This window comes from Rhodamnia argentea, chromosome 1 (assembly GCF_020921035.1).
Source record: "Rhodamnia argentea isolate NSW1041297 chromosome 1, ASM2092103v1, whole genome shotgun sequence".
Lineage (NCBI taxonomy): Eukaryota > Viridiplantae > Streptophyta > Magnoliopsida > Myrtales > Myrtaceae > Rhodamnia > Rhodamnia argentea.
Window position 1 is genome coordinate 23,239,040 of NC_063150.1, and position 60,948 is coordinate 23,299,987.

Genomic DNA, 60,948 nt, shown 5'->3' on the forward strand with positions numbered 1-60,948 from the left:
ACGAGAGGAAGATCAAGTAATATATAAAGTGTAAGCTAATCGCACGCATCGAAAATTTTACAATTCAAATTGGTATCCTAAACATGATTTTTTTTTCTCAATTCTTTCAGCAATAAAATTAAAGAGGTGCTTGAAAGTAAATATCTGTCAATTTTCTGAAGCAAGTGTAAGTGAAAATCAGATCATCATCGTGATGCTATTATGAGATTGGGCCATGAAATTCAGCAAAGGATAGAACACATTTTGGATAAAACACGAGCGATTCTCACTTGCAAAACTGGTATTTTGGTATTCCAATACGATTACCGCCTATACATCGACATTATTTGGCATACAATATGATCCCTTTTCTTAAGTGGTAACCTCGATTGCTACAACTATTTAACGACTAGCATATACATTGTTGGAGTGACACCCACGAGTAGGCATGTCGAAATGAGTCATAAATCCATTTCTCAACTAATATATGATGGGTTGTTTTGTTATATGGGTTGCTTATATTTAAAAGTGTCAAACAAGAGAGTCGGCTTGAATATGGCCCGATCCATGTTGATCAATTTAATACGTTTTGACCCATTTCATGTAGTACAAATCTAACGATTCATATCCGACCTAACCCGAACCATATTACTAAAACACTTTTATATTCAATCCAATTTAGCAAAATTTATAAATTATTAAAAATACTAAAACAATGTCAACAATTTTTATAAATTTTTTATATTTTCCTTTTCCTTTTTATTTTATTTTTTTAATTTCCTTTTTTGTTTCAAAGTCCCGTGAGGGCCGCCCGACCGTCACCGACCCAAGCGAGGGCCAATGGCTTTCGCCCGGATTTGGTGAAGGTTTTGCAGCCCTCGCCCATCTCTCGTGAGGGTACCAACAAGGGCCACAACCCTCGCCGACCACAAGCAAGGGCTCGACCCTCACTTAGATCTGACGAGGGCGGTCGCAGCCCTCGCCCCTTCACCTAGTGTTGGCAAGGGTCGCCTGGGACCATCGGGAAAAAAAAAAGAAAGACAAAAAACAAAAATAAAAAATTAGAAAACGTTGTTATGACTTACTTAAAACAGTTAGCTAACCTATTTATGATCTATTTAAAATCCATTTAAGATCTATTAAGCTATTCAATGACCCATTTATAACACATTTAAGTTTGTTAAGCAACCTATTTGTGATCCATAGTCTTAAAAATGGATTCTTGACCCATTTTGCCACCTCTACTTATATTCAATAAATATGTCATAAATGAATTTAAATATACTATGAGCGTTAAATGGGTTATAAATACGTTTACAACTTATTTAGATTCAATTCAATTATACGACTCTCTCTTTATTCTCTTTCATCCTCACTCGATCGCGTCTTGGCTCGCTCCGCATTGTTGGGAATGAGTTGTACTAGATTGAATTACATGTAAAAGCTTTTTATGAATATGGGTTGGATAGGGGGAGTGTACGTGTAATTGAAATTGCATTGCAATAAATAAGTCATAAACGGGTTAAATGAGCTTATTGATCCGACCCGACACATGCACGACCTAACCTAACCATTTGACAGGTCCATCCACTTGATCATCGATGAGAAATCAATCTCGCCGATGCGTGCTTAACCATTGAGGAGAAACCGGAACCCGATCCGACTAGGAGCCGCCGGCGTTCGAACCGATCCGCCATAACACGCGAACATCGCCGGAACGCGATCGAACCGAGGGCCATTTTTTCCATCCAGGTGAAACTAAATAGATCGATCCGAGTTAAGTAAATTCCGGACTCGTCCGTGCCTGCTGCATAGCCCTCGCTTGTTCGATCGGGAACAAGTTGCGCTTTTGTAGGCTTTGCTTTCTGCGATCCCTGCCTCGCAGGTTCCGGGAAAATTCCACCGGGCTCCTAACACCATCTCGGTTCCTGCCATCTTTTGGATCCCTTCCCCTCGTCTTTTTTCCTAGCAGAGGAAATGAGTAATCTTCCCCCTTTCAACCTTGTTACTATTCCTCATTTGACCCAACCAAAAAACCCTTTTGCTTTCTCTGTCTTCATTAATGCTCCCCCACGACAAGTCTGTCGACATTAAATGCCCCCAAACCCTTCCACCCCAAATATAAGATAAATGGACAAATAAGTAAGTCCAAAGATGCATTACTCCTTTTTCCGTGTATACTATTCCCTTCACTAATGAAATAAGCAAAGATAATTGAAAAAGTTATCAAGAACGTTTCGAATATGTTACGTTTCTACTAATTCAGTTCTAAATATTTTAATTATATTAATTAAATTTTAAATATTTTTATATTTTTCTAACCGAGTGCATACGGAAAATTTGGATCGAAAATTGCTCATGTAGATGTCGGCCTTCCTATGTGGCATGACCGACGCTAATATAGATATTTTTTTTTACTAATGTTTAAATTTTTTTATTTTTCTTACCTTTTATTTGCTTTTTATTGATTTTTGAAGTAGGAGCCAACAACTCTCACCGGCTATGGATAAGGGCATCGCGGCCCTTGCTTGGCCACTGTCGCGACCTAAAAAATAAACGGGTTGATTTTCGGGCTAATGGATTATCGGGTTAATTAATTAACTAACCTAACTCGGACCCTCCCAAGTCCATACCAAATCGCAACTTAAGGTTCAAATAATTAACATGCAACGTGTTTTGAATTTGGAGTCGCCACTAATCATTTTCGGTAGGTTGATTAGAAACCTAAATAAAATAGCGGGAGAAAACTATCTTATTTCCGCGAACCGGAGATTTTGAATTCGGGGATTTGGTTACGTCGGATTTCTCTAACGCCCTTTCGGTACCATTTTCATGAAAAATATTTGATTTGGCAATTTTAATGGATTTTACTTGAAATTCAAAGATGCAATTTTTTTGATTTTTTCTTCTTTTTTATGGGGATGTAAAACATTGAACTTTGTACGATATACACCATGGGTGATTTAGAAAGAAAGAAAACGCAGCCAATCACGAGTATTTACAGAAATAAATTAACATGTAATAATGCTAAAATTTGGAACACGTGGCATGTCTAAAATAAACAAACGAATGTTCACACCAAACGATTACATTTTTGTAGATCGAGATGGAAAGGATTACCTTCTATTACACAAAACCTTACTCACATACACGTTATAGTTCCCTTCAAGATCTCGGAGTTGGAAGAACGCGGCTGTCGTCGAAAATGGCAAGCAATGGCGTTGTTGGGTTGCGAGGGGCGAAATATGTGTCGGGACTCGTCGAAGATGATGCTCGACTAAAACACTTTTCTTTACTCTCGAATTTTCTCTTCTGATTTTTCTCAAGAACTCTCTTTTTCCTCTCTAAAAATTCCTCTCAAAAACTCTCTCAAAACTCTCTCAATTCTCTTCCACTCTTCCTAAAAAACTCTCTCAATTCTCCTCTACTCTCTCTCTCAATTCTCTTCCACTTCCCCCTTCTAAAACTCTTCTCAAGAGCTCTCTCTTTTATAGGCAAAGTTCTTCATCCTTCATTCTTCACCTTCATTTCTTCACCTTCCATCTTCATCTTCTCTTCTTCATCTTCATTTCTTCACCTTCCATTTTCATCTTCCCTTCTTCATCTTCATTTCTTCACCTTCCATTTTCATCTTCCCTTCATTATCTTCCCTTCATCATCTTCCCTTCTTCATCTTCTTTTCATTATCTTCCCTTCATCATCTTCCCTTCTTCATCTTCTTTTGGTATTTGCACATACGGTCCCGAAGTTCCAAGTATTTGCACATACGGTCCCGAAATTTTAAGTATTTGCAATACAGTCCTTGAAGTTTCAAATCTTCTCGGTGTATTTTTCCATCCCGTGCCTAGTCTAGACGCATGCTAAATTAAGTGTTCTCGCTTGCCCGATTATATGCCAATGCAATGTACGCTAAAAATAAATATGTGAGATGATTTTTTATAATTTTTATGCAAAAAATAGATTAATCAAAATTTAGGCGTCAACAGCTGCCCCTCTTTGAGTGGAGGCTCGTAGAGGTTCCGCTCAAAGACAAAATTGAATCCTAAATTTTGACAGTGCAAATTATGGATGAACTTTTTGGCGGGAGTTTTAATCCCATTTTTTATGTAATGAAATGATGCATGATATGCAAGACCTGTAAATAACACGTGTCATAATTTCCCTTTTTCATGTTAGAGAAACCTGCACATGGATCGCATACAAGAATACCTGTTTTACCAAATTTCTCGTAAGCTAATGGTTCTCTTAATTTCCAAGCTTCTTTTTGCGGATGCAAGGATTTTAAGGTATTTGGTCTATCCGTTATCAGAGACTTCTCCCTAATGCAAGACAGCGCAAGATATGTGTGTCGTTTGAGATCACAAGAGCTACGTCGTTGTGAGTCGAAAGAAGTGGGATCAAGTTCACAAGAGCTACGTCGTTGTGAGTTGATTAAATGTCGAAATCGCCAGTGCATATGTCTTCACGATTCGATAAAGGGGAACCAAAATCATAAGAGCTACGTCGTTATGATTTGGTTTGGATCAAAAATATGGGTGCTTATGTCTTCATGATTTGATAAAGGAGCCGAAAATCATAAGAGCTATGTCATTATGAGCCGACTAAAGGTCAAGATCACCGGTGCATACGTCTTCGTGATTCGATATCGAAATCATAAGAGCTACGTCGTTATGATTTGAAGAGATGTCAAGATCGCCAGTGCATATGTCTTCACGTCCCGAGATTGAAACCATAAGAGCTACGTCGTTATGATTTGATAAGATGTCAAGATCGCCGGTGCATATGTCTTCACGTCCCGAGATTGAAACCATAAGAGCTACGTCGTTATGATTTGATAAGATGTCAAGATCGCCAGTGCATATGTCTACACGACTTGACGGAAGAGGCATATTGCCCGAATTGAACAATATTTGATAGGAGCACCATCGAATGGAATCGATAAGTACAAAAGGGGCATATTGCTCGAATTGAATCATAACAACTATCATGAGAAGAGTTGTTAATTTGAAAAGGGGTTCAGAAAACTTACCCGGGTTCTCCAAACGATTAATCAAGGAACGAAGCAGATTGCTGTATCGTACACGGTAGGCATTTGCCAGCAAAACTTGCTCATTCAATAATCCTTGGATGAATTTCGAGACCTTGGGAGGGAACTCGAACATCGGGAATGTATTACCTATCATAGAATGTCAGAGGTAACACACACAAACATATTCAACAATGAGTATAATGCAATCACTCATACTATGGTTCATGCATAACCATTCTGTCAAGTTTGCATTACCAATTTTGTCTAGGGAGGTTCTCACATTACGAATACCTCGAATGTGAGCTGAATGGGGGGACTTCAGTCCGAAAGGGCTTTCTCTCACTCTCGAGAAAAGCTATTTATCCTGTCTGCAGGATTCAAGAGAAATCACTCAATCTTTCCATCATCGCATTCGATAAGGATCGAAGTAATCTCGCAATTGATACGACCAAGTCGATCCGGAGGTCTTGATTAGGACCGTAATGAGAGCTAGGTCAAAGGTTTACAAAGGGGACTCCGGTTGAGTCAAGGTTTGCTTGAAATGAATTTCTTCATCATTTGCTCCAGATTTACAAGTCAAGAATCCCGCAAAAATGAGAGAGAAATAATCTTGCTCGAACTTCTTCGAGTGATGCTTAAAATCATTTAACTCTACGTTAACTCAAGTGCCCTAATCAGAAGAGACTTTGGAGGGTTATAACGTAGGCTAGGATTGGGGACCGAGGAACGAAAAGGCTCGTTTTGGCTCGAAATTAAATGAGAAGGGGCTTGACGTTGGTGATCATCGTTGACTAGTCACCGATCTTGGTCTTCCGGAAATGTCTTGGAAAGAATACCATCATTGAATGAGGGATGGTAGATTTCTACCGAAAATTGCACTTTGCAAACCGATTTCTTGGGGAGTCTTCTTCATAACAAGTGTCTCGTCAAGGATTTGCAAGAGACACAATGCAAACATGTACATGGAATTTACAACTTAAAGTGCAAACACGTACATTCAAAATTCGGAAGTACTTTACAAATGAATGTGCATTGGCCTTACTTTTGGTAGGCACTTTGCTTTTCCTATGCTTGAAATTTTCGTATGAGATCAGCCTTTGCTTTTCTTACTCCCGACTCTCATTTTTCTTTTTTTTCTTCTTTTTTTCGAAAAGAGATTTTTTTTTTTCTTTTTCTTTGAGAGCTCTTCGACATCTCTCTATTTTTTTTTTTTTTTTTTCGAGAGCGGGCCCTTCTCCTTTAAGCTGAGTTTGCCTCTCCTTTTTTTTTTTTTTACAATCCCATGATTTTGAACCGGGAATTACAGCAAGCATAAACATTTACAAAGAAAAATTATGTAAACATAAAAAAATGTAGCATACAAGAAATGAGTCCATTCGGGAATTCTCTGTTGACCCGACTATCTCCAATTCTAATCCTTGGGAATATGCTATCTTTATCTTTGGAATGAGCAAATGATCACCAACAAGGGTTTAAGAAATGAATTTGCAGGCTCAAGTGGGCTATGCAAAGAATGAAGTGTATAGGATAGAGAAATGAATGCTCTTCATCATCCTAAGGCACTTGAATTAAAATTCGAGTATAAATGCAAAGAAACACCCGAAGATTAATGTTAGTCCGAGAAAGAAAATTTCTAACCATTTACCTCGTGTTCTTCTTTGGAATTAACTCGTGCGGACCCCGATGTGGGGTGATTCTTGACAGGGTAAAGAAATGAAACCACCGCTCAAAAGGGGTAATCAATGGATCACCTGTAGTGTTTGGGATAGAGAACTGAATGCCTCTGTCATTTCGGCTATCGTACCTTTTGCGAGAAAACCTTTTACCTTGTGAAATGCGGAACTTAGCCATCGTTCAACTCTCCTGAAAAAATGGGACGTGTTTGGGAAAGGATTGCCTTTCATCATCCCGCCTCGCCCCATTCCGTACATTCGATGTATCTTATGTAGTTCATGTTCCTTATTCAGAGTTGGTAAATTAAACATGAGGAACAATCATGCGCAAACTATGCAATGTATGAGTGTTTTTGAGCATATAAAATGCAGCAACTTTTTATCTTGGTGGCCAGAATTCGCAAGCACATAAGAAACTTCTTAGGGGCATGGATTGGGAGTTGCCCTCGCTCATGCAAATGAGTTGCAAAACTTCATTATCCGGTTCGAGACATGAGATTGTCAAAGGCTCCGGGAATTTCTTATTTCATTAATTTTTCAGGGAGAATGGATACTTCCCTATCTGGAAAGGCAGTGACCCCTGTAAAAATCAAAAGGGAAAGCGTCAATGTACGTTCTCATGTTCTAAACGAGTTGAAACGATACCGCTTTACCCTTGTACGAATTTCTTGTGAACTTTGAATTGAAAAGATCAACTCATCCGGATCGGATTGCATGTCCGGGATGTTATCCCTCCGGGTTTGTAACCATCTCGGGCTGAGCTTCAATCGGCATTGAATCGCGAAGCAAAAAGGTTTTTATTAGTCTTTGTACATTGATGCCAAATCCCGGGATCGAACCCGGGACGCCTCGGACCACTGTCATTCCCCCAACCACTAGGCCGTGGTGATGTCGGCGTCCACGGTTGGTTCGCTTTTTGCTATATTGTTCTCAAAACAGGTTGGCAATCCCCGTCGAGAATAAAAAAAAAGCATAATTTAGAGTTTGAAATGACCGAGAGCCAATTGGGACGATACGGAGTTACCCATCTTTGAGCCCGCTTGGCCTTTTACTCGTATTCTCCCAAGTAAGGCTATTCGGAATCTCTCTTTACGGGCGTTCAGGGGCGTCGTCCACAAATTGATTTGCTACAGGCCTAGCTTAACAAGGAACTCACGCATTTGATAAGGGATGAGAAAATTCGCCCTTTAACTCTAGGCAAATTCTAGACTGACTAGAAAGTAAAAAAATATCCCACGCAGGGGAACTATACATGGAATCAAAGAAGTATTCATGCGAGATTGGTTCCACCTCTCTTCTTGGCCATTCCAATGATCGACTGATTTTGTCTTGGATTATACACCAACGATCGTTGTTCAAGGATCCATAATCACTTGCTTCGGATCACAACTCGGGAGGTCCTTCACTCCGAACCGGGTCGATCAATGTGGTGAGGTCATCATCAAAGTAATCTTCGATTGATACTCGAATTGGGTAGTGTTACTTGCTAACACTAGCGACGGATTTCCCACTTTGTTTTCACCGTGAGCGATCCGACCCCTTGAGCTTGAACTTCCGCCGTTGCTCGGAAACTTGTAGGGATGATCAACCGGTCTATTGCTAGAACCACCAGCGGAAGGTTGGTATGACATGTATTCTTGATTGGGAAGTGGCCGAGTACCTTTTGCTCGGTAGATTTTCCCGGTATTGATCTTCCAATCAACTTTGGTCCTGTCGTGTTGGTCCCAACTCGCATCGTGCTTCCTCGCCTTATCTCTAACCCTTTGAAGGTGATTCGTGACACTTTGCATGGTGAGTCCGTCTATATTCATTATTTCGTGTACAGCCATTGGTCGTGCTTGAATTGATTCCTAGCCGTCGAACCGCCTCAATGAATATAGAATGAAGCTTGGCGGACCAAAGGGGCCTTTTCTTTTGGACAAAATCGTCGTCATCGCCTTGGTCGTAGTTTTTTTGTTCGAGTAATTGCTTCCTTACAGCATGCTGCCAAATGTTTTGGAGCATTTGAACGCAGATCCAGCTTCGTAGGACGTCTCGAGCACCATGCAATGTGGCCCTCGTTATGAATCACGATCATTACTTGCCGATACTACGATGACCCGTATGTCTAACTCGGAATCAATGATCTTTAAGAGATCGAAACCGTCCATATTGATCCCTACCACGGCTGTGACGACGATGTCAAACTCTTCTTTGTACTGCCTCAGCACTTCTAAGGCATCCGTTGCCTTCGCATAAGCAAAAACCCCGTACATGCAACTTCTCAAGATAGCAACGAGGATTGAGAGGGAAACGGGGTTGCCATCAATGGCCATGACTCGCAGATCCTCGGGATAGGAAGGTTCCCATACTTCCGCTTGGAATGAACGTGTTTTTCTTTTAAAACCTTCCATATGTAGACCGAAAATGGCTGTTTCGACTAGAGAATGAGCTTTAGATGTTCTTGGACTTGCAAAAACAAATTGCCCGAAAATCATAAAAGCGATGATGGCCTTTCGTGACGGATTCTGAAGGTCGCTAGGTGTATGGAGACTTCAAGTTCTTTATAAACTTCCTCTCTCTTTTTTTTATTAGTCTTGCAGACAGGTTTTCGCTTTCTCTACGAAAGAGGACAGCTTTTTCTCTCCTTTTCGGTCTTAGTGCCTTGGATCCGTTTCGTAATAACTCTCATCTCTCACTCCATCTATCATCTTCTTCCTTTTCTGATATGGAGGAGCCCTCAAATCTTTTCACTTTCTCTACAAACGAGGCGATTTACTTCCCTCCTCAAATCTTTTCGCTCCCTCCTACGAGCGAGGCGCTTATTTCCCTCTTCAAATCTTTCCGCTTTCTCCTACGAACGAGGCGCTTATTTCCCTCCTCAAATCTTTTTGCATCTACCTATGTGAAGGCTTTTAATGCTTTTTCTTTCGGCGTTCAGTCAAATCCGACAAAGAATTCACGCATTTAAGCATGACGATATTTGCGGATAGTATTGTTCTTTGCCCCTTGATTATCTCTAGGCGTAAAAGGAAGAATGTCTCACATGGGGACTTTGTAACAAACAAGTACATTCATTCACGCATGTCTCTACTTCTCTTGAGAATTCATAAGGGCTAGCTAGTAATGCTCAAAAGAGTGATATTTTGAAAGCCCATAATAAAAACTCAAGCTTCATGTAGGCTACGGATTCGGAGTTTCATCGGTGTTGAATTGGCCGATCGTAACATCGTGGAAACTCCAATTGTAGTGATGCATGTCACTTCCCTCGAAGGGCATCGGTTACGCCTCCGCAAGGCCGACTTTCCGGGATGTATCCCCAACGAAATCCGATTGTGCGAGAACTTGCTCGGGAGGATGAATCGATAAATGAGCATTTTCAATGCTCGGATGTGGCTCATCAAGGAACATGCCACCAAAGGTGATGGGGTTGCTTTGCAGACATGGCAAATAGCGATGTTAAGAGTATCCCTATACCTCTTGATCTCTCGCTCGAAGCTCTTCATTTTCTTCCTTTAGAGACGCAAGTTCATGACTTTCACTTCGAACCTTCACTCGGGCCCGCTTGTTTTGAAACCAAAACCCGACCTTCAAGGGCTCCATTCCTAGCTTCCGGCTCAACTCATTTTTTCGTTTCCCGTTCACGTAAGGGCACTCCTTGAAGGCAGCTTCGAGCTCTTTGATTTGATGTTTTCTTTTCCGGGGTTGACTACGTTTGCTGCTGCTGCTATTGTTGTTCTTTGTTATCGAGATCTTGAACTTCACCGCCAAGGGAGTTGGGTTTTACGGCTTCTCATTGGATCCGGCCTCGAAATTCAGCAGTTCATTCTCGGGGATGTCTAGGTTGGTTGCCTCCAAGTAAGTCTTTGGTAGCCTCCAAACATGTTGGATTGAAATACTTCTTACTTCCTTTTGTTCACTCTACTCTCCGCCTGTATGCTTACTCTCTCCAAATTCTTCCGAGTAAACATGCATGTTCCGTAGTCTCCCTTTTAACGTGGATGAAAACCACCAAGCCAGGTGCTTCTCCCAAGATTTCATGTTTCCCGCTCTGTCTTCTTCATTTCCTTCGACATCTTTGGGACCCTCAAATCTTTTCTGCAAGTATGCTTGTCCCTCTTTTAATATGGCGAGACCTTTAAGTCATTTCGCAACTTTTTCGAATTGGTGAGCCTCGAGATGGTAGATCCGTGATTCACGGACGAAACGTCCGTAGTTTTGCCCGGATAATTAACTCGGCCCCCACAATAATTATTGCTATAACTTTTTCTGCCCTTTAAATTAGGATTTAACGCCGAGACGATTATCGCTTTCATATCTTCATCTCCAACCTTCTAAGCACTCTTTCGCATCCACTCTTTTTTAGCGGCTTCAAGAACAATGGCCTCCCTCCCCGCACGCGTCTTCTCGGCTGAAGTTTTGGCCAAATGGGAGAAACTTTATAATCTCTTAGGCCAGGGCTACTCTTATATAGCCAACCATCCGGAGGTCGAAACCGAAATCCGTCTCATGTTTACGGATATGGACACCGTTTCTATTCAAGGTACCGAGTTAGAAAAGGAATATAGGATCTTCCCTACCCTCTTCACTAACTTCCCGGAGGCTTACCATCTTGCTCATCAAGATGTTACTTTGGCTCATCTTGTGAGAGCTCGCTATCGGGATCGGTCGGACAGCTTGGTGTTGGCCGGTCTTGTAGCCGACAATCATAAGAAGGCCCTTGACTATGGTAATGAACAAGTCTCGCCGCCGATTCGTGAGAGGGGGAACTTGGTGGAACGTTTGGCCATGTCCCGGACCATCTTCGAGCGCGATCCGCTCGATATCGTTTTGAAATTCCAATGCACATGGCTGGAAGAAAGGCTGGACGATCCGACCCTCGGATATAGCCCGCGGGAGAATGCCGATCCATGACTTGGAATCTCGCTGCCGAGTATCACGAGGACAGGGTGGCCAAGCTTAAAGAGAAATGTGAGCTCCTCCTCTTTAAGTCGGCGGATCTCGATTCTCGAAGCGATCGGTGTAGGCGGAGCATCAACCGTATGGAGAGTCGAGTTAAACTCCTTTGTGATGCTCATTAGGGCTCGGTTTGGCTTTACGTTCCCACCCCGATGATCTGTTTGTAAGGTTTCCCGATGGATGGAATAAATGCAAGTTTTTTATGATTTGCATTTCGCTTTCAGCATTATTCCTTCTTCCATATCGTCGTGATTTTATCTTGGTCGTCATATTTTTTTGCAAGATAACCCATTTACTTTGTGGATATGTAAATCTCACGCTCCCGATGATCAATTCAATTGGGCGGGAGAAACCCCCATTTGAAATAATCTCTCAACAAACGAATGCCCGAATGTGAACAACTCGAATCTGTCTTAATATTATAACTCGATTATGAAAACATGAGAGTAAATCAAGTATAATATTTTTTACAAAGATCGAATTGACTGGATTGGTAAAGACACGACCATCCATCTCGGCTAGAATTAAAGCACCACCAGGGAGTACCTTCTTTACTATATATGGACCACCATAGTTTGGAGCGAACTTCCCTTCCGGGAGTGGGACCATTGGCAACAATTTTCGCAAGACCAGGTTATTGATCCGAAAATATCGAGGCCGAACTTTTTGTTGAATGAATTAGCAACCCTCTGCTGATAACACTCGGCCATGACATATAACCTTAAGTCTCTTTTCATCGATCGATTCAATTGGCTCGCCCTCTGCTTGGATCCATTCGGCTTCCGTCAAGATAGCTTGAGACAAGTATACGTAAGGAAGGAATTTCCACTTCAACCGGTAGAAACAGCCTCCATTCCATATACAAGAGAATACATGGTTGCCCCGGTAGATGTCCGGATCGAGGTCCGATACGCCATAAGTGCAAATGGCAACCTCTCATGCCAATCGCGATAATTTTCAGCCGTCTTTGCTAAGATTTTCTTGATGTTCTTATTGGCGGCTTCTATCGCTCCATTCATCTCGAGGACGATATAGGGAAGAGTTCGGATGCTTGATCTTGAACAATTCGTCCATTAGCTTGTTGTTTAAGTTCGAGCCATTGTCGGTGATTATAGCTTCAGGTGAACCGTATCGAGCAATGATATCCCGGCGGATAAAATTCACGATATTTCGTGCCGTGACCGCTAAATAGGATGCGGCTTCGATCCATTTGGAGAAATAGTCAATCGCCACCAAGATGAATCGATGGCCATTGGATGCTTTAGGGTTGATAGGGCCGATAACATCAATGCCCCACATAGAAAACGGCCATGGTTCGGATAACCGATGCAACTCGTTTGGAGGGACATTAATCTTGTTACCATGAATCGACATTTGTGACAGCCTTCGGACATGCTGAACCGGGTTGGAAGTCCCATCATACTTCTCGAAGTCGGGCATCTTGAACTTCTCCGACACTGTGATCTTTGAAAAGACAGACAGGTCAATCTGGGATATGTTGTGAGTCCCCTCGACTTCTCGGATCCTCTGTTCCATTTGGGCCAACAGCTTAGCCGTATCACCATTCAATCCGAGGGCCGTAGGGCTGGCTTGAGGGATCGGGACTACGGGCGGCGTGCTCGAATTCACGCCGGTGATGATCACATCTTCTAGCAGCATTGTCGGATAGGGAGTAGCTTCTAGGGCTTTACCGACGTTGTCCGTAGGAGGAATTAGAGCGAGGAATGGTTAGCGGCGAGGCTGGAGGTGGATGATTGAAGTTTGGCGGCAAAGGCGGCCATCAATTCCTCCATCTTTCGGGACATCATCCCTTCAAAGCGCTCGGTCAAGGAGCCAAGTTTCTCATCCAGGGCAGCAAGACGACGGTAGTATTGATGTTGGCCATCCTCTTCGCGATCGATCGAGTAATATGTGGAGGATCCCCGATAAATTACCTGTACACAAACCCAAAATTAGTACAGGGAGCAAGAATAGCGAGCCGGCTCATGGCATCCCTCTAGACTCGAACAAAGTGATTATGACCAAAGGATTGAAACATGTAATTTTCAGTTTGTCCGCTTTTACGAAAAAATTCGTATTAATTCGTACGTTGATCAAAACATGTCTAAATTTTACGAGCTTGTAGTTGAGAAGATGATGAACAACTTTTATGTTGGCCAATCAGACTAAAAATGCGCGGATCAAATCAGTTTAATGTGTCTTTCCAAAACAATCATGTTCAGAAAACTGTTATAACCGCATGTTGTTGAAAAAACGAAGGGCCATCTTAAATTATGAATTTAATTCTGAAATTTTGCAAGATATTAGTTGAAACATAGGTCTACAACTTTCGTGTTTGGCACTTACTCAAAGCTCGACCGTAGAATTTAGTAAAAATCACACAACAGGAATAAGCTAAATCAGAATTGAGGACAGCTGATGAAATTGTAAAAGCTACAGAAGCAAAGTGCGAAATTGGAAATAAGACAAAGAAACTTCTAAACAATCAACCTAAACCATGGACCGACCCAAAATAAAAATGAGATAACAGGGTACAAGAGACGAGAAATTACCTCTCATACGAAGAAAATGCCAATCACAAAGACATGCGCATGAATTGTGAGTTTAAATCTTATTCTATCTATCCAAAAGGCTTTTGCAAAGTGAAACGATGAACGAAACGACATGTCGCTGCCTCGCGCACAGTCATCATGACTAGTCGCAACCTCGCGTACAATAGTCATGACTAGTCGGGTCCAATCATTTCGGCTTGGTTCGGTCGACAAGGGCAATTCTCATGCATCGTAGCCTCACGTGCATAAGAACGACCCTTGAGCCATTTTTTTGAAAAAATTTTCGGGATCCAGATGGGATAACCTTTAGCGAAGCCTTACCGCCAAGGTTAAAGGACCATCTAAATACCATCTTAAAACTATTAGTGTGACTCGGGTCCGGTCACGGGTTGTGTGCGGTGTAGTGCAAAGACGATAAATCATGCACAACAATTAAAAGCAAACACCGCTTCAATGATTCAAAAGTTAAATCACAATTCCAATTCACCAAGCCTGCAAAACAAAGGGTTAGCCAATCACTCCTCCCCTTATAACTCCCAATCTGCAAAAACATTTAACACCTAAGAATGAGAATTCAACCAAAGTTTGCCAAATCAAGTGATTCCTTTTTCATGAAATTATCTGGCCTAAGTCCTCTTTGAGTCCCCGGTGGAGTCGCTAAGCTGTCGCGACCTAAAAAATAAACGGGTTGATTTTCGGGCTAATGGATTATCAGGTTAATTAATTAACTAACCTAACTCGGACCCTCCCAAGTCCATACCAAATCGCAACTTAAGGTTCAAATAATTAACATGCAACGTGTTTTGAATTTGGAGTCGCCACTAATCATTTTCGGTAGGTTGATTAGAAACCTAAATAAAATAGCGGGAGAAAACTATCTTATTTCCGCGAACCGGAGATTTTGAATTCGGGGATTTGGTTACGTCAGATTTCTCTAACGCCCTTTCGGTACCATTTTCATGAAAAATATTTGATTTGGCAATTTTAATGGATTTTACTTGAAATTCAAAGATGCAATTTTTTTGATTTTTTCTTCTTTTTTATGGGGATGTAAAACATTGAACTTTGTACGATATACACCATGGGTGATTTAGAAAGAAAGAAAACGCAGCCAATCACGAGTATTTACGAAATAAATTAACATGTAATAATGCTAAAATTTGGAACACGTGGCATGTCTAAAATAAACAAACGAATGTTCACACCAAACGATTACATTTTTGTAGATCGAGATGGAAAGGATTACCTTCTATTACACAAAACCTTACTCACATACACGTTATAGTTCCCTTCAAGATCTCGGAGTTGGAAGAACGCGGCTGTCGTCGAAAATGGCAAGCAATGGCGTTGTTGGGTTGCGAGGGGCGAAATATGTGTCGGGACTCGTCGAAGATGATGCTCGACTAAAACACTTTTCTTTACTCTCGAATTTTCTCTTCTGATTTTTCTCAAGAACTCTCTTTTTCCTCTCTAAAAATTCCTCTCAAAAACTCTCTCAAAACTCTCTCAATTCTCTTCCACTCTTCCTAAAAAACTCTCTCAATTCTCCTCTACTCTCTCTCTCAATTCTCTTCCACTTCCCCCTTCTAAAACTCTTCTCAAGAGCTCTCTCTTTTATAGGCAAAGTTCTTCATCCTTCATTCTTCACCTTCATTTCTTCACCTTCCATCTTCATCTTCTCTTCTTCATCTTCATTTCTTCACCTTCCATTTTCATCTTCCCTTCTTCATCTTCATTTCTTCACCTTCCATTTTCATCTTCCCTTCATTATCTTCCCTTCATCATCTTCCCTTCTTCATCTTCTTTTCATTATCTTCCCTTCATCATCTTCCCTTCTTCATCTTCTTTTGGTATTTGCAATACAGTCCCCGAAGTTCCAAGTATTTGCACATACGGTCCTCGAAATTTTAAGTATTTGCAATACGAGTCCTTGAAGTTTCAAATCTTCTCGGTGTATTTTTCCATCCCGTGCCTAGTCTAGACGCATGCTAAATTAAGTGTTCTGCTTGCCCGATTATATGCCAATGCAATGTACGCTAAAAATAAATATGTGAGATGATTTTTTATAATTTTTATGCAAAAAATAGATTAATCAAAATTTAGGCGTCAACAGCCACTAGGCGAGAGCGTGGCGAGGGTCGCTGGTTCTCACTCCAAAAACCAAAAATAAAAGTAAAGAAAAAGAAAAAAACATAAAAATTTCAAAGTATTGTTAAAAAATATCCACGTCAACGTCGGCCGTACTATGTAAGAATGTCGATGTCCATGTCAATAATTTCTGGCCAAAATTGATCCGATCAACTCGGTTGGCGTAAAGAAAAGGTTTATGACTCAATTGATATAATTAAAAGGTTTATGGCTAATTTAAGACAAGTGTCGTAGTTTTAAGATTTTGGTAAATTATCCATAAATAACTCATCAAATCCTTTATCGGACTTCCTAAAAAACAACAGTAATAATCCGGTCTGCCAAATGTGCATCCTAAACAACTTGACAAGCTGCAAATGGGTCGCGTCCAACTCAACATCATTTGTCTTTTTTAGGGTTAATTGCTCGAGGCCTCCCTAAACTTTGGCAGCATTGCACAACAACCTCGACGTTCCAAAGATAGAAATTACTTAAAACTCTGAAATCATTACACGATATTGATAACTCCCGAACATTAAACAGTCACAAGTCACACTCATGAACCTTGAATTTTTATTGCAATAGCTAGCCTTCGTCGACATAGAGTGTTACCTCAAAATGGAATAACTCTATTTTATTTTACTTAAATCATTTCTGTTGAAATTTTTTAAAGTTCATCACCCATGCACCCCCTCTAATCTTTCTTTAACTTTATTTGCTATGCATACAGAAAAGTCCGCGACTACAACAAAAATTTAAAGTTCCGGGGTGTGTTATCGACACCCTTTTCAAAGTTCGGAAGGTCTTTGTGTGACGACCTCGAAATTCACGAGGATAGCCCGTAATAGTTCAAAGTTCGGGGACTATTGTGCAAATGTGTCGAAGTTGGATGTTTTCGAGCAATCATTTCTTCTTCTTTGTCTCCAAGGAATTTGCTAGTAATTTATAGGAGGGGGCATGTAGGGAAAGGCACAAGGCCGGCAGATAAAGAAAGATCATGGTAGGGTTCATTAAATGGCACTGCGATGAACTCTTCCGTTTGCCAGCCTCATCACGTGGCGCGCACATGATATGTACGTATCATCGCCCTTTTCGAGAGACACCGTGTCTCCCCTCATTTTTCAAGCTCCGTTTGTTTCGCGAGGAACGTGCAATTTGAAAAATATTTTCCAAATAACGATTGCTCATATTATTTATGAAAATGGACGAGCAAAAAATATTATTATCGTCTACGTCTATGTACATATGTGAACGCGATTTATTTTCGGTAATAAAAATATGTTATTGAGTACTTATTTTTTTAAAAATATTTTTCGAATTATTCAATTTTTCGTAAAATAATAGGCGTCCTTGATGTTGGATTCTCAAAAGAGGCTTTGATTTGCCTGTCTCTCTGTCCATCGTTTGATCCCACGCACGTGCCGTGTCTCTCCACCTGATGAAACCCGGGGGACCCACCAATCCCCGGTCAAAGCGAATTAAAGTCGGGTGTTTGTACTTCCGAGTCCCTTTGTGGCCTTGTGGGTGGGCAAACGGCAAAGCACCCGTCCCCACAGGACACGGTGAGGGATAGAGCGGAGATTGTCTTTGCTCGAGAGGTGGAGGCCGACAAAAATTGACACAAGCGATCTTTGAATTTTAACTCAATATATAATATCGTTTTTAAATTATAAATTTATTTAATATGATCTCTGAATTTCGATACAATGTGCAATATCGTCCCTCAATTATTAGCTTGCTCGATACGATCTCCGAACTTTGATCAAATATGTAACGTCGTCTTCGAATTGTCAACTTGTTTAATATGGTCTACGAACTTTAATATGATATACAACGTAGTCTTCGAATTGTCAATTTGTTCAATATGATCTCTAAATTTTTAGTTCAATGTATGTTCACTATCTAGCCAAATTGCTATCCGCATCCTCAAACCGTCGCTATTTAAATTTCTTGGAGCTGAAATGTATGTTCACTTCATATGCATCACTTGTTAACTGTTTAAATATATGTTACATCGTCTTAACATTGGAATTACAACGGGCTTATGTACGTTTAGTCACCAATCAACTACTAAGGACGCGCATGGCAACACTTTTATTCTAAAAATCAACTTTTGGCTAGAAGTTAATTTTTTTACTTCTGGAGAGAAGTAATTTTCTTTTTACTTTTTCAAGTGACTCCAAAATTATTTCTAGAGTAAAAAATGCTTCAAAAATAGAAAAATGAAATTGTGTGATCAAACGGATTTCTGCTCCATAATCGCTTCTAAAGTAGAAATTCTACTCCATAAGTGTTGTCATGCGGGCCCTAATTATCCGAGCTTGGTTTCATATTGTATGACCAAGTTGACATCAATATTTTTCTATTTTTATTCATTTATTCTTTTTTTCTTTTCCTAATATATATATATATTTTAATTTTAGTTTCAGAATATGCTTTGTTCGGCACGAGACAGACAGCAGCATCCAAATCTTTTCCTTTCGTGGGCTGAATGACACACTCGTGGAAGCACTGTTGTTCTTATGTGTGTAAATATGGGCTAATTCCCTAAATAAAAAAATAAAAAAAAAACTCCAATTTTAAGTGCAATCTCAATTATGTCCCCAACTTTTTTCATTAAAAAAAAAATCATCAACTTTCACTCCAGTCATGAATATATCCATGTATCCAAAAATGACAACTGGTTTCTTCAAGATCATCAACATTATGAGTCTGTTGTTGTTCAATGCGAATGTGAAACGCTTTGATGAAAACGCCGGTTTCAAATAATGGACCTCTAACTAGCCTTGATGTTGACAATTGTAAAGATACAAGTAGCGATTTTCGAACATATGAACACATTTAGGACTACAGTGAAAGTTGAGGGCTTCTAAAGAAAATAAGTTGTTTTTTTTTTTGTCACTTTACAATAATAGGCGTCATAGTGGCTAATCTGGTGTTTTGGTCAGGCCTCAAATGCTTCATTTGGCTAAAATGCTTCATTTGGCTAAAATGAAAATTTCAAATTTCGCGTGCGCACATACAGATCTCATAATTCTCATTGTTGAACTTTAAATTTTGCAATTTTTGTATTATTTTAATTTTTTTTGGTCGAAATTACGTTATCTACTTTCAAGACACTATACTAGGCATCATGAAATTCCTAGAAGAAAGAGCGAGGGCGCCCCAGCCCTTGCTTGGGCCGAATGACGGCCGCAACGCCTCGCTCACCCGGATTGGGTGAGGGCATCCCGGCCATCTCCCGTGGCCCGCATCCCTCGCCGGCCCAAGGGTTTGGGAGAAAAAGACTAAAGAAAGGAAAAAATAAAAAATTCAAAAAAGTATTAAAATATTATTTAAAAAAGTACCACGTCAACACCGGCCGATCAATTGGACTGAATTGAGATAAATACAAAAAAAAATTAGTATTGAATTGGCAAAAAGAGGGTTTTATGATTGAATTGGCACAATTGCAATAAGTTTATGATAGTTTTGGTAATTTTCCCGAAAGCAAGTACCGCAATCTTCAAGGGGCAAAGCATGTATCTTTTTCCCCTTATTTATCACTTGAAGTGAAGAAAATGACGCCGTAATTAATTTATTAATCATGCCTTTGTCGAATATAAATAATTTAACCAGTCTATAATTTAAGTGCCAGGCCCAAAGAACAATCTTGTGGATTGAGAGGAGAAGTAATCCAACATTTATGTTCTCATAGTCATATCCCTCCTTTCACAAAACTTTCTTCATTTTCTGGGTTAGTAGGACTAACAAATTTCTCAGAGAATAATAGTGTTTTATAAACTTTAGCAACACTAATCTCTTTGAAAATGTCAAGAAGAGACTGGTCAAAATGAAATTAATCTTGGATTTACGTAGCAAAATATTCTTTTTGATGTCTAGCGGATATGAAATAAGTAATTAAGTAGCTTCGAGTCCATAAAGATAACAAAACTTTATCGGCCTCTTTATTTCGCAAAAAATGATCGATTTATAAAATTTTCCTTAAAACCGATCATTTAAATCGCCTCCCAAAAGAAAATGAACGTACAATATTTTTGTCGTCCATAAAAATATTTAGACATACATTTTTAACCATAACGAGAATATTTTTCATTGTCCATAAAGCACTTTTGATTAGTGCATATCGGTTTCCTTTTTAATTTTTTTTTTTTTTTGCGGAAGCACTTAAAACTTTTACGAGTTATAAACGTGCCGACCGCTTGGCATGTAGATTTATATGTAGATTTTGACAAAGATATAGCTTATCTCAGCTTTCCAAAAAATTCGATTTATGTAGTATCACTCCTTTTTCATTTGGCCAAAAAAATAAATGATTTGGAAATTATAATAATTTCAAAAATGAAAAAAAAAAAAAGGCACAAAAAGAAATGCACCGCAAGTGAAAATGGAGAAGTCATGGAGGACGAGATTCAAGATTCAACCCAATCAATCGGGTCTTTCCGTGGGCCCCACTAACCATGTTCCGTATTTTAAAAAAAGAAGAAATGAAAATGTAGAAATTCTTCCTCTCTGACTCTCTCTCTCTCTAAAACCTCGTCCTGTTCCGTTTAACGTGATTTGCTTCTTCTTCCTCTCTCTCTCTCTCTCTCTAACATCGTCCTGTTCCGTTTAACGTGATTTGCTTCTGGATCCTTGATTAACATGACTTTACCAGATCTCTTGATGATGATGTCTTTGAATTCAATCACCTCAACCTCAACACACAAGCGCACGCTCACACTGCAATTATAACCCTCCTCCCTCTCTCTCTCGCTCTCTCTCTCTCTCTCTCTCTTATTTATTTCCAGAACCTCCGACAGTCTGTCCCCCTCTCTCTCTCTCTCTCTCTCTCTCTCTCTCTCCGCCGCTAACCAGGGCAACTCTGCTTCGGTGATGAGCGCGCCGCGCCACCGCCGACATCCTTCGACGGCCGCCTTGACGGCCCTCGCTCTCTTGCTGTTCGCCTCCGCGTCCGCCGCCATCTCCGTCACGCGACAGCTCGTGACGACGACGACGACGACGACGACCAAGAACCCGAGAGCCGCCGGCGGAGGCACCCGCAAGATCGCCCACAATTCTTGGCCGCTGGCGGAGCCGACGGCCCGGAGGCGGCTCCTGGCGGGCCCCGGGTCGTCGCCGCCGACGTGCAGGGCCAAGTGCGGGCGCTGCTCGCCGTGCAAGCCGGTGCACGTGCCGATCCACCCCGGCCTGAGCCTGCCGCTCGAGTACTACCCGGAGGCCTGGCGATGCAAGTGTGGGAGCAAGCTCTTCATGCCTTGATCGTCGTCAGTCGGAGAAAAATCAAGAAGAAGAAGAAGAAGAAGAAGAAGACGAAGCCCCGATGATGATACTGTTGAAAGTGAAACAAGCGACGTCGTGTTGATGTTCTTGTTCTTTCTTCCGCATTTTGGATTACTATTTGGCGGTTAGCTCGTTTGCTCTCTTTTCTTGGGTTTCGCTCGTTTGCGTACATATCATGATGATTGATTTTTTTTTGGGGGGAGGGGGGGATGGTGATGATTATGAGGAAAGCAAAGCTGGGGAGTTGTTGGGATTATAGCTTATTTAGCTCTCACTCTGAGTCTCGTCTGAACTAGAGAGAGAGTGAGACTCTCTCATTCATAGTTTCTCTCTCTTCTGTTCCTTTTTTTTGTTTTTTGGGTGGAGGTGGGTTCTGACTTTGCATTAAGAAGGTGGGGGTGCGAGGTTATAATTATGGGACAAAATGAAAAGCACAGAGACATGTAATTATTTATAACACGAGCTTCTCTCTCTCTCTCTCTCTCTCTGACTCTCTGTGAAGTATATGGGACGCTGCTGTCATTTAAGATTTTACCCATACTATGCTCTCTTCCTTTCTTCTTCCTCACCCTCTCTCTCCTCAAGCGTCCATGTCCCCCGTTTCTCTTTTCCTGCTCTGAGGAATGAAATGGTGATGATCCCTTAAACATCTTCCAACCATTGGAAACTGAGTGAAGTTGTGTGGTCTTCTTCTCTTCTGTACTGCTGCTGCTACTTCATTATTCTTTCCTTTTGGGAAGATCCTCTGAACCATTGACGACCACCATACCTCGGGTGCAAATTGGTTCCCTGAAGCATTAGCACACCATTGATTTCTCTCTCTCTCTCTCTCTCTCTCTCTCTCTCTATGCGAGGTGAGGGAGAGGGGAGAGATGGGAAAAAACGGAAACTTGTCGAGGATTTGGAGACTTTGGACGGGGGGACATCACTGTTGCTAAAGAGCTGGAGAGAGAGAGAGAGAGCGAGCGAGCGTGCGGATTGAACTTGATCAGAGAGATGGGTTTTCCATTTCTGCTGTCAGCCGAGCTGACTGACTTGGATCTCGGAAGAACAATGGAGGAAAAAGCTTTTCAGACAGAGAGAGAGAGAGAGAGAGAGAAAGGGAGAGACTAGACGGTGTTTGGTTTCGAAACGTGTGGTGTTTTGGTTCCATCGCTTTCTTTTCTTCTTTATAATAATTTCTCAGAGGCTGTTAGCTTTTTGCCAATACGACAGCATTCATTTCTCTACGGACTTTGCCATTTTTCTTTTGCATCGTACATCTCTCTCCCTCTGAAAACTTTCAGAACAGCTTCATTTCCAGATGTGCCCTTTTAAATTTTTAGTCCATTGGTTAGTCAGATTTCTCTCCTCTTCGTAGGATTTTTTTAAATATTTTTTAGGTCACTGTTCTGTCCTAGACGTAGGTTTTGTTTTCTCTGACAGTGACGAAGAACAAAAACACTGCCAAGTGGAAAAATGCATGCCCAAACCAACTACTTACCCTAATAATCCCACAATTCACAAAATAGTATAGTAATATTACTATTCCATCACAAATTAGAAGTGAGAAAATTACCAAAAATCCTAAACAATGTCCACCATGACACGTATATCTCGAAATTGTGCCCGCCGCAGACATATTTATTTTGGAAATTTTTTTTTTGTGACAGAAAATCCCGAACTTGTACGTGTGTCGCACATTGACTTTGAACTTTGCTCTAAATCATTTTTTTTGTGACATCAAATTTGTAGGCATGTGACATATTTATCTCAAATATTGAGATAAATGTATCACATGAATAAAGTGTAAGTGTAGGGTAAATGTGTTGTGTGTATATATAAATTTTAGATTTTTTGTGTCCAAAAAAAAAAAAAAGATTTGGTAGATGTGTCACATCAGATATGTTTTAGGGTTTGCGTTGGCTTTTTTCCCAATTGGAATTACTCATACTAGCCTTGGATGTCATGCCACTGGAAACGCAATTTGCGCATGCTTGTAAAGAACTTGTTAGAATGAGTGCTCTAATTTCACATATTAAAAAGTAATTATACAAAAATAGATTACCTACCAAGATATTCTTCGAATTTGACCCAAAAAAAGGGGAATTCTCAAGGTCAGTGCAATTTTGGGTCGTTGGAAGATTTCTAATTTAAGAATCGGAGTTATGTCTGTCAGAATCCTACCACCTGCGTGCTAACTGTTTTAGATCAAGACTGTCTATATATACCAACAGTTTAGACTTAACCGGTTTATGAAACTTACCGGCGCATTCCGTGAGCCTCTATAACCGGGTCTCTATTGCCATGCCCCCATGAACAATTATCCCGGAGAACCACAAAAATTAAGAACCTTCCTAAAGTCAGCATAGAACTTTTGACCCTACATTCGGTTCTTCAATTAGCAACATTTTTACCATCTTCCTCGACATTCCGCACGCATTAAATTTCACACAATACCTATTGGTCACTTTAAGACCATCATTTTGTCATTACCGAATGTAACCATTTTAAGAAAGGTAATTACATATTTATAAAATACCGTCTCGAACGTTTTATTATTGATGAAGCACGAAAGAAATCTCGTGATGTGTGAATGGTGGTAATCTCTCATTGGAATGTGAACTTGAAATCGCCCAAATAATAGAAGTGGTCACATAAAAGTAATTAAGTGTGAATTCTCTAACTCTAACATGATTGATTGGCTAGATAAGGTAGACTTAATCCGGTGCCAAAAGATTAGTTCCTATACTTAACAGCAAAAAAAAAAAAAAACCCTCGTCTTTGGTCCTGGTGATGCTTAAAAATAACTCACGGCTTGTGTACCGTTTGTGGCTTGGATGTTGAGTTGTCAACCAATAATTGTAATCACGAATTGGTAAGTCACCCATGCGAAAATCGATGTTATGTTACCGAAAATGACATCAATAGATGGTGACCGATTAAAACAGATATTGATGTACGATGATTGGCGGTCGATTACATTGTGCAAGTAAGGATCTTGAATGAGCATTCAACTGAAAGCCGGATCAGAGGGTATTCCAGAGATTGTAATCGCTTATAGATCAAAATGTTTGGTGAATGGAGAACCTAAAATCTCATAAGTAGTTAAAGTTTGTAATTCAAAAGATAATTGTATATTGACGATTACACTTCATATGCTATATAGGGCCAAAACACTCTTTACGAAGCGATTCAGGCTTCAGTGACTTACGACGCCGGCGTTATAAAACCCTAACCCTTCTCTAGCCGTAGCTTTTTTCTCAAACAAGTAAAGCGGATCAGGTCAAGAAATGAAAGCAGGAGATTTGGAGGGCCGTCGCAGTCATTTCTCTCTCTCTCTCTCTCTCTCTCTCTCCCCGCCATGGAAGTCTGCAATGAAAAATTCCGAAAGCTCTCCTCACACGCCACGGTACACGTAGGAGGGAGCAAAGAGAAAGAGAAACCCTACAGTCCTCGGATCCACGTGGCGGTGTTTCTTTCCATTAAATGAGGTCGCAGAAGACTGCACGGAAGGAAAAGTCCCACGTTCACATCCTCCATTCTTTCGAAATCAAAGAAGAAGAAGAAGAAGAAGAAGAAGGGGGTGCGATGTGATAAAATTCATTATTCATGGAAGTTTGCGCAGAGAATTTCACCTCTTCAACAAAACCAAAAAAAGAAAAAGAAAAAAAATCTCCCACTTCTTCCCCTTCCCTCATTGATTCAGCCGTCGTTTCACATGACCTGACATTTCATCGCTCGAGAAACAACATTTCATTTCCATTTTTCGAAGAACGAGGAGAAATGATGATTTCATGCTGCATTCTTTTCTTACAGTTGTTTGCTTGTCTTGACTTTCATGTTTTGGGGTTAAGAAATGATTGAATTTCCCGGAACAGACGAGACAGATTGACCAAGGGGGTGAACTGGTCGAGCCAGTGGATTCTACTATCATGCATTTTCAAGAGAAGGGGCAAAGAGAAATGAAAAAAAAGACAGAAAAGGGTTTCAAAGACATTCGCCCCACCACCCTTCCCCAAATTGAACTCCATTGATAACATGAAAATTTTTAATTTAATATACCTGTAATAATTTTTTAAAATTTTTATTATTAAATTATTAAGTTGAATGACACGTAATTATTAAGTTATTATTAAAGATAGATTGATTTAGGATTTTTATTTTTTATTTATTATAAATATATTCGTTTGTGATTTTTTGTGATATTAAATTAATTTATATTGAAGTAAATTTGTTATAAATATATTAATTTAAATACCGTTTCATGAACGGGGGGCATCGAGGAAAAAGCAGAGAGGGTTTTCGAAGTGATCTTTGATTTGACGTAGTTGTTGGGGATGCCGGTGGACTCGGTGGTGTGGTTGATCTTTCTCGAGATCTCCTATCTTCCACCCTAAATCAATCCTCCCCTCTCGCGCTGCCTTTTTTTCCCATTATTTGAACTCTTTTTCAGGCTTTGAGCTCCCTGTGAAAGTTGCTTCTAGCACGTACCTCACCTCACCTGCCTAGGGTTTCGATTTGATGTAAAGAGCTTGCCCAAAAACAATTGTACCGTCTTCGAGGTTATCAAAAAGATGTGAATTCTTGATTGGGTGGTAGGGAATAAACCGGCAGCTCTTGCTGCTGCCAATGGCGAGTGAGGTAATAAGCTGCACGGTGTATACCACTTACCAAATAACTTGATGCCCTTGCTAAGTTTGAAGAAGAAAATATTAGAGTCCGTTTGATAATAATTATATTCTTGAGAATAATGTTTAAGCAGAAATGATTTTTTTTCTGATTCCGTTCTCGAAAGCAGTTTATGAGCAAAAAAACGCTTTTGATAATTGTGCAAAATTTTCATTTCTGTAATAGAAAGAGAACAAAAATGTATTTGGTACGACTCTAAAAATTTGTATTCATAATTTTTTTTTATTTAATTATAAAAATGTTAGTGAAGGCGGCGGAGACCGGCAATCGACGGTGAACTCATGGTTATAAAGACGAGTATTAAGTTACATTGAATTTGTTTTTGTAAAATTACGTTGTTTCACTTTTATTTTCGGGAACAAAGAAGCTACCTTTTTTCACTTCTTATTTCTATTCTAAATCTATTTTCAGGAACAATTTCTATTATGGAAAATAGAAAAATTAACTGACGTTACCAAAATAAGAAATTAGATAAATATGCCCACATTTAGCTCTCGATCCGAAAAAGAATTGTGCCGAATCAAAGCATGTGCCGCTTCATCCATGTACTCTTTCCATGAACCGATCTCCTAGTTTGCTTCGATAAAAGGGAAAGACTTTTCTCTTTGGGGGTAGGAAAATCATGATTGGTATAGTGGAACCAAGGCTATGGAACTTGGGTGTGGGTCTTTTATTAAAATTAAATAGCCTTCCCTTTATTATTTATTATTTCGCTTTAACGGATGAAAAATGAAATATAATATGCTCCTCCATCCGAGAGTTATTAGTATTTATCAAATATGTTCCTATCCGGAAGGTCATTGGATCAAATGACAAAGACATTATTGAGAAAAAGATGACTTTCCCGGTTGAAATAAAAATCGAATTCATGTAACAGTAGAAAGGTTTCCCATTTCTTTGTCAAAAAATATGTGGCCATGAAATAGGGATTAGGTGGAACATAATTGAATGATTGATAGAGTCGTGGAAAAACATCTTTCTTCGTTATTTTAGACCTTAGCTTCTCGGAACAATATACTACTGCCGAAACATAGAAGAATTAAAATCTTAAAGATTAGAAAAACAGAGAATTAGAAACATTACCAAATGCGCCATTAATGATCTCGTTCGATGGAAAATAGGTAGGTTGGGAAAAGAATAGAAAGGAAAAATGAAGATAAAATGAAAAGAAAAGAAAGAGACAATCATTGACTTAAAAAGGAAAATTCCAACTAGGAATTTAAAGTGTCATCATTTTTTTTTAATAAAGACTTGGATTAAACATTGTTTGCTATAAGAGCTTAAAATGGTTAAATTGTCTCGTATAAGGATTTGAAATGGACTTTATTTCAAATAAGAGCCTCAAGTGACTATATCAATCCAGCTGAAGGGTATTTTCTTCATTTAATTTTTTGCATTTTTTTTCTTTCTTTTTCTAGTTTTTCCTAGCTTGGGGCTTGCCTTGCCCCCAACATTGAAATAAAAGGCAGGCCCTTGCGAACCGGACGGTAGACAACTGAATTTTGAAAGATATGGCACTAAAAGTTGTAGAGCCGATCTTTTTCATTTTTCCCTCTTCCCTTCGTCGACCATCATCAGGCCTCGTCGATGGTAGATGGAGGTCATTGGACTCAGTCAAGGGTGAGAGCTGCCTTGCCCGCCTAGCCCAAGCGAGAGCGAGCCTCGCCAAATCGAGAGAGGGCGACTCTCGCCCGCCCAAACTTAGCGAGCATGATCCTTGTCTGACATTGGCAAGCCCGAGGGAGGGAAGAGGTAGAAAGAAAAAAAAAATGAAAAGGAAAGAAAAGTAAAAAAAATTAGAAACTAAAAAAAAATCCTTATATTCTTTCTACTAAGATACCCCTTCTCCGACAGCCCAAATAGTTACATGCTTGTTGGCTAGCCCAAAGTCCATATTTGATACGATTTATCCACTCGAGGCCCTTATTTGAGATGATGGTCACTTCACATCTCTATTTGTAATAATATTCACTTTCGGCTCTTATTTAAAAATTCAAAAAGAAAAGAAAAAGAAAAGAGAGAAGCATCAAGTGCTAACCTTGACTTCAGGTTGAGATGGCCAAAGATATATGAGAAAGAACATGGGAATATTGTCCAAAAAGTCATAAACTTATTATACTTTTATGAATTCAGTCATAAACATTTTAATTTCGCCAATTGAATCCTAAATCTTTTTAAGTTTTGTCAATTGAGTGAATTTGGCCAATTTTGGCCGAAAATTGCTGACGTGGACATCGGTCATCTTTTATGGCACCGCCTGAGCTAACGTATATAATTTTTAATAATATGTTATGTTTTATTTTCCTTTTTTTTAATTTTCTTCTCATTTTTTCAAATTGTATTTAATGTGGCCAACGAGGGTCGCAGGCTCGCCCGCAATGACCCTTGTCGGCCATAGTAAAGAAAATGTTAAAAAAAAGAAGAAAAGAAAAAAAAAATAAAATATTATTAAAAAGTTATACACGTTAGCACCATGATGTTATGTAGGAGGACCGGCGTCCACGTAAGTAATTTCCAATCAAAACTAGCAGAATGAGCTTAATTAAAAAAACGTGAAAAAGCTTAGGACTCAATTGGTAAAATTAAAAAGCTTAGGACCAAATTAATAAAAATGCAATAATTTTGGGAATTTTTGAACAATTTTTTCGAAGAAGAATGTGGGCCAATTTTAGAGCCGCATGAGAGAGAGATCTGATCTGGGGGATGAAGAAAGAGACTGGGGCCGTAATGATGTCAACGGCATCAATCAGGTGGTTTGAATTGGCGGAGGCAGTGGCTCGCGATGGGATTTACATTTGAATTATATGATCATCTAGACAATGTTAGCAATGCTACTCTATCTTGCCAAGGTTTACTTGAAATCAGTTTGGATGTTTAATTAAGTGGGATTCGCGCATAGAATGATTTGTGCCTCTGCAAAATCCTTGAGTTGCGTTTGATCGTTTGGATTTTTAGCCAGGATATCCTAATAATATATATGTTGGTTGGTGAATTGCTGCATTAATGCCGGATATGTTCGTATCCTACCGTGTTCATTCTTTGATATTTACGATTAATCCATATGAATGAGCTGGAAATATATAAACAAAGATTATAAGAATCTCTCATAATTTACTATCAAATCTTGTAAAAGTGAGAAAATATGATCATTCATCTTTGCGACTATGAAATTCTCTTTCTTGCTATTTTCGCTAAACTTCAACATGAACCACAGTGTATGGTTGGCATGATAATAATTTGGCGCATCACTAGAAGCAATCGAAATCAAACCGTGCTGTACAAATTGAATCAATCTTATCTTCTTCTTTTTTTGACAAAAAAGGAAGTGAAAACACAAACATCTTGTCAAATAAACAAGTGTGTTTGGTAGAAATCTCAGAAATTAAAATGTCGGAAAAAGAAAAGTAGGAACATGTCCCATGAGCTAGGTGAAACACTCACATGATTCAAAAGCCTCCCTGTCAATTGTCATGTGTCCCTCCCTACATTGTCGTCTAGGAATCCAATCCAGAAACCACAGGGGAGACATTAGGACCCCCCTTGTTATTTTTTTGTTTTGGCTATGTTTGGAAAATGCACGAAAAATTCGAATGGAAAATCTCGAAAATTTCTATTCTTATTGTAAAATCGAAAGGGGAGGGAAAACTTGAAAATTTGGATGTTTATAAAGATACATATGACGAGAATTATTTGCCTGTAGGTTATGGGTTTGATAATGGAGAATAGCATGGGCATCCTTGGAGTCTCGGTTGGCATGTTTGGAATCAGGAAAATGTCAGCAAGATTGCAAAAATAATTGGCGCCTGCAAATTTGCTGCCGATGATGGGGAGGAGCATGTAGATTTGTACCATAATCGGATCCCCTTCCGCCGCGACCCCCTGGAGATGAGATCCGAGGCGGGCCGGCGGATTGCTAGGAAAATGTGTAAAACCTTCTTGCGGGGCGACGTTTTACGTCTTGCAAGAGCTCTTCCGAACCTTAACGGGCGTATCTTGATTTTTCGTTTATTATTAATCAATTGAGGTTAGAGTCCTTACTCTCCTATTCTGGGCGGCCTTGCTCCCCGTGAATCAAGAAGTTCTGGTTGGGGAACTTGATTACGCTAAGTTCACATGATATTTCTGATAGGTTTCACAATATTATCAAGGCATAAGTATACCGACCAAATGGCAAGAGACATTTAGTGGGCGCACATAATAAATTACCACCTAAGTTTCCTGGAGTTGGTGATCTCCTATGTCTCTAGCATCTCCTTCTTATTGCTTTTCTCAGGAAAAGTTGTCCAAAAAATTATAGTACTACGACCTAGTTCTAAATCTTTTGATTGTGCCATTTTTTTTTTTTGGTAAAAAATTGTGCCAATTTAATCTTAAACTTCTTGGCAATTTACTAGTTTGTCCTAAATCTTTTGACTATTTGCCAATTTAGTCATTTCGCTCAATTTTTACTGAAAATCGTAGATATGATGGTTTATTTAGAGTCGATTACCTTATGTTACGCAATGGGCACTAACATGAATAGTTTTTCTAATTTTTTTTTTAATTTTAGGTTTTTTTGCTATTTTTTTCTTTTCCTTTCAACTTTGGGCAAGCGATTAAAAAAAAAAAGGAAAAAGGAAAAAAAAATAAAAAATAATAACACCAACCATCATGTTAGCGATTTCATGCTAAATATGGCCGAAATGACTAAATTAAAAAATTCGTCAAAATTTCTACAAAAAAATATTCCAAATAATTAAAAAATTTATCACTGAATTGATCTTCACACAATATAATTTTAGAAATCTTTGGACAATTATCTCACTTTTCTGATATGACTGATCTCCTTGTACAAATAATCCCACAATATGACTCCCATGGAGCATGCAACTGCGATTATATACTTTAAAAGGGTAACGAACCTTATTCTAAGTTTGACAATGCGAAGACTAAAATGCCAATGCAATCCCCAAAAACCAAGGAAACAAAAAAGAGAGAGAGAGTTAATGGCAGTACTATGCAAAAGTTAGGTTCAACACGGCCCCAAATGAAATGTACATGTCGATTTTTTCGTCAGGGTAGAATATCTACTGATATCAATGAATTGTGCTCCTACTTTGAACGAATTCTGCTCCTGATTTTCCTAAAAATGCAGTAAGGCCTTTTGGGCGAAAATTTTAGGTGATCAACATCGTGCATCTTCACGGTCCTCTCACGCATCAAACATCATTTGCCTGAGGAAGACCCTCTTCGGACCGTGGTTGCTCTGGAGGTGGCGATACCTCAGCCACTATGTCTGCGAGTTCTTGGGCTCCATCTTCTCCCAATCGGGCATCGCATTTCTCAACAATCTGAAAATTGCAGCACATGAGCAATAAACCCACATAGTCACACCAATATTCAACAAAGTAAAGAGGAACTGCCCCAAGGGCTCGAATCCATGAAGGAATGGACAACTTGCAGCGACATAACCTCAAAATTCTAATTGATCCACCATACAATTCAAACTGCAACCATATTCACATCCCCAGAAATCTTTCCATTAACATATTTTTCATAAAGAAGAAACACCACCGGGAGACATACACATACAAATACTAATCCAACCTCGATATCTACAATTCTGTATACTAAATACTAAATACAGTCACCCTTATTTGTCGTAAGACATCTAACTACAGCTAGAACCAGAATTTAGCCATCTTGCAATCTTAAAAGTAGGTACTCTAGAGGCATATACGAGCATTTAAGAGAGTAATTTCTTTTCTGCAGGCATGCCTGCGAGAAAGTGTATGACTATGCATGTTAAGCCTATAAAAACAAATGTTGTCCCTTATGGATGCAAGCATGTTTTCATCTTAGTAGTCCAATGTGCTCTACCACTACATTACATAATTGTGTTACGAAAGGCCCAATTACCGATGCAGTCAGTGTCACTGGGCCATATCCTCATACAAAATATTCAGCTCCCCAAAAACGCCATTCTGAAGTTTGGCTTTGAAGTGAGATAGTGGCCCCCATTATCCGATCAAGCACTCTACATTCTCCAATAAGATTATTTTTAAAGAGCACTAAGGGAGTGCGATTCACCAACAACCTAGCAAAGAGCCCAAAAAAGTTCATGCGACATAGTCCTGATCATTCCTGCCAAGCTTCTTGTACAAGGGCAGAGTGGCCCACAAAAGATAACCTAGAAGAATCTTGGTGCAAAAAATGATTCTCAACTATTACCATTTCCAAATTTCTTCGAAGGAAAAGGTTTGTAGAGATAATACGGTTAATCCTATTTTGTGCAAGACGCTTTTACATTTTAGATATGAGCAGTGTGACCAAGGATCAACTGCATCATGCCAGCCACTAAGTCTTCAGCAGAGTTATATTTAGATCCTAATTACATTCAAATTGCCTGAAATATCTACCATGATTAAGAAAACTGTGCAAAGATTATTCTAGTTCAAAAATTGAATAAAGATTCTTTTTGATAACATAGCTATTGCGATAGTGGAAAAATACAAATTTAAATAACTCAGTATTAAAGATAATTTTCTATGCCAATTTAGCAGCAAACTCTCTTCCAACTTATGCTTGAGGAGACGCTACTCCTTTCACGAATGATCTACATGAAGGCAATTCATAGAAGCACAGGGAACTCGAAACCACTAAGCATAAGAAGAGTTCAGTCAGTTGTTCTTAATATTTACCACTGAACATCAAATGACTGTCTAAGAACCAAGTCATTGGCTACCAGATAATGACTGGTAAAGACGAAAAGGACCAGAAACAGATCGACTAGGACTCACCGTATAAATACCAACAGGCAAAGTCGGACTAAGGTTGATAATGTTAAGCACCTCCGCTTTTGCAAGGTCATACTTTTTCACCTTTCCCAAAAGGTCAGAAACACTCTCTTTTGTTTGTTTGTTGGCAGCTGTGTCAACCAAGTATTGGAAGACCTGAAACATTCACAAACATTAATTAGGTAAGACCATCAAGATCGACAGTTCCTTTTATACTGATGAAGGACAACCTTGTATTCTGACGGGGCAACTGTTGCAGCAACTTCCTTCGAAGCCCCTCTAGACTGTAAGAAGCTCAGAACCTCAAAGTTTGTCATAGCACCATCATTGGCATTCTTTCTGCAAAATGATAAAAGGGAAACACCAATACAGAAATGTGAATTGGAAATCAGGAAAGAGAAAAAAGAAGAACGAAAGGACATTAACGGAACATGGCAAGTACATACATCTTCATTTCCAATAAAATCAGATGCCAAGAGTAATCTCTGAGGAACTTCTTTCAATTGGCAGAGTTGCCTAGCAATCAGCGCATGCCCTGCACACACCAGACATAGAATTAAAGTAGACAATCATTCTCAATCAGTGTAAGGAAAGTATGACACAGAACTACATTTAGGCTTTAGCTAGCGGGATACTCCAAGCAAAATGTCTTGCAGCCATTAAATACACTTTGGGATTCACATTGTATTTACAATGGAACCAGATTCATCTACCCACTTCAGCAGTAAACTCAATATAACATCGGGACACGAGGTTGTTCAAGGCATGATCGTCCATCGTCCACAATAATGCCTGTGAATACTCCATCTATTAGCTTGTATTTCTAAAAAGGCTGGCAAAGGTTCCAAAATTACACCCTACTGTCAATTGGAAAGCATTCATTTTTCCCTCTACAATTAGATGCTCCATCGGACCCTACAACAACAGCGGAGACGGTGCACCCTAAGAGGAAGAAACAATCAGACTCTAAAGTAGAGAAAGTTCAGAAATTTCGTCGAACAGTTGGCATGTTTGCTTAGAGCTCTGTACACATATGAGCAAGACGCGCTAATAATATCCATGGATACCCAATGGCATTACTTTTCCTCCTTTCAACTCCCATTAAGCTCGCTCTCTCCCTCAAGAAAGCACAGTTGGAGTTGATCGCCGTCACCCTCTGGGGTATCTGGAAGTCAAGAAATAACTTAGTATTTCGGGGTGAAATACCACGCGCAGTTACTTTAATTGATGAAGCGGAAGCTTTACTTGAAAGCTATAGCAGATGGAACTCTAAAGATCGAAACTTGATAAAGACAGAGACACGCACACCTACCTGTTGGGTTCCGCCTAAAGCCTCAGAGTTGAAGTTGAATGTTGATGCTTCGGTAGGTGAAGCCGAACTAGAAGGAGCAATTGCAGGAGTTCTCAGGGATTCCAATGGGCCTTTGGTTGATGGATTCTCCATGAAAATCCCATCCTGTGCAGCGTCGCTTGCTGAAGCACGAGCCCTAGTAGAAGGGTTGAAGATGCTAGAAGATAAGGAAGAGATTTGCAAAGCAGATTCGTGTAACAGCAGATTCGTGTAACAGTGGAGTCTGACTCCCTAGATCTAGTTCGTGGAGAAAATATTAGGTGCTCCTCGAGTGCCACGTCATTTCTCAGTCAGGCCATACAAAATTTGACACATGTCATGCAAGGGGCCCACTTTTCAGATTATTCGCACCGCCCCTTTTCACTCAATTTTTTTCCCTAAACACCCCTCACCCCGATCACGCTTCTCTCCCTTTCTCCGTTTATCTCTCTAGAATCCACCAGAAAAAAAAAAAAGAAAGGACACCCCTCAACCGTAGCCGAGTCGCAGCTAAAGCGGCCTGGCGCCGTCTGCAGCCGATGGCGACGGAGCCGCGGGCTGAGCTGCCGAGATCACGGGCGGCGAAGATACGGCGGCGGCGACGACGACAAGGCGGAGGCAGGGGTCAATGTCTGGTTGAGGGGGAGGGGGATGCGGGTGGCGGCGGCGGATGAACAAGAGAGATCTCGCGGCGGGCTCAGAGTAACTTCTCAACAAACTGATGAAACAAAAAAAAAATCCAAAAATTCACCGTCCCGATTCACCGATCTAAACGGGAAAATCAAGCCACCTAGTGGGGGAGGTTGAGATTGAGGAGCAATTTTCCGCACCCCGGCCTGCCGTACCCTGCCACCGCGGGCGCCGAGGGCCGCCACGGCTGGCGGCGGGGGGAGGCCTCATCGAGGGAGGTGCCCTGGCTGGGGCTCCGGGAGGAGGAGATCAGCTCGGCGGAGGAGGGGAAGTTGGTCTTGGCGTTGGCGCCGCGGAACTCGAGGGCGGCGGCGTTGTAGGCACGCGCGGCTTCCTCAGCGGCGTCGAAGGTGCCGAGCTACACCCGGGTCTTCTTGTCGGGGTCCCGGATCTCGGCGGCGTAGCGGGCCCAGGGCCTCTTCTGGACGCCGCGGTAGCGGATTCCGTTAGGGTTTGGGACGGACAAAGAGAGAAGCGCTAGGGGAAGGCGAGGGCGACGCGCTGGGGGGACTGTCCGTTTCGTTTTCCCCGTCTCAGAGCCATGGCGTTTCTTTTTTTATTGTCTTTCCTGGCGGTTTCTTTTGCAAAGAAGAGATGAGAGAAAGAAACGGAGAAAGAGGAGGGATGGGGGATGGGGGATGTTTTGGGAAAAAAAAAGTGAGTGAAAAGAGGAGCTGTGAATAATCTGAAAAGTGGGCCCTGTATGACACATGTCAAATTTTGTATGGTTTGACTTAGAGATGACGTGGCACTCTAGGAGCACCCAATATTTTCTCCTAGTTCGTGCGGTCAACAAGGAGATGGACGCAAGCTGGGAAGCAGAAGTTATCATTTTTCAAGCCCAACAAATCTTAGCCCGTCTCCACCACATATCTGTGGCCCATTGCAAGAGAACAGCAAACCAAGCTGCTGATTGGGTCTCAAAGACGCACCGTCGATTTGGTATTCCAACCCACTGGTGCTATTCCCCACCTCAACCCTTATGGGATTTATTGTGTGTTGATGCTCCTTGTTTAGCCTCTTATGTACGGGACTCTATTTAGTAGCAATGCCAGTTTTTTTCCGACCAAAAAAAAAAAAACATGGGACTTTGGCCCTATGTTACACGGACACGCGACACGACACGACACGACGCCGACACGTGAATTCTAAAAAAGTAGAAAATTCCGACATGCTAGGACACGTTTTATATTATATGTATATTTTTATATATACACAATAAATCATTGTTTTTATAAAACATAGCCAGAGATATGCACAAAAGATAAAGACACCAGTTGAACATACAATAAGGAAAAATACTAAGAGTTGTATGTCTTATTATCAAGTGATCTGACTATGGGTCTGTCACTCTGTCTGCCGCTTGTGGGGCAACAAGCATAGCAGTTTCGCTTGGCCACATAAAAATTAGTTTCTTCTTATTCCGAACGGAGCGCTGAGTGCCCTTTCCCCTTAACTATGCTGACAGGACTCAACACCAAAACAAAAAGAAAAGTTCACAGTAATTATTCCAAGAGCCGATAATCAACTACCATTTCGAACGATGTATATTTTGGAATTAGCAGATCCGGAGCAAATCAATAGCTAATAATTAGTACAAAACTTGCACCAATATATCTAGATCCTTACTTTAGAACACACGGTCGGATACAAAGGAGATACTTGTAGAGGGTGCTTAAGCAATCACGCTGGTCCATTTGAGCTTCGGGGGTGAAGAAGAGAAAAGAAATAGCACCCAAACAGTGGAATCAAAAAAGCATAGAACAGTAAAATTAAGTGGGGGAGCGAGATGGGTGTACACGATTCTCGGGCTAAGATGAAAGGCGGGTGAACAGAGGCGTGAGCAGAGGAGGGGGAGATCCAAAACCCCCGTCTTGAGCAGCGGCGCAACGGAGGAGATCCAAAACCCCTGTCTCGAGTAGAGGCGTGAGCAGAGGAGTGATACCTTGAGACCGCGCGGCGCGAGCCGAGGTGCGAGCAGAAGCCGCGAGCCGAGGCGCGAGCCGAAGGAGCGAGCCGAGGCGTGATCGAGGTGACGAGCCGAGGCTAGTTGACGGTCGCGAGAGGGAGAGGGAGAGGCCGATGCGAGCAAAAGCCGGCGATGGGAGCCGGCGATGGTGGCGAGTCGTGAGATGGAGGCCGGTCGACAGTCGACAATCGCGAGAGGGAGAGGGAGAGCGAGAGGTGAGACTAGCGAGCGAGAGGGGTGAGTTGAAATTAGGTCAAAATTGGGTGTTTGATTTCTTTTAAAGTCGGACACGCGAGTCCCTCGCGTGTCCGTGGAGTTGACTGCGAGTCCGGACTCGGACACGCGTTGACCGCGTGTCCGAGAAGAGTCCGACGGTGTCCAGCGTGTCGGACACGTGTCCGAGTCCGACACGTGTCCGACACGGAAAAAAATTTCCAAACAGCGTGTCCGTGTAATGTAGCTTTGGCCTAAGTAAGAGTGGTGGAAATACATACAAGGAGAGCAAAGTTGAAGACAGTACCTCAAGTTACGATATCATACTAAACTTTGTAGGACCATCATAATCTATTTTAAAGTTTTAACGTGTGTCGCTCACATAAATGAACATACGAAAAAATATTACATTATCTATGAAAATATTTAGAAATAAATTGTTATCAATTATCAATTTTTTTTCATTGTTTAATTATTTCAAGTGATGTGAGCAATCATTTCTTGCGAAATGTTTTGTAAATTGTTCATTGTCTCGAAATAAACAGAGCCTAAATTATATACCTCACGATCGAGCGGGAAGTGATTGTAATGACGATGAAACAAAGATGTGACATAGATCAATGGTGCACATCTGCTATGGTTAGCGACCGAGTACGCGTTTCAAACACTGTGAAAAACAACCGTGTTCGATCGAACATGCTCGTCAAAATACTATGAACAGCGACCGAAGTTAATCACGCATTCATGGTGAGCAATGCGACAGCAACTATGCTCAACTAGACAAAGTACATTCAACCAAGGACTTAAAAGGAGCAACGATTCAGAGTTCGAGAGTTGAAGGTTCTAGTTTGGATAGACATGCATACCGTACGGCAAGTGAAAATTGTCCAGAAAGTCACCAACTTGTTGCACTTTTACCAATTCAATACCAAGCCTTTTAATTTTACCAATGTTAAGTCTTAAATCTTTTTAGTTTTCGCCAATTGAGTCCATTTGGCAAATTTTGATTGGAAACCGCTGATGTGAACATCAACCGTCCAAGTGACACGGTTGGCGCTAACGTGGACAAATTGTAATAAAATTTCATTAATTTTTTTCTAATTTTGTTATTTATTTTATTTTATTTTATTTTTATAAATTCTCCCTCTTTGCTTTTTTTTTTTTCTTTTCTCCTTTTCCCTTTTTCTCTCCTTTGGCCACCGGCAAGAGCTGGCAAAGGTTGCCTTGGGCAAGGGATGCCTGGGCCTAGGTTGGTAGAGCCACCGGCCATGCTACGTAGGATGATCGACATTTATACCAGCGATTTCTGGTCAAAATTGGCCGAGTGGATTCAACTAACAAAATGTGCAAATTATTTAGGACTCAATTGATAAAAGTGCAATAGATTGTTGTTCTCCATGACCAATGACCATGCAGTCTTGTCTGCTGGCTGTTGGTTTTTTCTCTTGTCTGATTCCTTCCTTCTTGTTTCCTTATTCTTGTCTGCTAGCTCGGGTATCTCCTCCTTTCACGTTTTTTAACTGCCAGAGAATGAAGACAATGGAGCAGTCGCGTTGGAGGATCCCATAATCTTCGATCGATTCTCCCTTTCCTGCAGAGATTTTCCACATAGAAATAAGAAAGGAATGCTCCCCATTTTACCTTTATTGCCCCATGGATCCCCAAGCGACCGCTAGGGCTCAAGGGCGGATTCTCTCGCTCGGTTCACTCTTCGATCCTTTGCCCTTCCATTTCGCTTCCACAAATGCACTGTATATCTTTCATTGCTTGCGATATCCAACTATGCATTTCTTACATCTTGTTTTTCTTTGTTTGTTTCCTTCTCCCTCGATGTTCGTTGGCCTCCTCGGTGGGAGGGAACCGACAACAGGCAAGAGCTGGTGAGAGCCTCGGTCGAGCTTTGCTCGATGGGCGAGGCCGGTCAACTCTTGCTTGTTGCCGGTCGCCGACCATCGAGGAGGTAGGTGACTGCGTAGGAAGAAGGAAAAAAAAAAAATAGGAGAGAAAAGAAAAGAAAAGAATAAAAAATTATTAAAGAATTCAGAAAAAAATAAAAAAATTATAAAAGAATTTATAAAAAAATAATAAAAATCTATTCATATTAGCATCGGTGGTGCCACATAGGCCTGCCGATGTCACGTCAATAATTTCTATTCAAAATTGACCGGTCATCGGACTGGCTAGAGGCGATGGCCACCTCACCCAATCATGGAGAGGCTGAGCCTCTCCAGGCCAAATCTAACGAGGTTGAGCCTCGCCCGGTCAAAGCGGGGCATAACCTCGCCGTCGGCTGACCAGCATCACCTCGAACCCGTCTCCCTTCACATAACCATTACCTTCGTCTTCCTCACTCTCTCAATCTCTGCCCTCTCAAATCGAACGGCATGGCCAACCAAGCTGAATCCTCCAATGCGTAAGTCCAAATATCTCTCAAAGAACTTCTCTTTCATCCTCTCCCTCTCCGGTTGTGCATTTCTTCAGCAATCTGACCTCATCGATTGATTTTGTTTGTTCCATGGTTTTGATGCAGCAAGGGCTCGACCTTGCCAGCCGGCCGTCACCTCTAGCGGGTCGCCGGACTAGCCGGAGGAAGAAGATAGAAGAAAATAAAGAAGAAAAAAAATGAAAAAAATGAACAAAAAAAAAAAAAGAAAACTAAAAATAGTATGGCACCAAGTGGCTAAAATTGGCTGGATGGATTGAATTAGCACAATTGCAAAAGGTTTAGAATTGAATAGGCAAAAAAAAAAAAAAAAGATTGAACCGATACAATTACAATAAATTTACGATTTTTTTTGATAATTTTCTCCTTAATTTTTCCCTAATTTCCACAAATCCCCACATAATGGACAAGCTAATCGAGCCACTTAAAGAAAACACTGCGCGAGTTAAAATAATCATTATTCGCAATGAGACGCTTTTTTGAAAATCGACCGACTTTCTTGTCTTGACGTTCATGGATCAAATGTGATTTCGGCCATTTGTTCTTGAAATCGATCGTAACAGACCCGATAGATAATTTCACCACAACAAATTTCGACCCACATAAATGTAATTTCTGTCTTCTCCTTCTTCTTCCTCGCAATACCGACGATGCAAAGCAAGACTGGCGATGTCGAGAGTGGCCGAGACGCCCATGTTGAGAGTGGCCGAGACCACGATGCCGCTGCCGTGTTGTACCCCAACATGCTCGAGCGCCCGCAGCTGCGCTGGGCTTTCATACGCAAAGTGTATGCGATCATCCTGGCCCAGCTCCTCCTCACCATCGGCGTTGCCACCGCCGTCTTACTCGCGAAGCCCTTGTCGAGCTTCATGGCCGAGACCAAGCTGGGGTCCGCCATCTACATCGTCCTCCTCGTCCTCCCTTTGATAAGTAAAGGCACATCTTCACGTCCATGTTTATGTCCGTTCGTTTTATTTCTACTGTTGTTCGGATGTTTCATCCTCCTTCTTTGTGATCGCTCTTCAGTTATATGTCCACTGCGCGAGTACCACAAGAGGCATCCGGTGAACTTCGTCCTCCTGGGTCTGTTCACGATCGCGATGGCGTTCGGCCTGGGTTTCTCGTGCGCTTTTTACTAAAGGTACCTCCACTTTTTCTCTTATCCTCTGGAACTCATTCTACTTGGTCCGATAAGTGAGGTTGCGGAACTCGCCGCGAATGTAACACTATCACGTTCTGATCACACTAATTATGCAACATGCCGAGTAAAAAATTACCATCTAGGCCATGTCCTTATGTGTTCCCGTCGTTGTGTTCCATGTTGGTTAGTCGTTTTGCGGGAGTTCATTTCTTGGCTTTTTTCAGAAAACTTATCCAAAATCATAGTAAATTTCCTGGCGAGCTTGTCATCTGTTGTTAGATTCTTTCTTTAATCTGTGTAATCTCTTCCCTGGCGCTAGCATATGTATAGCTTAATAAAAATGGAAAATGGATCAGATCTCAGGTAGCAGCTAATGCCATTAGACTTGTCAACTCATTTCTGCTTTTCCTGAAGAACAACCTTGGCACTTGAACGAGTTCTTGTTAGTGTACTAATGAAGTGTTTGTTTTACATCTCAGAAAGAGGACCGGTTCACTGTGGTTCTCTCGGCAGATGCATTTGGTGACCTTGAGCTCACGAAATAACAAGATTCAATGAGGGTCAGCACGTGCTTCGGCGATGTAAATTTTCTTAATGGAAAACTGATAGTAAATTGAATTAGTGGTTGTGGAAAGTGGCCGAAGATACTTTCTATATAGACTTAGGAGAGTCTCTAAGTCCTCGGTATCCAATCACAATTCGATGGATCAGAAGGGTTTTGATTTTTGGTCCACTGTTCTTGATGTATTTTCTGTAGTTAGATTGTCTAACTCAGGCGCTCTCAGTTGGGATGGAAAGAGCATTAGTTACTGTAAACTGTGAAGATGACCGGTTCGTGCAACATAAACGTCGAGGGATCCCTTGATATTTAAATGTTTGAATTAGCCGGTGAAAGTCGTTAGTTGGTAATGATCAAGTTCCAAATGCAAGTTCTCTGGTGAGTTCTGTCATATATATTTAACAGCTCAATAGGCCCTAATGATCAAGTACTAGTTACCTCTTTCATGTCTATGTCTAATCTCGAGTTCCATATCTTTAACAGAAAAAGATCATTCTGGAATCAGCGATTTTGACGAGCGTCGTCGTTGTCGCGCTTACTTTGTACACGTTCTGGGCTGTAAAAAGAAGCCGCGACTTCAGTTTTCTCGGACCCTTCTTGCTCGCTTCCCTCCTGGTGATACTCGTTTTCGCTGTGATTCAGTTACTTGAGAAACATCTTTCATTCCTTTGCATACCTCCTTTTCTGCCTGCTCTCCGTCATACTCTGCTATAAAATTCTCACCTTGTGGACTATGCTTGGTGAACAGATCTTCTTTCCTCTGGGGAAGTTATCATGGATGATATTCGGCTGCTTGGGGTCGATCATATTTGCCGCTTTCATCATGTACGACGCCAATAACCTGATCAAGCGCTTCAGCTATGATGAGTACATATAGCCTGCAGTTTTGATTTATCTCGATATCATCAACCTCTTCCTTAGCCTTCTCTATGGTTTCGGCGTAGCGGGCGATGGCTAGGAAAAAACCCGTTCGGCACGCCCTTGCCCTTGATTCGTGTGAGTGGTGATTGTCTCTTATTCGAATAAACTGATGAGGGCTGAGGTTTGTGAATAAGGATACGGACGCGAATGTAGCTTTGCAAGCAACTTTGATCTGTGATTGTGTAATGTAACAGACGTAAATGATGTAGTATGAACAAGACTGAGGTGGTACCAATGCCTCTCGCCCTATTCATGTGACCTCTTAGCTTCTTCATTAATTTACGCAATGCTTGTTGTTAGTGGTCGCTCGGCAAATAATCGGAACGTACTCAAATAACAAGAACCCATCTATCACCGTGTAAACCAGGTTTCTAAATCTGTCTTTGTTCAGTTAAAAGACATACTATTATAATCCACAAAATCCAGCGAAGAGCCCGTAGAGTTCTCAACAATCAGCAGCTGTGGAAACTTTGTGCTTGCTTGGAAATCACAATTCTATGGCAAAACCACGTAATAACATTGTGATTTTTCTTGCCTTAAAAGCTTAACCTGCCATGGGAGGCATCTATTTCGCCTACTTGAGATCATTGGACGATGCTTCCGGCATGATGATCTCCTTCTAGATATGCTTGTTTGATTACTTAGAAAGAACGAACAAGAAAAACGACATATAGTGAGGATTTGACTTGGCTGGTTAGTCCTATAGTCACATGCCCGCATTTAGGTGAATAAGGATCATTGTCTATCTTAACTATTAGGTTATTAATATCAAAATACATGGAATAAGTATTCCTTGCTATCTCAAACAAGTCTTGATATTCAATGACGATGCATTAAAATTGTGATGACCCAGGCCCCAGCGGTGGGCGCAGGAGGAGGAATGGTAGGGGAGGCTGTGCCTCTAGTCCGGATGTGCGCGGGGCAAGGTTAAGCAGATATCTCTTATCCCATATCGCCAAGGAGGGGATTCCTAGGCTAGTTGACAAGGCTTGAGGTTCTCCATTCTAGATAATGCGTTATAAAGACATGAGGGCCACTGGTCCCAAAGCAGACAAGCAGATAGCCTGAGGTAATAATCCTCTTTCGTTGCTGGTTTGATATGTTTTCGTGTCCAAGAATCAACTGAAAACTACTACATTGTAGCTTCTTTTAGCAACTAAAAGCACGGTAATTCATATTTACTAGCATAGTCACGAGCCGGAGTAATTTGACAAGAGAGCTCTAATTCGTCTGAAGCTCAAGCACTCCCAGAAGAAGAGCCCAAAGGACCAGCCACGATGATTTCCCTCGAGATAGCGAGTGAGCTGCAAGAGGCAAAAAATTAGAACAACTTGATTTAATCACCATATGTTTATGGGCCTTAATTAACTTCTCAATGGTAGGCAGAGACATAAATTGAGAAGGGACCAAAAACGGAAGGACCAAACTGCAACTGCAACCATAACTAGTGGCATGAATTTACTTACCTTTGCTCACATCAATGTCTCCCCAATCCGTTGGTGAAGATTCATTCGTAAGAGGAATCCCTAGGTTCAAGCAATCCATTCCAAACGAACCTTCAAAAATCAAAGGAAACATGCGACATTATTCTACTAAATGGATCGATCGAGCCTATGCCCGCTCGTTCCGGCGACCTGAGTTCTGCGAGCACCTGCTTTAACCATAGAAGATTTCAAGGCGAAAAGAAAAAGAAAACATAGAGAATTTGGAGGTCCTACATTCTTTAAAACAAGGCAAGGATTGGGCATTGAGGAGATTGCTATAACTCTCTTCACAGACGCAAGTGTATGAATACTGCGATGTTTGGTTGCACGACCCACCTCCACAATCGACCCACATGCAGGCTGTGGAAAACTCAAAGCAACATGGGGAATAAGAAGATCATTAACTTATGGGTGACAAAATCACAATCAAATTAAAGGATTGGAAGATTAAGATAATTTGCTTGCCTTGTTATACGGATAAAATCTAGTTTAATAAGTAGAATATGAAGAGTTGATAGAGAGTTCAGTCAATTACGGTTAAGTATTGAAGGATGTCTGTCTCCACTAGCTTTCTCTTGAGCTGGAGAGGAAGCTCTTTCGCAAGAGGGATCAATCGTACCTGCGTGCGCATGAACTGGATGAAGGAATCATAAGGCATAAGTCTCTTTGAGTGATTGTCGAGGCTAGAGAGAGGTCGGGACAGCGATTTATTTTCACAACATCGCCATCGTTCCATGTCAAACTTAAAGGCGTATTGCTCTCTAAGGTCAAAAGACTAGCATGACCCGTTCGATTATCACAACCTGAGTAGGACCTAATCCATTAACAATTCATACATTCGCGCATACATCCCTATATCCATACATCCATACACGCATGCCTGCACATACATATATACATGCATGCATCCGTACTCTACATACATAAAACCATCAATACATTCATTCACACATACACATAACATACATGCATGCGATTGTCCATACAAATTCACTTACATTTGTAAGCATGTATATGCTTACATACATACTAGTTAAATGTAATTATTTGACCGGTACATGAATGTGCAACTCAAGGTTACCAGTTTATAAAGAAAATATGCTATATAGTGCGTTTGCCGCCCATCAATTTAGTGCTCAATCTTTTCGATTTTATTGGTAAAAAAGGTATAAAATCTAATGTGCGTAACGAAAATATCTCAAGATGCACGATCTCAAGTATAATCTTGCCCTGAAAGTCGCAGGAGATGGGTGCAAGATGGTCAATCTCAATGAAGACACCATCGGGTGGAGGAATTCAATATGCATCATTTGCTTCACAATCCTCTCAATACAGGAATTGACCTATTTAACTGACAAGACCTACCTATGAACCTTTCTGTGTTTGAAAAAAATGGAGAACATTTGAACAGAACTTTTCCCCAAATGAATATTCTGGATTTTTCTTCAAGCATAGCCATTTTCGAACATTGGTGTTAGGCTATGCAGATTTTGTATCTTTCCTTCTTAGAGAGTCGGTTGAAGCACTTACGAAGTCTTGATGTTTCTAAGAACATATCCATCAAGAGTTTGTCGAATTCAATCATGGATTTGGTGAACTTGCTAACCATTAAACTCTGTGGATGTGAGAAGCTTACTACTCTTACAAGAGATTTAAGGAAATTTGTCAACCTTAGACACTTCCTAATTGATTAGTATGACTTATTGAGCCACATGCCATGTAAGTTGAACCACTTGTCTTCACTTCGACTTTATCCCAATTCCTTGTACGAGAGATGGTCCATTTAGTACATGGTGGCATGAATAGACTGGATGAACCGGGTGGGTTAAACAGATTGACCGGGTCTCTTACTCTTAGAAAGTTAAGAGTTCCTTGGGGGAAAAGTAACGTCATCGTTCTTGAAATTGAAGTGGTCGAGGGAGCAAGAGGAAAACGAAACCGATGAACTAATCGTGGGAGGACCTCAGACTACACCTAAACTTGGCCCGTTTGAACATATTCGCTCGTATGGGTAGGCGTCCACCAAGCTAGCATTCTTCCCATTTCTGGAGAGATTGTTCCTCTTTGGCCTTGGGAACCTAAAAGGATGGTGGGGAAGAAAAATCAAAGAAGTGGGAAGAAGGGGCGTATAGTATTAGATTTGCACCCTATCATTAATCTGTTAAACAAACCCCAAGGCATGCAAGCCCTCAAGAGTCAACGTTCTTAGGGAAGGGAGTCCACTCGACAGCGGCAGGTACTTCCATCCTTTACATGCACGGAGTCTGAGGACAACAAAATTCCTAATTTAGAATAGCCAACTTAACGAACTTCTATGTTAGGATTTGGCACACAAACCATAAACGAAGTAAAACGTAAAAGCGAGAAAAGGAAATCAACTCAAGGTTTCATCCTGGTTCACACATAAACTAATGTTATATCTAGCAGATGATTCCACTATAATTATTACCTCACTTCTCTTGTGACATCACTCAATTACAAGTGAAAAAAAGCACAGATAGTAGTAGTTATTCATGGGCTCAAGCCCAAATTACTAATGGAAAAATATATGCTTAAACTATAAAAGTTCTTTGGTGTTGAGGGCGCCCTGCCTCCCGAGATCCTCATAATTTCTTTTTGATAGAAATTATGAACCACACCCCAATATCCTGCCCATACAAGCGAACATGTTCAACAAGGCTAGATTTGGGTGCGGTTTGAGATTATCCACACTATCAATTCATCGTTCTCGCTTATCTAATATTGCTGCTCCCTCGACTACTTTAACTTCAAGGAAAGAAGTCTTTTTTCCTTAAGTGACCTTTGTTGGATGCTGGTTGAAGTAACTCCAACTTTCCTAGAGCAACTTGTAAAAATAAATGCGGTCGATATGATGTTATTAATGATGATTTAATAATTATTTCATGTTATAATTAGTTTGAGTTGGTTATTAAAGGCATAAATGAAGAGATGCAACTCTTCACGTGCCTTGATGGATGACATCCATTGAAGAGATGTCTATTGATAGCCTTTGTTTAAAATAAAGTCTGGTCTTCTCTCCAACCGATTGATAACGACGTTTAAACGAACAGACGTCGGTTTTGTTTTCCATCCTCCATCGGATAGCTAACGTAAAGCATAGAAAGTTAAGGGAGAGAAATCACACGTTCTCTTGTCTTTTGTTTTTCCTGCAACAATGATCGCTGGAAGTTTTTCGCTATGGGGAAATGTATGTTTTCATCCCTCTCGGAAGATGAAAATCATGAAGATTGAAAATCTGTGAATGTTGAATTTTCGCTTAAAATTTTTACGTTAAAGTTCGTACACAATGGACCCAACCAATCTGTATAACCCACTCAGTTCATTTACTCTTCCCACACTACCAGGTCCTTTATGGTCCATCTTTTGTACGGTCTCTTGAGATAAGATTTGAAGTGAAGACAAGTGTTTCAATGTGAGTGGCATGTGGTTCAATGAGTCCCACCCATCAATTAAGATGTGTTTAAGGTTGAATGATCTCCTCAGATCTTTGAAGAGTACGGTAAGGTAAGCTTCTCATTAGTAGAGAGCTTAAAGTTGAGCAAGTTCAAGGAATTTTTGATTGAATCCGGCAAACTCTTGATGGATTGGTTTTCAAAAACATCAAGAAACCTTAAATGGTCCAACTGACTGCCGAAGCAATAAGGGACACGACACCAACTTTCGACAATGCCTAAACCTGGAGAAAATCCCATAGTATTCATTTGGGAATGAGTTATGTTCGAAGGTTCTCCATTTCTCCAAAGACAAGATTATTCGTATATCGGTCGCTTCAAGTAAAGAGGTCACTTTTCGTAAAGAAGACAATTGCGAAGCAAATAGCGCATGTTGTATTTCTCCACCAACAACGCATTAATTGAACGTAACCATCTTGCACTAATCTCTTGCGACTTTTAAGCCAAGACCATGCACGAGATCACGCATCATGCATACTTGCATCTCACCAGGTAATAATTGACATGCCTTACATGTTACATTTACATTCCAATTAAGATAATAATAATGTAGATCCGATGAATGCAATTGCAAGAAATTAGACATAATACAACAAGTATTTATATTGTGCAGATTGGATTTTCTACTTTTTTTTTTTTTTTTGGCCTGGAGACTTTCTACTTCATTTTCTCCTTTTAGCATTAAATTTCAAATATTGAGCATTAAATTGATTGATAGAGATTGCACTATAAAGTAAATTTTCTCTATTATGACTAGTCGTAGATCTGTCAACAGATGGACCGTAGAACTACTTCCAACCAGATTTGGCTCTCGAATTCAGGAGGCACGCGACTAGTAGAGAGAGAACAAATCCCTTCCTATTTGCCGAAATAATTACAAAAAATATCCTAAAATTATTGTCCGAATATCGATTCGGTCCTATAGCCTTCAATTTGGTCAATTTAGTTCTAAACTTTTTGATAATTTATCAATTTAGTCCTTTCAATCAATTTTATCAATATTCAAGTTTAGCGTTAATCTTAGTGGCGAATTAAGGAAAGCAAATCGTGTGGTGACTCATGAAATCCCACCAAACATCATGTAAGGAAATGACTCTTTCGGACACACATAAAGCTGTCGCCAGCTTTCCTAAACGAGGCTCTCCAATTGCATTTAATGGAGTTGTTGTACTTACGAGGCACTACATGCCCAAACTGCAAATATTGCCAACAGTTCTGGACGGAACACGAACATGACATAAAACAAACATATATTTAGACTTTTCGAAAGCGAAATTTATGGTTCGTTGACTAGAGGCCATCATATGCAACACCGCCCGGACAAAAGTTAGCTAGATCACCCAAGAGTTTTCACATTTCGAAGTTAAATTTCCAAACAAAATTACCTTAACAACACACATTATAGCCAAGCTATTGAAGGTCATGTAGCCTAAAGATCCCTAACGCTAACAGGTGGACAACACGTGCTATTAAGCTAATGCATGAGCTACAAATTTGGGCTACTGCGTTCACTTCGGCTACCTAACTGAAGACATTGACGGGCTTGATCCTTTTATTCCCAGTTTTATTTTATATCTTCAATTTCTTGCACATACTAATACGCCAAGCAGTCAATGCACTATACTGAAACTTTTGAACCTTGCTGATTAATTTCCCTTAAGCCATTGAAATGAAGATATATCTATAAGCAAGGGATCCGGAGTTGGAAATTTTTTCAAATTTGAAACTGGCAGCTAGGCTACCTAGGAAAGCACAGGAAGTTGTGGGGACTACAATTTACTAAAACTGGGTTTGACCAAGAGAAAGAAAATAATATCTGGGTGTAATTAATAGCTTGGTCCTGTAGTGTAAACCTAACCCAATTGCATCGAAAACAGACTTAAGTAAGAGTTAACGCAAAACATAAAGGGGAACCTCATCTATCTCATGCATTCCCAACTTCATTCAATGGAGAAAGTTCCAATGGAGATTGGAGGATTCGAAACCCTTAATAACTACTCAGTAGCTTACATCCTATCAAACAAAAAGCATTGCTTTTTATCCTCTTATCATCCTAAAAATCACCTCTTTTACCACCCATTTACCACCCAAGTTAGAGGAAATGCTGCAAGGCAAAACCAGAGAGAGAGAGAACATAAACTTACAGTTTGGAAGCGTACAAGGAAGGAACTTGAGAGGATCCGTGCCACGAAGAGGGGATTTCCTCCAACCAGGATCGCACTCGCACTCGTACAAGAAGATGGCGGAGTCGTTGAGCAAAGGCTTGCATTTCCCTCTCCCGCACGCCACTTCTTTGCACCTCTCATCTGACAACAACAAACCCCCACAACAGCAAAATAGACATGCATTGAGCGGAAAAAAGGAAAATGTACAGCAAGGAGCTTAAGGACAAAGAAAGACACCCATCAACGCAGATTCTGAAGACGAACAGGAAAAAACCCAACAAACATATCTAACAAAATACCTAGTAAAGGAGAGAGGAAAGGAGTTAGGGGAGACAAAAGGTCGCTCGTTACGGGGGTTGCGAGGACGAGGAGTGCGGCAAGGACGCGAGAGAGGGTGGCGAGCGAAGTGGCCATGGCTGAAGGAGGAGGAGACGGAGATCTTCGATATTTGAGTTTGAATTTGTGAAGTGAGATGTGTCTTAGGGTTTCATTTAAGGAAGCTGCGCGTTTTTTCACTTCCTCTTCTTGTATTTTGTTTAGGAGCATCGTAGGGTCGGTTGGGACTTAGGGACGCCAACAATGTCAACGTGGCTCACCTATGATTCTTGCAGAGTATTAATTATGTATGGTTCAGGACAGTTCAGAGTTGAGTTGGGGTAGAGATCCTCTGCGACATAACTTGATGTAATCGCGGTGTTGTTCTCAGTTCTCACCATCATCCCCACTTTAATTTCAACAGCATTGACGAATAGCTTTCTCTAAGGTTCCTGGAAGAAAAGGAGTAAGAAGAAGAATAGAGGAAAAAATGGTTACTATCACGAAAAATTTTAAATTAATATATTTATGATAAATTTATCTCACAATAATTTTTTAATGATAAAAAATTTAAAATTGATAAATTTACCTTAGGCTAATTTTTTGACTATTGAAAAATCCTAAACTGCTACACCCGAGACAAATTTAACCTAAATAAATTTTTTGACTACAAAAAATAACAAATTGGTACATATGTACCAAATCTAATATCTGTTAATTTTCGTTATATTTTATCATCAATTACTGCATATGATGACACGTAGCACTTGACGGGTGTACCGGTTTGAAGTTTTTACCTTCCATTTGTCACGTCTGTACCAATTTGAGATTTTTCATGAAATCAACCCTATTTTACAAAAATTGTCATAAGGCAAATTTTTCATAGATGTATCAGTTTTTAATTTGAGATAAATTTATCACATGTGTAATTATTTGGGGCTTTTGGGTGGTGAAAAATTAATTTGGGATAAATTTCCCACTGTTGCACCAAGTTAAGTTTTCTAATGGTCAAAAAATAGTTTTGGGTAAATTTTTCACATGTGTACTAGTTTGGAGATTTTTATGGTCAAAAAATTAAATTGGAGTAAATTTGTCATAGATGTACCAGTTTTGGATTTTTCGTGGAATTAACCTTAGAAAAAAATAGAAAAGAAAGAGAGAAAGGCTTTTTATAGGAATAACTGACCAAGGGACTCGAGAGAATCATCAAAGATGGAAATCCACAAAGGTCCTTCCATTGTTCCTCAGAATCCCCAAGATTTATATGTTTTGAACTTAAAGAAGTAGGTTTAGCAAAAAAATTAAAAAAATATGATTGCAGCATTATTGTTAAAAAAGAATATAAAGTCCTAAACATCTGGTCCAATATGCAATCAAATCCTCAACGTTTGAAACTTCTGTTTGAATTTATCCAATGAAGTTTCAAACGTTTTGAAATGCAGTTAAGTCCTTCTGGTCACCCATCAAGAAAGAATTTAGGTATCCACCCACGAAATCGAATCCGTTGCCAGAATTTCATTCTAGCGATCAACTTGTCTTTTGTCGTTAACATCACTAAAAGCTGATATTAATTAATTGAATCCTAACAATGAAACTCCATTATGATTGTTAAAAGTTGCTTACTTTTAACAGGGCGTAAGGACACCAGAAGTGCCAAAATTTGTGTAAGTGCTCACTTTGGCGTCAAAATTTTTCACAGATTTACTTAAGTGCTAAATTGTAGAAAAAACAATCACTTAAGTACCAACGACGAGAGATTTCGGCCAAACTGTTTACGTGGTATTTACTATCGATTTTTTAATATTACGGGGAATTTTTTTTAAATGTAAGTCAACATGGCAATTCGTTTTAGAAAAATCAGTCCATGTGGACTCCACGTGGAAAATTTTTTAAAAAATTCAGTCTGCATGGATTGATTTTTTAAAAGGGTTAATATCACAAAAAATCCAAAACGGTATATATCGTGATAAATTTATCCCAAACTATTTTTTTTACCATAAAAAATCCTAAACCGGTACACCTTTGACAAATTTACCCTAAACTGGTACATCTGTGGCAAATTTACTCTACGTTAGTTTTCGTTAAGTTTTATCGTCAAATTACTGAGTTGAATGACACATGGCAATTGTCGGATGTACAAGTTTGGGATTTTTATCCTCGATCATATCAATTTGGGGTTTCGTGGTATTAATTCAATTTAACGGAAACTAACGAAGGGTAAATTTCCAGTTTGGGATTTTTGGTGATCAAAATAATTTGTTTGGGATAAATTCAGATGTACCAATTTGGAGTTTTGGCGGTCGAAAAAATATTTTGGGGTAAATTTATCACATGCGTACCAGTTTGGGTTTTTTGTGATTAAAAAATTAATTTGGGACAAATTTATCACATGTATACTAGTTTGGGGTTTTTCATGGTATTAAGCCCTTTTAAAAATAAGCTAATTTTTATTTAATTTTTAAAAAATAAGCTAAAGTACTAATTTTTAAAAAAAAAGGTAAAAAAGAAAATGAGGGGCTTGACACAGTTGCCAAGGTTATACAAGCCCTCACCGTTGCTGCCAAGCCCCTACCGATGGCCAAAGACTCCCACCGATCGCATATGAGGGCTCGACCTTGACTAGCGACGATGAGGCTGCGCCGTCCGACAACGACTATATCTTCCTAATAGATGCTTAGACACTTGTTTTCTGTTCCCTGCGAGTCTTCCCGATCTTCCGTTGTGTGTATCCACCCAACAACGACTATATCTTCGACAAACATCTTCAAAGGTCGTTGAATGAATATCATTAGTAACGTGATCTTTGCGACTTAGACAAACATTGCCATTTAGCTTATCTTTAAGTCCACTGGTGTTGTTTACACAAAAGTATCTGTACACTTCGCGATCTTCACCCGATGGATCGGACCACGGGTATCACGTAGTCCTTAAACATTATCACAAACATTTGCATTTCAACTAGGTAGATATTAAATCAATGATAGCTTGGAAAGCATCATAATTTTTACGAGACGTTTCTCTAATAATTATTTGTTTTTTTTTTGGGTAGGATGTTTAACTACCCCCATCAACCACTCCCAAGAAACATGAACTATTAAGGAGCTCCCTCCAGCCACGTATTTAGACAATTGGTCGGCCAAAACCCAACTCTTCAAAAAAAAAAATTTAAAACTTTTTTTTTTTTTGGTAAGGTAAGTATGTATTGATCTTTCAAAAGCTAGATACAAAAAAACCGGGCACAGAAGCTATGAACTCAACATGGCACATAGGGTGCCATGGAGAGTTCAACGTTGACCGGTTGCAAAATACACCCAAGAGAGGGGCCAGAGCCAAAAGACTAGCAAGCTAGCAGGGGAAAGAAAAGGCCAAACAAGTGGCCAAACAAGAAGAGGAACCAACAAAACAGAAGTACACAGCTAGAAGATGGACGAGAAGTGGCATCTTCCAAGAGAACCAGCAGCGAATGATCAACCAAAGTAGACGGAGAGTCCCGAGAGAGACAATGTATAGACCCCCGCATCAGCAGAAAAACGACGCCATAAGAAGCTTCAAAATTCCACGCAGGTAGTATGTTGAGGAGGCATCAGCATAGGTGTAGCAACGACAGAGGCGTCGTGCGTCGGAGGGATCAAAAGCAGCTTAGCAGCAACCGTGGTGGGAAAATTGTGGGTGACAGCGGTGGGAGGACAGCACGGGTGCAATCGATCATCTTCGGTAGCCACGCGAGTAGTAGGTGGGGAAGGGAGTAGCTAAGTCAGCAAATGTTACTGAACAGGAACAGCAAGTGGATGGGGATCCAGTTGAAAGGAGTAGTTGCAGCAAAGCTGGGGATGATCAACAAAAGGCTGAACGGCTAAAGATAAGCCGGGAACCACCGGGGGATACACAAACGTAAGGCGGTGGGTCCACACGATAAACTTCACAGCAGCAGGCTTCAAGAAGGGGTTCGGGTGGTGACCGGCAAAACAGGAGCAACATAAGTGTTGAATCACAAGCTCCAGCATCAAAATCCAACAAGGTCTGTGGAGACCGAAAGTGTACACGGCTTGATCCGGAAGAGAAATCCAATGACAATATGTCATCTGCTAGGGAAGGTGACAGAAGATATCAGCGGACAAACCCCAATTAGTTTGGATGCATTTGTTTCGGGGGATATCGCTAATAGGGGCTAGAGATACAGCTTTGTCCTTAACCGGTTTACTAAGGTGGGAGAGCATAGCTGGAGGAAAAAGTTGTTTATTGCGGAAGAGCATATCATTCCTTGTAGTCCAAATAATATGGCATAAAGCACCAAGGGCAAACCTGGCAATCTTGTGTGCAAAAGAGGGCCCACCCAAATGTATCTTAGCCCATTTCACGAAACCACGCCAAGGTCTATTCTTCCAACTTAATAGACAGTTAGAGGCCCAAGTGGAGGCTAGTTCACCGGTGATAGGGCAGCCAAAGAATAGATGATCGACCGAGTCGGGGGTATTATGGCAGTACGCACGGGAAGCCTCATCAATCCTTCGGTGTTGGAGTAGCATTGTTCGAGTCGGAAGGCGATTATGCATAGCTAACCATATTATGAATGCATGTCGAGGAGAAAAGGCCTTAAGATTGTATATTTGCCGGTCGTGCAAATATGCTCGCCCAAAATGAAGGAAAAATTCAAATCAAAGTGAGCTTCAATTGTAAACAAATGTATGTTTGGAAGAGGCGGATTCGAAAAAAGTCCAACGGTTCCAAACAAAATGTGATAAAAGGGACGGCACAATACGGACTCCTAGAATATAAGACAATGACAAATTCTTAATTTGGTGAGACAAAGATGCTAAGCTACTGACAATAGCAGGAATTTCATTGTAAACTACATTCTCGATTGATGATATGTTCCAGAGAAGAAAATTTACGTAAAAGAGTGGAGAAACCTATGAGAAGCATATTTTTCTTGGACATGGCCATTATATAAGGAGCAATATAGGATGGGTAGTACCAAGAAAAGAAGGTAAGAGACACATGGATTCGTTCCACAAAATTGCAACTGTGCTAATTGCACTCATTTGGTCGAGCAACGTTATGAGAGGGTTTCCCAATGAAACAACGATAACCATACTCTGCAACGAGGACACGAATGATGAGGATGCTTCTGCGATCAATAGCCTCCTTCAAGATGTCATCGACAATACACCGATTTATGGCTTCAATTATCATTCGACATGGTTAACGAGGGCCCCCACTACTACGGCCATGGAGCATGCAGTAGGATGATCATTAATGCGGATTGTAACACGTGCTTACACGACGGCAGGCAATTGTTGCAGGGCTATTGTCACAGAAGCATCGGCGGTCAACTTGAACTTCATGACTGTAGAATCAGGTTTGAGCAGTATGAATTCAACGAAGGTTAAGTTGCGCACGCTCACAAAGCAAGAATTATGTAATATATAAATATGCATCTAAGTATTGTCAAGATTAGAGCAACAGTCTATCATGGTCACATGAAGCATTGTTGAGAAGCTTTGTATGGCGAATAATTTGAGAAGCAACATGCTCTCTTGTGCTTCTCACTATTTGTTGTCCAATATAGGTGATTTCGACTTGTTTGATTTCTCATGCAATCAATTTATATATAAAAAAAAAAACAGCTACACTTTGTCTACAAATGTTAAGTTAGCTAAAACATCATGTTTCACTTTTTTTTTATAAGTGAGGGCACAAGCGCCGACTCCCGCCTAGTTAAAGGTTCCATAAAACAAATTACAAGCCTAGTAATCAATTAAACATTTGAACAAGTGACATCCGGCTCCTGAACTGAAATCCTTGCTACCAATTAACCGCGCAAACTTTGGAAGTCATCACACTTCACTTTAGACGAAATATCGGCAAACTCAAATTCTCTTTCATCGCTATCAGAACTAGAAGCCTGTCCAACTGTCGCTGAGAGTAGAAAAGGGTGCAAAGCGTCTCCGCATAACTTATGCACTGTAAGCTCATGTCACAAGAAAGTAATAATTGCCATGAACCAGCGCATTTTCAGTGACAAATTAAAAAAAATCTCTTGGTACCAATGCATTGATTGGTTGCGAAAATGGCCTTTATATGGAAAAAAGGACATTATAAATATCAAAGTTTGCGTACGACGCTTACCTTGATGTCAATTTTTTTTTTTCCAGCTCACTTAAGTACCAAATTGAAGAAAAAAAATGATTTCTTAAGTGCCAATAACGAGATATTCCGACCAAACTAATTACGTGGTATTTATTATTGATTGTTTAATATTACATGATTTTTTTAAAAGTAAGTCCACATGGACTGATTTTAAAAAAATAAGCTAAATAACTAAAAAAATATAAAAAATGAAAAGGAAGGGTTTGGCACAACAGTGACGGTTGTGCAGGCCCTCCTTGTTGCCGATAATGGCTAGCAAGGATAGGGTATGGCCGGTAGGGGTTGCCATTGCAGGCAAGGGCTCGACCACTCCCAGTGACTTTGAGGCCTCGCCGACCCTGGCGAGTGCGAGGCCTAGCTGTCGTTGGGTGAGGTTGGCCATGCCCAACCACAACGAGGCTTGACTTTACAAATGCGGCGAGGTTGACCTCGTCGGTGATGGCTCGTCAACCCTTGCATGGCCTTATCTGAATTGGCAAGGGTTGCTGGCCATTGGCCGTGGTGGGTGACCACCACTAGCCATCCCCCACCATCGCTAGCAATCGATGGTGGGGCGGCGGCGGTGGCAAGGGCTGTGCAAGCCCTCACCGTTGCAACCCTTCATTTTATTTTTATTTATTTTTGAATTTTTAGCTTATGTTTTTGTTTTTACTTTTTTTTATGACATTTAGCTTCTTTTTTTTTTTTTTTCATTGTTGACTAAGATCCTCCGGCTAGCCATGTAGGATTAGGTTATGTCGCGATCCGCTTTTCCCTCACCCCGAGGGGGTCCGAAGGTTTAGGGTTATTGCCTCAATCTAGGGGTGAACTCTCCCAAGTCCATACCTCGCGTGAGATTTCCTTTTCCCGATTAACAACCTAAACAATTAACTAGGAGTCGCTGCTAGTCCATTGGGGTCATCTACAACTCAATGGAGACACGCGAGCGTTATCTCGATTTTCGTGCAACTAAAAATTCTAGGTCGAGGGCTAATTTACGCTAATTATTTAATTAGAACTCTTTCGGTACCTAACCAGTCAATATTCCTAAGGTGACTATACATTTTGCTTATTGTTCAAAGCCTACAAATATCAAATTGGTGATAGATGATCATGCATAATGTTTTTTTGTCATTTTCATGCAAATTCTAGCTTTATCCTTATCCTAACACTAGGAAAGCGATTAGCAAGAATTTTATTGAAATACACTGAGGCAAATAAACAAGCAAGTACTTAAAGCAGCTAACTACTGATTGGAATGAAAACATGCAAACCAATCAATATTAGTTACAATTCCAAATATTAAACTCGAGACACGATTGAATGTACAAAAATCAAGATCAGAGTGGACATTATTAATCAACCGTCATTGCCAAACAAGAGTCTAAAAATAGTAATTAGGCTAAGAAGGCAATATGCGCCTATGAAATGGATCGAGAGTTCTCGACCGAGGCCTGGTCGAACATTCCAATAATGAGTCGATCACGAAATCAGTCGAACGAATGCAAAATTTCCATGTCATGCATCAGAAAGGCAAAACCTTTTATGCTTTTCATGCTGCCGTTCACAGAAAATGTTCTTGTCATTTAATTTGGAGTTACGAATATGACACACTAACACTAATTGTAAAGTTGAAACATAACTCGTCATCGATCACTGCTGAGGACAATGATTGCTCTAAACAAGTTAGGGTTCATGATAGCATTTCGGGGAGTAGAATAAAAATGATATTTTTCTAGCAATTCATGTAAGTTGGCAAATTTAGCGTGCGCATGATAACACTTCTGGAAGTGGATTTCTGCTCCAGAAGTGCTTTTAAAGTGGAAATCCTTTTGGTAATGTAACTTCTGAAGCAGAAATCCATTTGGTGAAAATTTTTACTTCTGAAAGAAATTTTCACTTCTGAAATTGTTTTTCCCCCGATTTGAGAGGTTAAAAAAATAGTTTCTCCAACTCAAGAAGTACTTCTTGCCTTACCATCTTTTTATTAAGCCCTCACCCTCTTTTTCGATCATACCCATCTCTGCCAACCTCGGCCGCTGCGGACGGTTGCCGACTACTGCCCATTACCGACCCCCATTGGCGGCAGCCCATGACCACCGCCGACCATCTTTTGCCCCGCCCACTGCAGACCTCCGTTGGCCGACAACCGCTAACCACCCTCGATAGCCAATCACCATCGACCTCCGCCCATTGCCCCCCGTGATCATTGACTGCTGCTGCCGCCTACCACCGCTAGCCTCCGTGAACCGCCAACCACCGCCCACTGCTAACCTTCATCGACCGCTCTCTCTACCAACCGTCGATCTTTGTTGGCCGTGACCACCACCAACCGTCGCCCCCTGCTGCCCCCGCCAAGTGGCTGTCTCCGGTTGCTGGAGTAAAAGATAAATAATAAACTTTTATTTTTAAAGAAATTTAAAAAAGTTAAAAAATGAAGTAGAAATTTTTTGGTCGTTGATAATAATTTTTCATAGAATATTTGTGTTAATAATATTTTAGAAGTAGAAATTTTAAACAGTTAGCAAACGAATTTCTCTAATCAGAAATAACTTTTGGAGTAGAAGTAAAAAAATCAACTCATGCTTCTAAGGAGAATTAGAAAAATTAACTTCTGGCCGGAAGTTGATTTCTAAAACAGAAATGTTACCATGCGGCCTTTAGCTACCTACATGTGGCATTGCTAGCAAGACTACGGGTGCATTTATTTGAGAAAAAATTTCATGTTAAAAAATTACTCTTTGAAAATTTATTTTTCAGAAAAATAATAAATTTTCATTTATTTGGTGATTTGTGATCAAAAATATTTTTTGATGCTTGGATCTCACTTGGAAAATAATTGCAATCTCATCACATTGTCTCAAGTATTTTAATATTTTTTTTCTTTTTCAATTTCCTTTTTTCGCCCGCGCAACTGGTGGCCACGGGGTGAGCTCGAGGGAGAAGAAAAAAGGAAAAAGAAAGAAATGAAAAAGAAAAGAAAATAAAAATGAAAGAAAATAAAAAGTATTAGTTTAATATCAATATATAATAATACAAAATTTAAAAATTCAAAAAACTCGAGAGGAACAATTCCGGAAAGTTTTTTTAACATCTTTAGATTTAGGAATTCACTCTCCTAATTTTGTGCATGAATTTATGTTTTCTGTTGATTATATCATATTTGGCAAATCAAACAAGTGAAAGTTCAAAAAACTAATTTATGAAAAATATTTTCACTCAAATAGACTCACCATACTATATACTTTTAAGGATGTAGAGTTGATGCTTTTGTGCGGGAATCGTGTTCCTTCTCTAACTCCATATATGTCCCCAAGTAGTCTCTTTTTTGCCTTTTCTCTCTTTGGATAATTTTGTAATCTGATTCTAGCTCGTTGATCTTTTTAACTAAAATTTACTTCCTTTGCAAGATCCATATTTAAATAATCAGCAACTCAGTTATCTTCCCATGGTTATGAAGCTAACCCATGGATGAATGATGTTATATTTCATGAGATAGCCGGATCATTTGGTCCACGAATTTGAACACCTTTCGACACTTTGGTGCATAGTATATCTTACGTGATCGAAGCGTCGTTCCGTACACGATTTTGAAATCCGTTTTTCACATCTTGAACGCTTGAACAATCAAATTTCTCAAACATCAGTCGTGTTCTCATTTGGCTACCTACATGGCGATGATCATGTCTTTCGGGAAAATTGTCAAAAAACTTATAAATCTATTGTACTTTTGCCAATTCAATTCTAAATCTTTTAATTTTGTCAATTCAATCCTAAACCTTTTTTTCATGCCAATTTAGTTATAAACCTTTTGCATTTGTGCCTATTCAGTCTATTCAGCTAACTTTGGCCGATTGGCACTAATGTGGACGCTGGTTGGTACTAAAGTGGACGCAGGTGCTTACGTGGGCAATTTTTAATATTATTTTATTTTTTTTTATTTTCTATTTCTTTCCTTTTACTTTTGCTTTCTTCTTCCTCCGTTTGCATTTGCAGTAAACTCGTGTTTTGCAGCTAACGAAGAAACTCAAGATCGTGAGGAAGAAGAAGACGACCACACCACCGCCGCCACCGCCGCATCCCATGACTAACCCGACCCTTCGATGGTCTCACCGACTCCTCGACCACCTCAGCGACGACAACCCTCTTGCTCTCAAGTCCTTCTCCCTCGCTTGCAAGTCGTTCCTCTCGTGGAGTCTCGCCACTGCAGGTCCTTAGGCATCTCTCTTCTAACCTCCTCCCTTCAATCCCTTGTCATTAGCCCTTCATTTCGCGGCTCGGTCTCTCGCTCTGCCTTCTCGTCGATGATGGGATGCTGACCTCATTCTCTCGATCCTAGAACTCCACCCTTAGATCCGCAAATCTCTCCCGATCCAGGTTCTTCAGACACTTGGAGCTGTCGAGTCTGGCCACGAATTGCGCCGGCCTGGTCGAGATCGACATGTTGAACACGACGGACGCGGCGGTCGCCTAGATCTGGCTTGGGCATGGCCGGCCACACAACCAATGGACAAGGGGCTTTGGACTTGGATGAATACTATGGTGATTGAGCCCATCGGACCTACGATGGTGAGCCCATCGGACCTACGATGGTGAGCCCATCGGACCTACGATGGTATTGCTTTATCTGTGGTAGTGAATGTCATGTCGGAAGATCCTTCTAAAGTTGTTAAAGGTGCATGTGTAGTCAGTATTTTGATGATGTCCACAGTTATGATGAAGTTTAAGAGCGGCTTAGACTTAGATAAAGTCTGTAGGGGTTAAGCCCATTGGAGTTGTGGGAGAGTAGTAATAAAGTTTGGATTCTAGAGAAGTGATTGTGACATGGCTTAAACGTCGAGTCAAAGTGGAGATTGTTATAATATGTCTCGAGTTTAAGCTCATGAACGAAATCCGATTTGAGTTAAATTACTATTTCTAAGCATCCATATATATGTCATGGAAATCGAAATTTTCTTTTTATGTCATAGTCCGAATTTGGTGAAATATTTCCTATTCTGTGCAAGAGTTTGTCGCCAAGCAAAGCAGAAAAGGAAATACAGACTAATCAATATTACGTGGGTTGGTTCCTGGCTGAAAGTGGAAAGT

The 60,948-nt window shown here is 40.4% G+C and overlaps 4 protein-coding genes across 5 annotated transcripts; 2 read left to right on the forward strand and 2 right to left on the reverse strand.

Moving 5' to 3' along the window:
- Nucleotides 1–21,066: 21,066 nt before the first annotated feature.
- Nucleotides 21,067–22,032, forward strand: LOC115750328 (EPIDERMAL PATTERNING FACTOR-like protein 4). The gene has a single exon (XM_030687605.2). It carries the CDS (start codon nucleotides 21,174–21,176, stop codon nucleotides 21,558–21,560), a length of 387 nt encoding a protein of 128 aa, XP_030543465.1. The 5' UTR covers nucleotides 21,067–21,173; the 3' UTR covers nucleotides 21,561–22,032.
- Nucleotides 22,033–31,111: 9,079 nt separating this feature from the next.
- LOC115750327 (DNA-directed RNA polymerase III subunit rpc9-like) lies at nucleotides 31,112–59,582 on the reverse strand. Of its 2 annotated transcripts, XM_030687604.2 has the most exons (5): nucleotides 59,564–59,582; nucleotides 33,475–33,546; nucleotides 33,259–33,367; nucleotides 33,032–33,184; nucleotides 31,112–31,582 (listed from the first exon to the last, which is right to left on the reverse strand). In XM_030687604.2, exons 2-5 carry the CDS (start codon nucleotides 33,480–33,482, stop codon nucleotides 31,451–31,453), a joined length of 402 nt encoding a protein of 133 aa, XP_030543464.1. In that variant the 5' UTR covers nucleotides 33,483–33,546; nucleotides 59,564–59,582; the 3' UTR covers nucleotides 31,112–31,450. The 2 variants fall into 2 exon arrangements, with proteins under 2 accessions (XP_030543464.1, XP_030543463.1); XM_030687603.2 differs by lacking the exon at nucleotides 59,564–59,582 and having other exon boundaries at nucleotides 33,475–33,793.
- LOC115750326 (protein LIFEGUARD 4-like) lies at nucleotides 40,417–42,507 on the forward strand. Its single transcript, XM_030687601.1, has 4 exons — nucleotides 40,417–40,603; nucleotides 40,700–40,809; nucleotides 41,854–42,019; nucleotides 42,126–42,507. The coding sequence occupies exons 1-4, from the start codon at nucleotides 40,417–40,419 to the stop codon at nucleotides 42,248–42,250; spliced, it is 588 nt and encodes a 195-aa protein (XP_030543461.1). The 3' UTR covers nucleotides 42,251–42,507.
- Nucleotides 43,372–49,922, reverse strand: LOC115750325. The gene is made up of 6 exons (XM_030687600.2): nucleotides 49,716–49,922; nucleotides 49,396–49,557; nucleotides 44,314–44,397; nucleotides 44,013–44,138; nucleotides 43,761–43,850; nucleotides 43,372–43,598 (listed from the first exon to the last, which is right to left on the reverse strand). The coding sequence occupies exons 1-6, from the start codon at nucleotides 49,828–49,830 to the stop codon at nucleotides 43,516–43,518; spliced, it is 660 nt and encodes a 219-aa protein (XP_030543460.1). The 5' UTR covers nucleotides 49,831–49,922; the 3' UTR covers nucleotides 43,372–43,515.
- Nucleotides 59,583–60,948: the final 1,366 nt, after the last annotated feature.

What these genes read in the sequence shown, in the direction of transcription:
- LOC115750328 (XM_030687605.2), top strand. Translation starts at nt 21,174, where the DNA reads ATGAGCGCGCCGCGCCACCGCCGACATCCTTCGACGGCCGCCTTGACG.
- LOC115750327 (XM_030687604.2), bottom strand. An exon ending in TTGCCCCGTCAGAATACAAG is followed by an intron (nt 33,185 to 33,258) that starts GTTGTCCTTCAT and finishes TGAATGTTTCAG; the next exon opens with GTCTTCCAATACTTGGTTGA. An exon ending in TGCCTGTTGGTATTTATACG is followed by an intron (nt 31,583 to 33,031) that starts GTGAGTCCTAGT and finishes TGCAATTTTCAG; the next exon opens with ATTGTTGAGAAATGCGATGC.
- LOC115750326 (XM_030687601.1), top strand. Translation starts at nt 40,417, where the DNA reads ATGCTCGAGCGCCCGCAGCTGCGCTGGGCTTTCATACGCAAAGTGTAT. An exon ending in CCTCGTCCTCCCTTTGATAA is followed by an intron (nt 40,604 to 40,699) that starts GTAAAGGCACAT and finishes ATCGCTCTTCAG; the next exon opens with TTATATGTCCACTGCGCGAG. An exon ending in TTTCGCTGTGATTCAGTTAC is followed by an intron (nt 42,020 to 42,125) that starts TTGAGAAACATC and finishes GTGAACAGATCT; the next exon opens with TCTTTCCTCTGGGGAAGTTA.
- LOC115750325 (XM_030687600.2), bottom strand. Translation starts at nt 49,830, where the DNA reads ATGGCCACTTCGCTCGCCACCCTCTCTCGCGTCCTTGCCGCACTCCTC. An exon ending in TCCTTGTACGCTTCCAAACT is followed by an intron (nt 44,398 to 49,395) that starts GTAAGTTTATGT and finishes ATGCGCACGCAG; the next exon opens with GTACGATTGATCCCTCTTGC. An exon ending in CTTGCCTTGTTTTAAAGAAT is followed by an intron (nt 43,851 to 44,012) that starts GTAGGACCTCCA and finishes TGATTTTTGAAG; the next exon opens with GTTCGTTTGGAATGGATTGC.